This window comes from Copadichromis virginalis, linkage group LG7 (assembly GCF_057382275.1).
Source record: "Copadichromis virginalis isolate Kocher_CV1m ecotype Utaka linkage group LG7, C_Virginalis_male_GT1.1, whole genome shotgun sequence".
NCBI lineage: Eukaryota > Metazoa > Chordata > Actinopteri > Cichliformes > Cichlidae > Copadichromis > Copadichromis virginalis.
In genome coordinates, this window is record NC_140624.1 from 36,274,287 (window position 1) to 36,333,261 (window position 58,975).

At 40.3% G+C, this 58,975-nt stretch overlaps 4 protein-coding genes and 1 pseudogene across 6 annotated transcripts; all 5 read right to left on the reverse strand.

Moving 5' to 3' along the window:
* Positions 1-1,009: 1,009 nt before the first annotated feature.
* Positions 1,010-20,430, reverse strand: LOC146705535 (cholesterol 7-desaturase nvd). Of its 2 annotated transcripts, XM_085463235.1 has the most exons (7): positions 19,914-20,424; positions 14,868-15,056; positions 11,077-11,255; positions 7,031-7,156; positions 6,794-6,913; positions 5,839-6,015; positions 1,010-3,911 (listed from the first exon to the last, which is right to left on the reverse strand). In XM_085463235.1, the coding sequence occupies exons 1-7, from the start codon at positions 20,317-20,319 to the stop codon at positions 3,750-3,752; spliced, it is 1,359 nt and encodes a 452-aa protein (XP_085319361.1). In that variant the 5' UTR covers positions 20,320-20,424; the 3' UTR covers positions 1,010-3,749. The 2 variants fall into 2 exon arrangements, with proteins under 2 accessions (XP_085319361.1, XP_085319362.1); XM_085463236.1 differs by lacking the exons at positions 1,010-3,911; positions 5,839-6,015 and adding an exon at positions 6,185-6,382 and having other exon boundaries at positions 19,914-20,430.
* Positions 20,431-21,945: 1,515 nt separating this feature from the next.
* LOC146705536 (zinc finger BED domain-containing protein 4-like) lies at positions 21,946-23,356 on the reverse strand (annotated as a pseudogene).
* A 5,092-nt stretch (positions 23,357-28,448) lies between these two features.
* LOC146705537 (bile salt-activated lipase-like) lies at positions 28,449-34,066 on the reverse strand. Its single transcript, XM_085463238.1, has 11 exons — positions 33,983-34,066; positions 33,711-33,858; positions 33,364-33,483; positions 30,996-31,193; positions 30,755-30,885; positions 30,263-30,370; positions 30,031-30,145; positions 29,646-29,832; positions 29,319-29,522; positions 28,843-29,052; positions 28,449-28,719 (listed from the first exon to the last, which is right to left on the reverse strand). Exons 1-11 carry the CDS (start codon positions 34,046-34,048, stop codon positions 28,536-28,538), a joined length of 1,671 nt encoding a protein of 556 aa, XP_085319364.1. The 5' UTR covers positions 34,049-34,066; the 3' UTR covers positions 28,449-28,535.
* A 2,418-nt stretch (positions 34,067-36,484) lies between these two features.
* LOC146705538 (bile salt-activated lipase-like) lies at positions 36,485-40,929 on the reverse strand. Of its 2 annotated transcripts, XM_085463240.1 has the most exons (12): positions 40,328-40,929; positions 39,664-40,196; positions 39,247-39,394; positions 38,891-39,010; positions 38,625-38,822; positions 38,385-38,515; positions 38,178-38,285; positions 37,938-38,052; positions 37,610-37,796; positions 37,263-37,466; positions 36,919-37,128; positions 36,485-36,805 (listed from the first exon to the last, which is right to left on the reverse strand). In XM_085463240.1, exons 2-12 carry the CDS (start codon positions 39,727-39,729, stop codon positions 36,622-36,624), a joined length of 1,671 nt encoding a protein of 556 aa, XP_085319366.1. In that variant the 5' UTR covers positions 39,730-40,196; positions 40,328-40,929; the 3' UTR covers positions 36,485-36,621. The 2 variants fall into 2 exon arrangements, with proteins under 2 accessions (XP_085319366.1, XP_085319365.1); XM_085463239.1 differs by having other exon boundaries at positions 39,664-40,929.
* Positions 40,930-42,657: 1,728 nt separating this feature from the next.
* gtf3c5 (general transcription factor IIIC, polypeptide 5) lies at positions 42,658-52,629 on the reverse strand. Its single transcript, XM_085463241.1, has 11 exons — positions 51,231-52,629; positions 48,413-48,611; positions 47,511-47,706; positions 47,220-47,403; positions 46,784-46,888; positions 46,087-46,201; positions 45,842-45,922; positions 45,539-45,627; positions 44,307-44,389; positions 43,727-43,869; positions 42,658-42,953 (listed from the first exon to the last, which is right to left on the reverse strand). Exons 1-11 carry the CDS (start codon positions 51,426-51,428, stop codon positions 42,763-42,765), a joined length of 1,584 nt encoding a protein of 527 aa, XP_085319367.1. The 5' UTR covers positions 51,429-52,629; the 3' UTR covers positions 42,658-42,762.
* Positions 52,630-58,975: the final 6,346 nt, after the last annotated feature.

Consider the following 58,975-nt stretch of genomic DNA (forward strand, 5'->3'; position numbering starts at 1 on the left):
AGCTGTGCACCATGAATTTGAAGACAATAAGTGAGGTTTATCAATCAACAGGAACAGGTGACATCTGAAATCTGGAGAAGAAAAGATAAATGTCCATGCTCCCTCGTTAATGTGGGAAAAGCCAGAGGAATATATTTCAAATGTCAATCAAAGCGCATGAGAAATATCTCACTGCCAGGTCACACTTAGAACTCATTCATCTAAAATATGGACAGCATTTTAAGTGGGAGGACCATGTACAGAAAACAGCCCAGCATTACCAGTAGGAGGAGCAGGAAGCACAGGAAGTACCTGGCTCTCAGTACTTCAACCAGACAGGAAGGGTTACAGCAGTATCCGCATATATTTCTGCATGTGTCAGCCTCCAGCTGCCTCTCCAGAGTGAAACAACATAACAGTGGTGCTGGCGCAGGCTGAAGTTCAGGACCTGAACTGATGCTGAGGGCCGGTCCGGGTTCATATGTGCCGTGACTGTAAGACTCCTCCTGAAGTCTCCAAATCTCCCACTCAGGGAAAGGGGTGGTCTGTCGACAGAAGGGGCACTGAAGCCGGCTGGTGTCCTTGGCCCGGCTCATGATGGCATCTGTACAGCGGTGACATATTTTGTGGTTGCAGTTGAGTAAGGTGACACTGTGATCGCCGCGCGAGTCGAACAGCTCGCTGCAGATGGGGCACTCGTGCCGACTGCTGTCACTGCACAAACTCCTGACACTTTCACTGCAGCCTGGCTGATCCCTGCCAGCCAATTCCAGCTCTTGTGGAACAGATGTCTTTTGGTCAGTCCCATCTGTCGCTGTTTGTGCGCCTGCTTTGTGATTCTTGTCACTGCTGTCCTGATGTTTGTACCCAAGCAGAGGCTTTATCACTGAGTCGCTTACATCTTCTGTTTTTTCTCCGTTGGATTTGTATACTTCTCTGAAATAAGCTTCCTCTGTAGATGACTGTTGATCTTCTTCCAGTGTAATAACACCTTCCTCCTCAGTGTCAAACACTTTTGCTTCAGCCATCCTTCATTAATAAGATTTTAATACAGGCAACACAGCTCTAGCACAAAGTCGACTATGGCAAGTCTACTTTCTTCCTGCACTAAGCGGGCCAATTACTGATGTAATGCTTTAGTATAAGGAGAGCAACACAGTTTTCCCACCTCTAACTGAGATAAGAAAAGTACATTCGCAGATAAGGAGTGCTAAGAAATAATGTGCACCTCAGAGAAGTGCCACTGGCCAAGAAGAACAGTGAACATTTCAGCATTATGCTCAATTTAACATACTAACATATTCACTGCAACTGAAAGCTTTTGCCGGTTCACAAATGCATGAGTAAGCACATTAGAGCATAAGGGACAGATTTATTCTTCATATTGATACAAACATCACATCTGCAGATTAGACAGGCACAAAGCACATGTTAAAACTGAGAAGGTAGGAAGCAGTTTATCTGATATTTTAACAACTATTGTGCTTTAACATTGCTGCTTGTTTGCTTTGAAATGTGTCTTCTCTCATCTAATGCAATCCAACAGAAATTAAAAGTGCAGAAAGCCACATCGGCAAATGCAATAAGACATTATTATAACCTTTATACAGTTAAACACCATAGTGTGTAGTAAAGACTCCTCACAGTACTGCAGTCATCAGTGATTACATTGGGAACATATGCCCAGATTAATTAAACACCCAAGTGTAATATTCTATATAATATAATAATAATAATATAATATAAGTATAAATATTAGCATTCTATGTATTAGAGCTATCTGCTTTCACAATCTTAAAAAATATCCTAAATTTAATTGAGCATCAGTGTCTTATCACATTAAAACAAATGTGCAGCAGCAAGCATTTGTGACAGTGCATTATAAATTGCAATTATCAAATCACACCGATATGATCACTTCATCATTTGCAATGCATTATATATATGAACAATTATTTTCTTAAAAAAAAACAATGAATATTTCAATGCCTGCTATAATCATGATTTGCATATCAACAAAGAATCACATGAGCACATGTAGGTGGAAAAGGTCAGAGCTGCTTGCAGAGCTCCATTTCACCTCCGTGTGTTTGTCTAACAGCTGTTTGTTGTCCTCTTCTCTCTCACTGAAAAAAATGACTGCATGCTAACTGTCCAGGAATAAACAACAAGCAGCAGTTCTGGCACGAGCATTTAGTAGGTGTAAGGTTTTCTCAGATGTTTATGGGAACCAAGTCATCATATGAATGACATAATATTTCACAAAACTGGAGTCATAAAGAATCATTTGTAGCCATACAACCAACAAGCAGATGATGACATGGGTCCTACTAAGCAGGACAAGCAGTACCTTGGAAAACTGTGCAAATATGTAGCCAGAGCAAGTAGTGTTGTTTTGAAGGGAAATAGCACACAGACCAAAAACTGATTTGTTTTCAAGCAGCAGCTTCCAAGACAAAGAAATGTAGAACAAAATGTAAAAACCTGCAATTCTGAGCTCCAAAAATAAATAGATTCCCATAGACATTGAAGCTAAAATGCCTGGATTTATGACACATACTTTTGGCCTGTTGCTAAATTTTATTTTGGTCTCTATCAAATATTCATCTTAATGACAACTGTATGGAGGGTGCAAATATTTTTGTTCTGAGGCTTAATGTTATGCGAACACAGGTGACCATAACTGCTAGATGTCTACCTGGCTTCACCTTAGCTAATTCGAGTCATCTCATCGAACCTCTGATAGTTCAGTTTAATGCTAATGCTAGCAAGGTTGGTTAGCAAGTTGCTTCTATGGACAACACAGGTGTAATGCACACACCTTAAAGTGCTACAAAATAAAGGCAGAAACCTTTTTTTTTTTTTAATCAGGCTGTAAACAAGGTTTCAACACAGGAGTCTGTAGGGATTGAATTATGTTTGGAGCCAGCCTCAAGTGGCCACTAGAGGTATTGCAGTTGTTGACACATTGCATTGCCTTCGTCTCCAACTTCAGAGGCTTCCTCTTGGTTGAAAAATAAAATAAAATAAAATAAAATAAGACTTAAAAATTGTTGCATGGTCCTTTTAAGTTGTCGTGTCACACCACTGAAACAAAGAGACTGTTGTCAGCTGGCTGCTGAGTAACCTGAGAAATCATTTAAAAAACAAACACGCCTGCTCTTACACCTGCAGGTCAAACACAGCCAAGGTTGAGTACACATTAAAGATGTAAATTTACAGTGTGAGGCATAAGAGCATAACAGGGGAGAAGAAGTAATAACTGCATTCTGAGGCAGAAGAAGGAAGCCTTTCCTATGATCTCAAACTACAGGCAGACTAAAAAACAACAAAATAGAGAAAGTCCCTTAGTCAAGAGCAAATATTGGGATATCTATGTATATGTTTCACAGTTTATGTTATAGATAGTTGGCCTGGTGCAGAGTAAAACAGTTTTGACAATCAAACAGTCAATAGGGGATTTCTGGTGTCAGGGTATTGGTTGTTTAGATGTTTGTGAAATCTCAGTGGCACTTCAGGCATTTTATAAGGCTGGAAAGTAAAATTACACACATCAAAAATACCCCAAAAAGAGGTCTTTAACAAGACAAGGTTTGAGTCCTTTACAAAAAAATGCATATCTAAATTGCTTAAACTTGCCAGGCTTCTTGGCTCCCCTTTTCATCAGCAACAAATACAAATGATTGGTGAACGCCTTCGTCCAAAGCGTCAGATTAATGTACTCTGACCTGATAATCTCTGCTTAAATCTCCTCTTGTGGTTCGGGGAGGTCAAAAGTCCAACTTGTCACGCTGGTACTGCAGCCGTGGGCTGTTCTCACTGTAGAACTGACTGAACCAGCGCCTGTGTTTTTGGATGGCTGAATCTTCCTTTACAAGAAGAGGCTTGGAGACATACTTCTTATTGTTCCAGATCATCACATCACGCTCAAACTGAAGACAAAACAAAAACAAGAGAGAGTCACGGGACAGCACTAAATATCAAACATAATTATAAGATTTTTATACAGTAAAAGTTTTAAGCCTACTTCAAACATTTTTATTTTTAACAATATCCAACTTGTCCTTGATGATAATGAAGCAGCCCAGCTGAATACAATTTGTAAAGGAACAGATTTTCACTGAAGTATAACAAGAATTAAATAATGAAAACTATACTGGTGTCTTTTTGCATTAAATTACAATACTTTATCAGCAGGGGTTTCTTTGTGAAGTGCTGCTCATTAAATGTCACTCCATAGTAACTCCGTCAGCTGCTGACATTTCAGTGAGAACGCCCTTCCACTGCTGTCAATACCAAGTGGAGAAAAAAAAATTTAATCTAAAAACATAAGCTTGGAACATGAAACTGTGCAATCATCTTCCTTTATCTTGTGTTTGTTTTTAATTAAACTATGTATCTAGCTAATCAAAGTATTTTGTCTGAATATTTTTAGAAAATCTTAATGGAGGACAAGTCTAGACATTTTAAGAACCAGACAACTTTTCCCAAAGTATTTTGAGCCTACTATTATTTCTTGTTAAAGTGCAACTATGTGTCTTTATCACCAAGCTAATTATCAGGTTTAATGAGGATTATTCACACCTTATCCGTGACTGTGGTGTTACTTCTCGTGATAATGTGGAGGCTGAATTTAATCAAAGGCAGAGTGGGAGGTTAATGTGCACAGTGATCTCTCCAAGTTAGAGCAGCACTGGGGTATATCTCACTAATAAATAGCAATAAATTGCAGTTTCGATATATGAAATGAAAGATAAACAACAAAAGTTTAAATGTGATGGAACAAACCAGTGAATAATAGCCCACCCATTGACTAAAAGATGGGGGGGAAACCCTTGTTTGAACAAACTATGGGTGTTAGATGAGAGTAAGTGGGGCATGCAAGGCAAGCAGTGCTTGCCAAGTGAAATCTAGAAAATGGACAATAAAAGTGAACTAAAAGGAAAGCGATCTCTCACCTTACAATTTAGTATTTGGTCCTATAAAGAATCGTTCCTTGTTTGCATCCATCCTGTAAGTTACTGCCATCTTTTGGCCAAAAGTACCTACTGTCTCTGGAAGCTCAACTTAAATATAGTTTCTGTCATTTTCACAGGGGGATTTGTAACCCAGTATCAAAGACTGCAGCTGGGGAAGCTGAGATAGGAGCTGCATTTCACTGATGTGAGATCAGTTATTAGTTCTTATACATTATTATACACATGTCCACACACATGTGAAAACAAGAGGGAACATTTGCTACTAAGCAATCAAAGTGCAGGTAAGTTGTCTCTTATCACTTTGGCTAACATGTGTGACGTAGAGGAAAGTTGAAGATATTAAGGCTCAGTGCAGCAAGATATAGAAGATAATAAAAGTCATCCAGGACAAAATCATTAAAAATCCTATATGTTTTAATCAGCTCCAATCTGTCATGTTAGTGGAACAGTGTTGGATCTGTTTTGTTTTGTGTCTATTTTGGGGGAGGGGATCATCTTCTTTGCTTGCCTTTCAGCAAAAGCCATTATATGATACTGCCTTAAACTTAGTGAGTTAGAGCAGTTCATCTACTATTTGTAAGGTTGGTGGTTGAATCCCTGGTTGCTCCAGTCTGCCTGCCAAAGTAAAATGCTAAAACCTATGTTATTCCTGATGTGTTCATTGGAGTATGAATGTAAGATAGAAAGAACTTTGACATAGAAACAAGTGCTTGTGTTAAAGGGCAAATGAGCCTCAATGAGTTCTCAAGTACAACAGAAAAGTGCCATATAAGAGCCAATCCATTTATCAGATAGATAGATAAGGGTCAAATGATGGCAGCATAAATTATATGTAAACAAGCCTGTGTTATAGTTATCATAAAAGATAATGGTACTGCACCTGAATGCACTCCACTTTGAGGATGAACTTGGGCACCACAGGTGGGATATTAGACTGATAGAAAATGGTGTGAGTGACACACTGCAACAGAGGCTCCACAGGAGTCACACAATGCATGATTACACCCCGGCCCAAGAAAGTTTGGTCAAACAGCAGAAATACTATTCCTGGGCCAACCTGAAAGATAAACATGTAATATTAGCACAATTTAAAGTTTTCAACTTTTCCTGATAAGCATATCTATACACTTAGGGTTCATTCATTTAGTCAGATTCACTAGCAGTTACTGTAGTAAAAATGTATTTTGCATCATTTAACATCAAGCCTTATTTCCAGATAATTAAATGCCAAAAAAGCATCAGTCTGTTCATGAGAAATTAATGCTTGAAAAACACATTTACATGCATGGTTAAGCTCAATAATGCCTGCCTCTCATATTATATTGCTGCCGATCTCCCACTGCTGGCCACAGTAAACATATCCTGCTTCCAACATTTGTGTTGCGTGTAAATGATCCAGCTCCCTCTGCAGCCTTGTGGTTAACCTAGGGAAATTAGTGGTTTCAGGCTACACTTGCATATCATTTTTTTACTCACGCAGCAAGGCAAAAAGTCACACTGTGCTGTGTTTTTTGCTTAAGCAAAAACGACCATTTTTCTCAGGCTGATCAGGCCAGTGATGTTCGACATTAGAGATTACAGGAAGCTTTGTCAAACCCGGTTTTGTTACAATGCCGACAGCAAACTGTACTGTTACTGCACTGTGAAACATAATGTTTATTGTTGAAATGTACTTCTCATCCAATTTAAAAGGACGCTTACAGATCTAGCATGATTTATTTTGGTTATATCTAGTTTGAATAAAATTTATAGACAAGACCAGTGATTTGTGCCAGTTTAATGTACAATCAATCATAGGGAATTGTTTAAAAAATGGCATTCCTGGTGTACTGTACCTGTCTCGCCACAACAGAAACATCCAGAAGAGGCCAGTGGCATCCAAACACTCTAAGTGCATGTTTCACAAACATCTGAGAACAATGCTTGTTAGGCTCTGACTCTGGTTTCCAGTCAACCTTCAAGACACACAGTGAAAAACAGTGTCAAAATCAAAAGTTGCAGGTATAACAGCGAACATATTCACCTTAGTGGATAACGGGAACATCAAATTTAGTTTAGTGTTTCCAGTTTACCTTCCAGTCATGTTGCACAAATTCCCAGATTTTGCTATTGGTGTAACGTAGATCTGCTCCACTGAGCATGCTTGGAGTGTGAAGGTGCGACAAGTGAGCTATGTCCGCTGCATTTTCTGGAATCTCCTACACAGAAGAGAAGACAACTAGTTATTAGCAAAAAAAATAAAATGCTAGCATGTGGTATATTGTTTCTGTCTGTTGATTTCTAAGATACATGTAAAGTCCCTTAAATATATTCAAAGATTGCAAGAAAGAACATGTATTGACTATACTGCATGAAATGCATAAATGCCTTGCTGTCATGTTTTGGCTGTGTGCAGGCAAGAGAAGGACCCAAATGCAAAACTCACTGAGACAAAAATGAACTCAAAACACTGCTTTATTGCAGGCTTGGAAAGGAAACAAAGAACAAATAGAAATTGGGAAAACTACAACTAAATCATACATGAAAACACAGGGCGACTAACACAGCTATGATGGAGTACGTAACACTGACAAAACACAGGGCTTAAATAATGAGCCACAGGAGGAGAGCACAGCTGGGAGTAATTACGCAGGATGAGACAAGGGAAGCAAAACTAGAAACATTAACATAGGACAGACTGTAAAAGTAAAAAAGGAAACACACTGACTGAACTCAAAACATGTAAACTTAGCCGACTGTGGAGACAGAACAACGGCTGTGTCCCAATTCAGGGTCTGCACGCTTGAAGTACGCATTTTAAGTGTGATTACGTCACCGCCACGCAATGACGGCTGTCCCAATTCGAAGTGTACTTCAAATGCATACTTCAAATGCGCCGTCGATTTCCCCAAATATCAAGTGTGGTCCGGTGCACGCTTCGTGGTCCCATATATCCCACAATTCATAGCGCGGCGGTGGGTGTGGATAATTTTGCCGCAAAATACGGCAGAAGGGAGCGGCCTAAGAGTGAACTGTCAATAGTAAGTACTCAATATGACGTCACTTATTTATGTGCGAATGTTTAATAACGAAGAACATTAAAACATTGCTGTTGCCCACATGTCGGCAAAGTTATGTGACATTAGTGATGTTTGTACTTTCAGCCTCTACATATGTATATATATATATATATATATATATATAAAAAAAAAAAACACCCAGCACGCCCCTGCAGGCGGTTTATCCTTCAAGCTCGGGTCCTCTACCAGAGGCCTGGGAGCTTGAGGGTCCTGCGCAGTATCTTAGCTGTTCCCAGGACTGCGCTCTTCTGGACAGAGATCTCCGATGTTGTTCCTGGGATCCGCTGGAGCCACTCGCCTAGCTTGGGAGTCACCGCACCTAGTGCTCCGATTACCACGGGGACCACCGTTACCTTCACCCTCCACATCCTCTCGAGCTCTTCTCTGAGCCCTTGGTATTTCTCCAGCTTCTCGTGTTCCTTCTTCCTGATATTGCTGTCATTCGGAACCGCTACATCGATCACTACGGCCATCTTCTTCTGTTTGTCTACCACCACTATGTCCGGTTGGTTAGCCACCACCATTTTGTCCGTCTGTATCTGGAAGTCCCACAGGATCTTAGCTCGGTCATTCTCCACCACCCTTGGGGGCATCTCCCATTTTGACCTCGGGACTTCCAGGTTATACTCGGCACAGATGTTCCTGTACACTATGCCGGCCACTTGGTTATGGCGTTCCATGTATGCCTTGCCTGCTAGCATCTTGCACCCTGCTGTTATGTGCTGGATTGTCTCTGGGGCATCTTTACACAGCCTGCACCTGGGGTCTTGCCTGGTGTGATAGACCCCAGCCTCTATGGATCTTGTGCTCAAAGCTTGTTCTTGTGCTGCCATGATTAGTGCCTCTGTGCTGTCTTTCAGTCCAGCTTTGTCCAGCCACTGGTAGGATTTCTGGATATCAGCCACCTCCTCTATCTGCCGATGGTACATACCGTGCAGGGGCCTGTCCTTCCATGATGGCTCCTCGTCTCCCTCCTCTTTCTTGGGTTTCTGCTGCCTGAGGTATTCACTGAGCACTCGGTCAGTTGGGGCCATCTTCCTAATGTATTCTTGGATGTTCGTTGTCTCATCCTGGACTGTGGTGCTGACACTCACCAGTCCCCGGCCCCCTTCCTTCCGCTTAGCGTACAGCCTCAGGGTGCTGGATTTGGGGTGAAACCCTCCATGCATGGTAAGGAGCTTTCTTGTCTTTATGTCAGTGGCTTCTATCTCCTCCTTTGGCCAGCCTATTACCCCAGCAGGGTACCTGATCACGGGCAGGGCGTACGTGTTGATGGCCCGGATCTTGTTCTTACCATTCAGCTGACTCCTCAGGACTTGCCTGACCCTCTGCAGGTACTTGGTGGTTGCAGCTTTTCTAGCGGCCTCTTCATGGTTCCCATTCGCCTGTGGGATCCCCAAGTACTTGTAACTGTCCTCTATGTCTGCAATGTTGCCTTCTGGTAGTTCAATCCCCTCAGTTCTGACTACCTTCCCTCTCTTTGTTACCATCCGACTACACTTCTCCAGTCCGAATGACATTCCAATGTCATTGCTGTATAGCCTGGTAGTGTGGATCAGTGAATCGATGTCTCGTTCACTCTTGGCATACAGCTTGATGTCATCCATGTACAGGAGGTGGCTGACAACTGCTCCGTTCTGTAGTCGGTATCCGTAGCCAGTCTTGTTAATGATCTCACTGAGGGGGTTCAGGCCTATGCAGAACAGCAGTGGGGACAAAGCATCTCCTTGGTAGATCCCGCACTTGATGGTGACTTGTGCTATGGGCTTGGAGTTGGCCTCTAGTGTTGTATATATATATATATATATATATATATATATATATATCATAATAATGTGACAATACTATAATATTGGTCATATTATATTTACATTACCACAGTGAGATGACTTTAGTCTCATGAACAACAAGAGCTAATTGTTATTTACTAACTACTCTTGAACTGACTGTTCAGTACAGAAATGAAGCCCAACAATCATGTTTTACAGTCCCGTGGTCTCAGCCTCAGATACTCAACTAATCAAAGTTATGTCATGACAAAAATGAATCACCAACAAAACATTTTTTCTCCTTCATTTATGTCATACTATCTTGCGTTTCTTGCGGTTAGTATCATGGTTGCTAGGCAACCTGAACAGCGCAACGAAGGCCAGACCGTCCCATTTCACAAGCCTCTCACTTCCGCACTACTCGTACTTATAGTACGCACTGTACGTAGTACGCGTAGTGCGCGTACTTCAAGCGTGCAGACCCTGAATTGGGACACAGCCATAGAGACGTGAAACATGGGACAGAAAGGCACAGTAGACATAATGACGCCACAGGGGAAGAGTAAAACAAAACACAGAAGCACAGGACCTCTTTCAAAATAAAATAGGAAACAATGAAACACTGACATGACTACATGAACTTAACAACATAAGAAACAGACGTGAAACACATAAAGGATAAGGGAGACTTAACACAAGGGTTGAAAACACAAGGGGAATATAATAAGCAAATGAACATAGAAAACCTAATGAGCTTAAACATACACTATAAACATCAAAATGAACTAAAACCCAAAACGCTGGGTCATAAGACCCAGGATCGTGACACCTTAGTATACTCTAGAGATATCTTAGTATTAGCACAAGTGTTGTTTTAGGGAGATGAAAAGCTTGTAGCTTTGCTTCTGATCAGAACCAATCTGAATAAATATCAACAATGCATGGTTCATTGCAGTGTGTGAGGAGTGACCATGAAAAGGAAACTGATGCTAAATTGAAGGTAACTGATGTACGGATGGATATAGAAACACTACCCTAAAGACAGTGTACACTACTGACATACAAATCATTAGAAGATAGATTAGTTTTTTGTCACAACATACATTTTATTTATAGAGTGACTTGGAATTCCTTATGGAAGCTTGCTTCTGCCACTGAAAAACATTATGTCATTATATTTTTAATATCTTTATATCTTTTTGTCACCTATCTCTAATAGGTGACAAACAGAGAAGATACAAGAGAAGATACAAGTTTCCATACATTTCCACTCAGATGTATGAACCATACCTGTATATGAGCATTAATAAAATGCTCAGTTCTCCCCCGATAGACCCACTCATCATTTGTGATCTCCGGCTGCTCAGGGACAATCCACTGAGGTCCTTCTCCATCACAGTGAAACCAAACCAAGATTTGCTTGTTGACCTCACAGCTGGGCCAGCTGCGCACGCTGGCAAAATCAGGCACTGATGGACAAATGAAACCCCAGACTAAATCACAACCCCTTTAACCCTCTACTGCATGACTTTTTAATTTTGGGGGAAAAAATATTTCTCCCTATTTTGGAAGAGATTTAGGATCCCTAATAATATATCAATCATAAAATTTGACACCCTGCCCCCCCCAAACAGATATTAGTTTGTTGCTTCAAGGCAACACTGTGCAACAAAGGTAGTAAAATGCCAAGTTATTCTATAATAAGTTGTATTAGTACAACAAGGATGAACACATAAATAAACAATGTAAACATTTCACAAAACAATAAAACACCAAAATACATCCAACATTTGACCCTAACCCCATGCACGTGCGCGCGCGCACACACGTTGTGTTTCCATCACTTTTGGGGACGTTACATTAACTTACATTAATTTCCTGGACACTTATCCTGACTCTACCCATCACAAGTCCCTGCCTGAACCTTACCCTAACCCTGACTCAAGCCTTCACCCTAAAATTGAATGATTTACCTTGCAATTTGTCCCCATAAAGTAGGCGAGACCTCACAATATGAGTGTGTAAACAAATTTGTGTCCCCACAACAATAAGTAATACATGACCACACACACTGACACCCACACAGCAATATTGGTATGGCAGGGATCAGGCCCACACAATATGCTTACACATGGCCCACATACCGCAAAGAATGACGGCCCTTTGGTGGCCCAGACCTAGTTTGCCAGAGGTGGCCCACACATGGGCCAGCACAAGGCCAGTTTCAGACACCCTGGTCGTTCTGTGCTGGCCCATGTGTGGATTACCTCTGGCAAACCTGATCTGGGCCACCAAAGGGCCGTTATTCATTGCGGTATGTGGGCCATCTGTAGGTGATGTGCAGCCACGGGCCAGTTGTAGACACACTGCTGGCCCTGTGCTGGCCCAGAACGGTTTCAGCTCTGGCCCCAGATGTCAGCATAATGTGTACCTTAATCAAGCCATGCAATAACAACATGTGCCAGAACATGCAAAACAGTGCAAAAGTAACATGCCGAAACTCTGTTCAGATAGTGAATGGACTGATTTTTATGTAGCGCTTTTCTACTCTCCCAGATTACTCAAAGTGCCGGCTTGATACCAGATCCTGGCCAGACCTGCTTACTATGTGGGCACTAACACACACACAGACAGTTACTTTACCAACTGACCACTGACCCCTGAGCTCCTAAGTGTCCCTCAAACCTCATTCAGGGATCCACTCCTCTACTTCACTGTCACTCCCTGAAAGCTCACTGTCCTCACTTTCTGAGGACAGAAAGTGCACATTCCCTTGGTTTCCTTGCATAAAAAGTTTTTACATCCATGTCCTGTAATTATGAGTAGATTGTAAAGTAAAAAACATTGACTATGATCATATAAATGCACACAAACACATCTCTACACACATATCCAAATGCATTATATTGCCTGAAAAAAATTGGGCTAACTGCGCAGTGTTGCCTTGAGGCAACGAATGAAAATGAACAGTTTTACAGTATAAATAGATTTAAAAAAGTAGAACAAACAATCAAATATGCTTCTTAACATATTCATGCACATACAAGTATATTTTAATATACATTTATTTCACTATAAACATGTAAAATAGTGATCTTTATCTTGCCTCCTAATGGAGATGTCTCTCATGTAGTGCAGCTTGCAGAAAGGGGCCCTACCCCCCCAAATCAAAGTCACACCTCCTTCAACTCATCATTTTCTTGGAAAGAGATGTGCCTGGTAGCATTGTTTGAAAAAAAATAAGTTGTTTTTTTTTTTTGAAGGGCCACCGTAAGGCATGTAAATGTGGTTTGTTGCCTCAGGGCAACGCTATGCAGTAGAGGGTTAATCAGGATTTACTCTATTCTGTACACCCATGTAGGGCTGCTCAATTAATTGAATTTTAATCACGATTACGATCTGGGCTTTCAACGATCATTAAAAATGACTGAGCCGATTATTAGCCCCTCCCTCATGCTTTACTCTCGCGCTGCTCCATGTGGCAAATCAAGCGCACTGCTCTGCATTTCGAACACGCGTCACAACAATTAAGAGGACCCGAGGGAAGCTCGGAAAGCTAAGCAGAAGTTATTTGGAGAGGAGTGGACTGCCGTTGGTTGAAAAGAGAGGTAAAAAAAAAAAAACTTAAGTGGTGTGGAAACATTATGGCTTCGCGGAGTCGGACGTGGATCAAGTAGACACAGTGTGTAAACTTTGCTATGGTGTCGTAGCTGCACCACAGAGCAACACTGCAAAGTTCACATTTTTCATTTATTTCTTATATTGCAAACATTTGCGCTGTTATCAGTATTTGCACACTATTTTATATTATTTTTTAAAGTCATTATTCAATACATTGTTATTGTTAAACCTTTAAAGCCGGTCAGAGCAGCATGCTCATTTTTTGTAACTATTTTTAAATCCCTGTAGAACCTGAACGCTAAGCTAGCACAATAAATTTTTTTCCATATGAAACCAGAGGAGTTGTACGTACTTCTTATGCCATCAGCTTGTCCTCGGTCACGGTTTCCTTCCACATATAGCTTTGCAAAAATTGCATAAAAAGAGCTTGCAGGAACAAAAACATAATATTCCAGAAACACGCTTTGACGATCCGATCATGAACTTCCCACATTGAACAAGACGCCAACGCGAACTATCGCAAGTGACGTCGTTTTTGCGGAAAATGTAGTTTTTTACTTGTAGGCCTTAGAACTCGAATTGCACTGCTGGAAATAGTTTATTTTGATGCACATGCACATTCTTTGCAAATTTGCATCATAGGATTGTTTTTTTGTTTTTCCTGCAGTATATAAAAATTGCTGTATCTCCAAAAATAAAACTATGAAGACACTCAAAATAAATTTCCTGTTGTTGTAAACTATTTTTTGCAACTTTTTTGTATTTAAAGTTTTGAGGGATAAACCTCTTAAATTTCTCCAAGTAGAAATATATGTAAAAACAAAAACGATTTTCAATTTTTTTGTAGTTTATTGCACTTTTTTGCAATTAATGTAGTTACTATGGACTTAATGCATACACATTTTTAAAATATGGGCTATAACAGTTGTATTGATGTATAGCAACTTGAAATGCTCCCACAAATGGCACTACAGCATGTAAAAAAATAATATAAGCTCTGGCGGACGAAATAAATATCGTCAAATAATCGTGATCTCAATTTCAGTGAAAATAATCGTGATTATCATTTTTGCCATAATCGAGCAGCCCTACACCCATGTCAGTTAACATCTGACCAATAACATCCAATAACCAATAATCATAACCAATCCAATCCAATAACTAATAACTGACCAATAACATCTGACCCTGGTCTGTTTACTTCTAAGTTTATATAATATTTTAAGCCATTGGCTAAGCATATTCATGCACATCTGAAGATTAAACTGCCATCAGTTTCAGATTTGGACCTAATATTTATGAAGGCTTTAAATGTCTTCTCATTACAAATCGCAATGAAATGTTCAGTAACTTGCTTTCTTTATGTAGGTTTTCTAAAATAGTGATTTTTGTTTCTTAGCGAGCATATTATCCAAACATTCAAGGTTACTTAGAACTGTGACATAACAATATTATAATACCTTTTTCTGCATAGGGAATCTTCACACATACACCATTATCCCCCTGAAACTGCCATCCATGAAATGGACACTCGATGCAGTTCCCAAACACCCGTCCACCCACAGCAAGGTTGGCACCCAGGTGAGGGCAGTAGGCATCCACCACATAGGCCTTTCCATCGTGGCCCCGAAACACTGCCACCTGCTCACCTATGATTATAAGCAGAGAAAGGTTTTAATACTGGGTTTGTGAACTGTCACTAATGGGCCATAGTGGATAACAGTACTGTGCAAACTGTAGTTTTTGTACAGTTTTATCCAAACCAGACCAGTGTTTGCATATTTATTGTACAGTTCAAGAGAAAGGAAAAACAAACGTGCATTCTTTGCAGCATATTCCCTTTTCCCCGCTTCTTAGTATGTTCCTTAGTGCCCTACTTGGAGCAATATAGCTAATTATAGACAGCACTTATTAACGAAGAAACACACAAATTTTCCAAGAAACAACCCAACCCATACACAGAATTAGTAATTATTATGCCAGATTTTACATTTTATAATGCACAACTTTGTGTTTCTTAAATTATTCCATTAACAATTAATGCCACCCATAGAAGATTTGTATGATCTTTGAAATGATTCTGATGAGCTTTATTTTGTTTGTTGAAACAAAATCAAATGCAGTTGCATCAGAATTACTGCGGCACAAAATTTTAAATGGAACGGTGCACACCTATTATGGTCAAATGGCGTTCCTAGTGGAGGTCTTCTTGGAAAGTGCTTCCTGTGGTGCATGTCTAAATTGACACAAGATCAGAAGATCTCTTCCTACTGTCTTTGCTGGATTTTTAGCTGAGCTTTCGCTCTGTCGTGCTCAGACAGCACTCAGGTTGGTGCAAGCTGAGCAACTGTAGTATAGAGTGACAGCTGAGCAAGCTCTACTAGTGATTAGTCAGGGTACTAAAAGAATCTGAGACACCAAATAATCCAGATGAAGGGTGACACAGCACTGCACTGCTGCCCCCAGACTGTTGGGAGAGCAGAATTTAACGACACTACAGAGAACTGCACGGTGGAAAAGACACACTCAGCAGAATTTAATATGTGAATGCATTACTGCAGAGAAAAGTTAGGAGGGAGACACAGCAGGATGCAGATCCTGAATGGGTGCCAATCTTTTTTTGGGTCAAAAGAATTTGGGGGAGTAAAATGTCAGGGGCTACAGGGAGAACTGAACCTAGAAGATATAGTGAGGAAGAAAGCGGAAAAGAGAAGTTAGAAAAATAAAATATATCCAGTGTGAATTATGGGTAGAGAAATGTGTATGTTATCTAGAGAAAAACAATCTGTATGCTTCTTATTATGTTTTCCAACATGCTGACACACCCTGGTGGGTTTCTGGCAACTTCTCAAATTGGCAACCACTGCTCTGCATCACACTTGCAGTGTGTAGGAGGTCTAATAACCTGCCACACTTGTACTCACAGTAAGATTCCCAACGTGTAGAAAAACCAATCAGTCAACATGCATCTACTTGAGAAAACTTTTAGCTACAAAACCTTTCAATTGCTTATCTTTTTTTAGCATATATACTTTCCAAATTCTCTTCAAAGCCTCTTTCACTCGTTACCTCCAGCTTTTTGATATCTTTATGTTTGCAAACCTTGCAACCTTGCAATTGCTTCTTTTTCTTATGTTATAGACATGAAAAAAATGTGTTTTTGTTTTTTAAAGATGATTTAAATGTACCAGATAGTGTTGGTTGTTGTTGTTTGTTTTTCGAAATAAAGGCACCCAGTTAATCAAATGAAATGAAATATTTTCAAAATAAACCTCAAGGCAGCTTTAGGGAATCAGCATATCTGAAGCTATAGTTATATCATTCAAATATCAAAATATGGAGCTCCTTATGACATGTGAGCTTTCAATGTGTGTTTTCAAAACAAAATTTTTTCAAAATACTGTTTTTAAAAATATTGCCTTTTTTTACTATACTATACAGTTTAAAATGTTTTATTTTTATTTTCAACTGTCATGATTGTTTTCATGTATTTTCCAGTGAAACATAAAAGTTCATTCCCTTTTTTGAAGGAATGCCATTCAACTCAGTTATTTTCGTTTTGTTTTTGTGCAACAACTTTTTCAAATTTGTGCTTTACCTGGATTAATTCTAATGATCTTTTTAGCAATGCAATGCATTTAAGTTGGTTCAGCAAATTGACTTGGGATTTAAGTATTCTAGCAATACAAGCTAATGCGATGGAAATGCATCTTGTAGTTTGTAACGTGATTCTCTGTTATGGACAGGGTTAAAAAATAATTGCACAGTCACAACGTGTTTGATCATTTCTGATATTGGTGTTATGGTATCCCTTTTAGTTACTAGTCCCATAAACATATACAGAGTGCCAGTCATAGAAACTATGATGTCAGTTCACTTTTGGGTGCAGTTCAACTAGAGGCGACACTCTCTTCTGATAAAACATGTTTACAAAGGATAAATATAACAGATGTAAGGGGATTAGTTAAATCACAGCAGACAGCATTGGAATGTATAAAATGTCTGTGGTGGTTGATATCAGGTGGTGTTTCAAATTGGCGTGAAATGAAAATAGTAGCTGCTATAACGTGGCTTTGTTATGGTGCTGATTTTTTTTTTTTACTTTCTAGTTTCTAGAGGGAGAAATAAATCTGAATCTCATTTAAATATGAGATTCCAGCTTTATTCCTCCCTCTTTGTTTCCTAGCTTCATTGTTTTCTTGGCCTTAGTGTGTTTCCACGTTTAGGTTTCAAGTTGTTGTAGTTTTCAGTTTCCTTTGTACTCTGTGTTTTGCATTTGTTCAATCCTGCCATCAGCCTTTAATAAATAGCTTTCTTTTGTTCATCTCAGTCCGCCTGCCTTCACACTCACGCAGGCCTGGGACATACCTAGCCCTTGAGCACGGTGTATTTCTACAATGCCAAACCCTCATACAAATCTAAAAATGCAATGATCTAGTAAATGAGTCGTTCTATAAATACAGAACGAACAAACAAATGAAAAGGTCTCCACGAACATTAATGAAGATTGCATTAATAAACTACAGCTCCACCTTGATGTGAAGACCAGTAGATTGCTTTGCTAACTCTGATTGTAAGATCCAATAAAATGTATACTGACGTGAAAGGTTGTATTTGGTGAAGTCAGTTGGTGGAGACTTTTGTAGCACAACAGCCTAACTCAACTGTTGTTCGATGATGTTTGCTTTTCCTTTATGAAGGGTGTTGCAGACAGGGCAGGAACACAGGATTACAGTATGTTGCTAACTTGTGTAACTCACTTAAAGAGCAATTGATGAAAAGGTGACTGTTATTTACAACTGTGAGCTGAATCCACAAGAGCAAGTCTCACTTTTTACCGGTGGATATCTTTTCCAGGTGTGAAATCCTCTCATACACTGTTTGTTTGTCATTTACTGAAAGCTATGTGACAGAAACCTAAAAAGCCCGACAGGCTCTTTGAAACCCTTTTGAACTCAAACTCAAAGAAACTCTCTGAAGAGATCAAACAGTCCCACCACATATCAACATGAGAAGCACAAATCTGTAAGTGAAACACATCAGCGGTTGAATCAATACACATAAACTTTAGGCCATCAGTGATGAGACCGTCTTGTTGTTGATCACAGAAAAACCTGATGCAGGAGATCAAAGGGGTCAGCTAGTGCTCACACATCAAACCTTATCATTAAAGACAGATCTTAATAATAAAATGTGATGTAATAATAAACAAGTGTTGGATTAGAAAAAGAATAAACACTAGATATTCAAATGAAGAGTTCTTGCAAGTTACCAGAATGATAAAAAACAATTATAAAACAAACCTAAGGCTCTAGAAAATGTGCATTCATTAAAGTTTTCTTCTCTAATTCTCTAATCAAGAAAATTATTAACGCATTAATTAATGAAGAAACTAGCTCTTATTTCAAAGCACTAATGTTGCCGTGAAGTAATTAACATCAGTAATGGCAACACTGTGTCTCCAAGGCGCCTTCAAACCAAACATGCAGGTGAAGCTTGAACCTTTGTGTAAAAGAAAAAATGTTACTAAGCACCATAATGCACAACCGTTTTCTTAACAAAGGCCTGGCCAACGTGTTGAAATGCTTTTACATTCCCTGAATTCCAAAAATATTGTAATGTGAGCTTGTTTCGTCTGTCTTGGCAACAGTCCTACCTGGATGAGATAGCAAACATCTGGGTTGCTGGAAAGGTGGCAAACAACTAAAAGGTCTGACAATAATGTTACTTGCTGTGCTTCAATAAGTATCACACTTATTCTTTTACACACCTGAGAATGAAAGTTTAAATAATTCTGTGTCGGGCACTTGTAACACTTACCTGACTGCTTGAAAAGAAATTCAGCTTATCCCTCATGATGGGGGCAAACTGAATTTGGTGCATTTATACTTTACCCCATACTGTACCCCACACTTTCACCATGCACCCAGAAAACAACCAGCAATTTGTTTACTCATTCAAAAATGCAGTTTTGACAAAAATAACTAACCATTAACAACTATCCATTATTAAAATTATGTCAGCCATAAATTATGTGGAAAAGCCCTGCAGATGGAATTTCTGATATTGTTGAAAGGCATGCATAGCCGAATAAACACCTGTAAAAATAAGCCTACATATAAGCCTACAAAGCTCAGTCTAATCACTCAATCAAACTTTGAGTTAAACTTTAACAGTCACGAAGGGTCATTACATCATTGTCCAATTTCCAAAGTCCAAAGTAAGCTGCTAGCACACATTTAATATCCCCCAAACTTTTATTGAACACATATATAGCCTAATTTTAAGTTTACAGCTTTAAATGACTCTTTAACTTGCTGCAACTCTGTTAATAAACACGTTGTCTAGTCAGCCTGCCCGTATACCAGCATCTGATTTATTTATTTTTTGCTGGTGCTTTTTGTTTCTTTTACTTAGCATTTGCACACCATATACTGTAACGTAACTGTGTTTCTTCTGTTATTCCCTGTTAAGAGCAGTGATCCAACCACCACTATGCATCGTACCTAGAATAGACACACTTTTGACCTCGCCCCTCTGCAGCATGTGTGAGTCCAGGACTCGGTACCAGCCGTTTGGGTAAACCGGTGGGAGCTCCCCGATTTTCCTCCTGCGCCTGGCGTCGTTGGCTGCCTGCGCTTTGGTGCGACCGTCCTCCTCGACGTATCCCACGTCTTCGGGCGACCTGAGCAGTTCCAGAGGACTGAAGAGCTGCCGGTACAGCCAGCCTATAGCGAAGAAAAGAACACCGACGGAGAAGCAAAAGAAGGCCCGGGCTGGGGCACAGCGTAAGCCCATTTCGCTCCATATCGGGTACCAGCTGCCCACAGAGCCCAGCGGATCTCCACCTTGTGTGATAAGCATTGCACCCACTCCCAGCCCGATGACGGCAGCTGCCTTCGCGTTGGACATGTCTGAGTCTCTAACTTGCAGACTGTCACGGTCACTTTATAACGAACACCGGGCACTTTGGACACAGACCAACATTTTTTTTTAAGCCACACCCGGGCCGACTACAGTGTACATAAACGCAGAAGTGGGATGGCCATTTCATAGTGAAATCGACTTTCTCTCTTGAGGACTAATGTTTAACATTAAATCCTTCAATTCTTTTTTATGTTTGGCGTGTAGATGAGAAAATTACACACACACACACACACACACACACACACACACACACATACATATATGTACATATATATGTATGTTTCATGACTACAAGACAAGAGACAAAGTATCTCCCCCTCTGTTATGTAAATTGATGTGTGCCAGTGTATGAGTGTATTATAATTAACATTAAATATGTTTTTATTAATAATAATTTATTTATACTTAAATGTTATATTGGCAGGATTCTACAATGTTATCTGAAACATGATTAGACTCGTGTGCTGTAAACGCCCTCTAGTGGCCTTTGTAATAAGAATCATGTCAAAAGTCAAGTTAACCCTCTGAGTGAGGCGTCACTGGTGATGAGACCCAACGCTACAAACAATCTTAACAGTAGTTAAGTTCTAGTTTGAAGAAAAGCTTTTTGAAAAAAGAATAAACTGAAATAGTTTATGATGCATGCAATTTAGAACAATTATTTTTCACGTTCTCTCATTGCCAAGACTTGGGGAAAATAATTTAAAGATGATCATCTATGATAAAGATTTTAGATTTAATCAAAATATCACTGATCTGATCCTATAGTTAAAACTAACTACAAGAAAACAAATTATATTATATGTGACAACTTAGATCTTGTTAGTATTGGTTGGTGGGCCTTTGTTCCTACTCAGTCCTCACAGATTCCCATCTAATATACGAAATGACATAGCATATTTGGGAGCCTTGACAATACAAATTTCCAGAGGTGGGACCAAGTCATTGTTTTGCAAGTCTCAAGTAAGTCTCAAGTCTTTATCCTCAAGTCACAAGTCAAGTCTCAAGTAAAGTCAAGCAAGTCAGAGTCAAGTCATAAGTCAAGACAGACAACTTTCAAGTCAAGTCCCAAGTCCGAAACTTTGAATTTCAAGTCCTTTCAAGTCTTTTTTGTAAAAACAATGTTGCAGTTATATGTTAGGTGTAAATAATAGACCATGTGTTCTCTCTTTTTTTTTAAATCTGTATTTATCTCATCACCTGATGAAACAAGTAACTTACAAAATATGCACAAACAAATTCTGAAATTGCACCTTGTACAGGTCAATTAAACTTTGCTGGAAGAACAGTCTTCCTCTAAATTACAAATTCACAGAACAAACATTCAGTGAAAAATGCAAAAGCAGAAGCAGATTTCCTTATGTACAAAACAATGAACCATCGCAGTAAAAATTTAGTGCAGTGTGATTAGCTTGTCCTCTCTCTCTCATCTAATATATATATATATATATATATATATATATATATATATATATATATATATATATATATATATACATATACATATATATATATATATATATATATATATATATATATATATATACATATATGAACAATGAACAAGAATGTGCAAGAATGTGCACTTTAACTATTTCAGTTAACTATTAACTATTCTGCATTGCATTTCCAAAAGACCGAATTGGCCAAAAGTCTGTCAGTCATTTGTGCACGATGAGGCCGTAGAATGATGCCACCATAGCTGAAAACTAGCTCCACAGGAGCACTACATGCAGGTACTACCAAAACTCTGGTGGCCACATGAAACAGAGAAGGAAGAGTCTGCATGTTCATTGCCCAGAACAAGAGGGCGTTCTGTCCATCAGCAATATCCAGGTAGTGACTTAGCTGTAGAGCTGGACTCTTCCCCACATCCTTCTTCTGCCTCTTACAGTAAGCAGCAAAGAGTCCTCCATCTTCACAGGCCTCTTGGTGTTCCTCACCAGGAGTGACAGGTTGCTCTGACTTTGCAGGATCTGCCGCATCTTGCAGGATCAGATCTGGCAAAACAAATTAACAACAGCAAAAGAGCCTTTATTACAATTTTAGACAAAAAAATACAGAAAAAATATAAACTATATTCAATCTTTACCTTTAACTTTCTGTGTCACCTCTGTCTTTATGTCACACTGCCCAACACATGGTGTTCCACCCACAACAGAGAAAATGCTGGATCCAAAGCAGCTGCTTTAAGGTACACTGGATCTGAAAAGGGGGCAGTGATCCCATCTTCTGCTCTAGCCATTCGCACATTGATAAAGATTCCAAGAAATCTTTTGTTCAAAGATGCTTGAAGGCTCCTGACCAGACCTTTCAGGAAACGGACTTGAGGCTTCACTTTCTCAAGGTGGTGATTGAGGGACAGCACGGATGGAACAACAGCACTAATCGTGACTATTTTCTCACCTTGTGTCAAATCTGTTGCTTCTCCAAAAGGCTTCAAGATGTCCACCATCTCCTTCAACAGGTTCCACTCTCGTGTTGTGAATAATAACTCCTTGTGCCCAGCCATTTCAAGAACAGCACAGAGTTTTAGATGTTCACATTGGATAACTGCCTTCACTTGTCTCCGTGTTGAATTCCATCTTGTGATTACAGCAGCAGGGATCGCTTTCTGTTCACCAAATTCAGCTTCAAACACATCTTTGAATGTTGTGCTTGTGTGCAGTAGAGAGCTGAGCTTAGATAACTTTGAAAGTGAAGGAGATGCCACTTTGGTCTCTGACAAACCATCTTTCACCACCAGCTGAAGTGTGTGCGCAAAACACTGCAGGCGCTGTGTCTTTGCCATAGCAGCACCTACTGTTTCCTGATCTTTCAAGGTTAAGTCATGCCAGAGCTCTGGGTCGTCAAGATGATCACCATCATCATCATGTTCCTCACCTTGCTCAGTGGGGAAGCACACAGTGAATGCTGGTTGAAATTCAAAGGGGCAGGTTGCAACCAATAATCAAGTCACTTAATAATGCATTCGTGATAGCGTTCTGCTGTGGATGAGTCATGCTGTACTGTCCGGCACAAGTGTCCATAAACTGTGATATGAAAGGCTGTTAAGGTTCATTTGTGATCCTCTTTTTCATCTGGTATTCTTCAAATCTGATGGAGGTAAGCATATTGACTATGTGCACGTTAGCATATGCTACTTCCGGTGCGGAAACTCCTGTGGGGAGCTTTGTTTCCGGTGTCCTATTTGCGCCCTGTTTACGGTCCAAAACAAGTTAAGCAAATGAATGAATCAAGTGGCGATTTACATTTCTATCGATGTCTTGGGCATTTACCCAATATATCTGTAAATGATGTTCATCGACTTGTCGATATTTTTCCCCCGCGACTCAGAGAAAAAGAGAAAAGGGATTCAAATGTTATATTTCTCAGCTGTCCCTCGTTTATCGCGGGTGTTATGTTCTAGAAATAACCAGGGATAGGTGAAATCAAGTAGCCAATTTTATTTTTTGACGGTGCAAAACGTTTCGTGGACATACAGTACTGCACTTCAGAGTCACACCGCTAGCGATCGATGCAGCGATTCTGTACTGTACAGGAGAGACGTCACGGAGGAGATCGTCTGCAGCGATCAGGACGCAGGAAACAATGTGACGTAAAAAAAAGCATGCAAACTTGCACTAAAAAATCCGTGAAACAGCGAGGTGAAAGGTGAACCGCGTTATTAGCGAGGGACCGCTGTAATTTTGAAGGTAAGTCACAACATACCCTTCGTAAATACTAATGTATAGAAACCGTTACCAGCAATCATTCATTTTTTGTGTGGCTTTTTTCACGGTTTGTTAACATGCTGTGTAGGTGTGTACTTGACTAGCTGATATCGACATAATGGGAGAAACATCTGGTTTGACTATTCTTCACCTGTAGTTTGAATGCTGCCTGTTTAAATCATAATAACTGACACTATACAGAGATGTGCTTCTGAATGTGGATGATGTGTCTTCTGCATGCAGTAATGCAGTTCTGCTTGTGTTGAGTGATGTAAACAACTGATCGATCTAAACGCTTTAAACATCAAAATTGATCATTAGATTTTTTATGACACAACAGTGGTGAGTGTTCCCACCTTCTGCTCTTTGTAACTTAACACGACCTTTCCATTTTTCGAGTTTTGGACATGATTTAGAAGTTAGCATTTTCTCGTGCACAGGGTCAATTATAAACTTTGTCTAAATTATGTCCTGGGTTTTAACTATTTAATAATAAAAAGGAAACACAAAAAACACTGAAGGTCATGAAAATTAATTGAGATTTAGCAATTCAAGAACACACCCACTTTATTTATTGAAAAGTATTGGTATTGGTATCGGCGATACAGGTCCGTATTTACTTGGTATCGGCTCAATACCAAAATATGCAGTATCGCACACCACTACGGAGCATTACGGCTATTGTAGTCAGGAACCTCGCGGAGTAATCTGGGTCCAAAACTCCGTCTGTTTCAGGTCCCAAAGTCAAACGAACACTGCAGCATCACTGAGAGTTAAAAACCATCTAAATTCTTTCACCTTTAATAAAATGATCAGCGTTGCTGCTTTACCAGGTGTAACAATTAAGTTTAACAGGCCAGGGATCCATGAAAACAGAATTTATTAAATTTAACGGAGTTAGAAGTTAACAAGAAGTTAGCTTGCTAGTTTCTTTTTTATTTAATGCAAAATTATATTTTGTTTTAATTTACTTTCAAATTCTTCAGTTGCTGAATGGGCTGCATAGTTTTCAAAATTGCATAGTTCAGAATAGCTATAATTGTACCAGATGGTTGCATTCAGTTAAGTTGGACTAGACTGTAATACAAACCGTTCAAGTTTGTCAACAATAAAACTTACTGAAATGAGAGAAAGACTGAGTGCGAGAATTTGATATTAGATAAAATGAATATTGATAAAGTTTACCTTTATGTACAGACTCTGAATATCGCAAAATATTTTTAAAAATTGCAATAATATCATATCGTGCGTTAAGTATTGTGATAATATAGTATCGTGGGATGTATGGTGATTCCCACCTCTACTAAACAGTAAAGCTGGAGGATGAACGCTAACTTTTTTCCAAGTTCCAAGGGTTCCCAATAGTTAGGGACAAATGCAGTTGCATGGTAAGATGCTGTAAACGGACCAAACTTCAGTTGGGAGAACAACTGAGATAATCCATCCACAATACGAGGTTAGTCATTAATACACTGCAACAACATGGGAATAGAGCAGCTGCAAGAGAATTCAACATTAATGAATCAATAGTACGGAAGTGGAGGAAGCAAGAAGAATGAATTGAGTAAAGTTTGACTTATCTGACTGTTTTGTTTCGCTTAATGCACCTTATAATCTGGTGTGCCTTGTGGTACAAAAAATACGGTACGCATTACCATTTTTTTTGTTGTTGTTTTCCTGTCATGCCTGTTTCATTCATTCTGGAAGTACCGTATCCACTAGGTCACTGACTCTGGGAGAGACCAATAGTTATCAGTAGTGTAGGAGAGAAAGGGACAGGTAAAACACAGAATAGTATATTTTACCAATTATGTAACTGTTATACCTAAAAGAAAAAAAAATCTTTGTTTTGATAATGTGGTTTCAAGATCTAATATTTGTGATAGAGATGGACCGATCCGATATTACGTATCGGTATCGGTCCGATACTGACCTAAATTACTGGATCGGATATCAGAGAGAAATAAAAAATGTAATCCGATCCGAAGTATCACAAAATCACCTCACAAACCGCGCTACTTGGCGTAACCCAGCTCGGCGCATCGGAGCAGTATGTGTCACGTGATAGAGCGGCTGTTGTCTGCGAGACCTGTCGGTGGTCTGTTGGAGTATTTGGAGCTTCGCTACATGCTTTCTAACCGCGGCATTTCATCTCGGCGAAAACTATCCCAGAGAAGTAAAACAAGTGTGTAAGTTCATCCCTGAATGTTTGCATAGTATTTCCACGTTAAGCTTAATAACTGATAACTGATATATTGAGCCCCAGCTGGACTGGCCATCGGAGTTCTGTATTGAGGTGAAAAGGAAGCGATTTGTCCCGTACTTCAGCTAGAATTAAAAAATAGACATTTTTGTCTTTGCTGCGCAGTTGCATCTACTTCTCTCATTCACTCCCCCTTCCTCTCCCGTTATTACTTCAAGCATGAAACTGATCAATGATCAGCTGATCGGCTTTTCAGCCGCAAGTCCCGTCTTTCTTGTTTGTTTATCACCCACTTTGCGCTAGAAAGAGGAGACCAGCGGATAAACAGCAGCGCGTTTAAGCATGATAAGCTGTTGTTAGAATGTATTTAATATTACTTTCTAGTATCAGCTGAGGTTTGCTGGAGCCACAGCTGTAAAAGCTGCTGGTCATGATATCTGTTTGGACATCTGGTGAGAGGGAAACATGAAGATGAAACCAGGAGATGTCCTTACTGAATCATCATAGCTGAACAGGTGATGGAGAAACAGGTTTTCCTTTTAGGTGACATGGATAAGTTATGAAGTTATGAACTGTTTCTGAGAGACAAATAACACCAGGATCCTTTTCTACGTAGCTGACGGCTGGTAACTGTGCAGGGGCCAGGTTGGGCATTAACAGGGAAAGGGGGGCACAAAGAAATATTTTTCTTTGTTATGTCATTTAAAAACTTTGAATAAATAATTATCTGAATTTTACAACAAAAGTGGCCATCTGATTAAATGTATAGAAATCCATTATTGTATATAGTAACTAATAAGTCTAATATACATCCTAGTAAGCTATAGTACTTTATCCTTTGGGAAGGTACCATCTGTGCAGTCTGCAGTTCCGTTGAAGAAAGATGTTGAGTCTATTTAATTATTGTAGAAAAATAATTGATTTCTGTGCATTTGTTTTACACTTGCATTAAATTAAAGTTGATTACATCGATTAAGGGAGCGAGCGCAAATGCAAAAACTGAGCGAGAGGGGCTGCTATTGTGTGTATGGATAATAGCAAACACTGAAATACATGTTTTGCACACAGCAACGAGTTTTGTTCACTCAAATTTAGCTTTTCTTCACTCAAAATAAATTTCTCCTCAAAATGCAACACGTGCACCTGCAAATGTTTTTTACGTGCGCTCAGAATAATGGCACAAAAATAACGCCATACACCCCTAGTTTTAATGGTTTGGGGCATAGTGGGAAGTATATTACATGTACTTCCTAACTGTCTGTCTAACACTGTCATTTGTGGAAAAGCCCAATGAACCTCTTGACATCAACTATGAAACAATTTGTTTTTTGGTGAATGGATCATGAAGTAGTTTGTTGGCGCAGTTATAAATTACATTTACATATAGGACAAAAGAGTGCAAGATAAGTATACCACTAGAAATTTGGACTTGAGTAATGTTGTCAATTACTTTGCTGAGTGCAAAGCCAGAAAGATGACATTCAGATTCAACAATAGTTTGTTTTTTGGAAGGACTGATGTATGTAGGATATATCGAGAAGCTGGTCCATTAGAAATAGTTATTGAATGAGGAATTCTATTCATTAGTGTGCTGGTTTGGTACAGTGACCACAGTGAAGACCTGTAGTTAATGGACTTCACCCAACTTCCGTTTGAGATTGCTGTTCATGGCACTGGAATGATACAGTTAATACTGTTGATTATTCCTGTACTATACAATTTTTGCATTTACACAGTGTGTGTCTGTGTGAGAGAGAGACAGAGTGAGATAGTGTGTATACTCGGGTACAAGTTGGTGGGAACGATAACCACTGTTTTTGTCTGCTAGAGTGGTTTTTTCACTGCATATTCTGCACCAAAACTCTGTGCGTTCATCATTTGTTTGAAGCCAGCTCACCTCCTGCAACCCCTTTTCCGAGAATACTTTTTGCAGTTCGGACTCCTTCTGACATTTCTTTGGAGGTGGAGGAACACCAAAGTAATTACGTAAAGGAGCTTGCTTCTTGGACATCTTTAAGAGTTCTAAACAAATGTTTGTCCTCCTCCAGAAAATCTTATGTACGCAAACGCGTGTTGCAACTTCTTATCTGGTGCGCGTCTTTTATTTTGACAGAAAATGCACACCTGCGGACCACTTATGTGCACCCCTGGTCATATTGTAAATCCAAACACATGATCATATAAACCCAACAGATTAGTATTTTTGTCTGCTATCCATTTATTTTTTTATGAGCTAGTGATGCAATACTTGTCTACACATATCCACAGGTGACAGCACATGATGCTTATTCTGAAACAACTGTGGGAAGGCTGGGCAGGATCCTGGTCCAGAAATTCACGTAAGGCATCCTCATTTTCTGTTGCACGTAGTTGTTGTTCATATCAGAATGGATCTCCAGGAACTGTGGTGCACTTCTGGTGAACGTTGGCCAGTTAACAGGCACGCTTGAGCCTCCGTTGTTGGGATCTCTGTGGACATAAAAAGAAAAAAGTAAAACATAAATACAGCAGCTTAATTTATATTTCAATACTTGGTTTAGTTGTTTGGTTTCTGTGATACTCTGACAATCGTTTGTGTCTGCAGAATTATACCCAGTTTTGGCAAAGTTGGTCCAGTAGGAGATCATGGCGCCGGAGACACGGCGATGGCTTGGCCAGTATCCAAGTGGTGTGGTAAAGGGCTTTCCAAACACGTACTGCAGGTCGTCAGCGTGGTCAGCTCCCATCCAGCTTGGGTAGGGCATGATAAGACCACCCATACGGTTGGGCTCAGAGAAGAGGTAGGAGTAGGTGCGCCCAGTTCTTTAATGAGAAAAAACATTGATGTGACAATAACTACACAACTGACAAAAACTATTTGACTTTCATTTCTGTAATTATTTATATGAATGAAATTTTTTTTTTTTTTTTTTTTTTGGCCTGTCCCGTTTGGCTCTTTTGCCCTCAGAATTGTTGTCTAAAGGCAAAGAAAGATGCCCAACGGATTTACTTTATATGAATGAAATTTTACTGAGACCACTATTATCTCATTAAACTGTGACATCTGTATTGCAAGATAATATTCTCACGTGGCATGGTCAGCATGTAGATAAAGGGCAGCCTGTGTAGGAACCAGGAAGATGTAGTCCGTTCCTACTCCCACAATGGTTTTCTTGATGGTCTCCTGGCTGGGATTGCTTCCCCAGTTTGAAGTATAGGTGGAGTAGGCATTGTTCAGACCAACCGTGCCCTTCTCCTTTGTGTACGCTCCCAAGAGCCTCCTCACATCGTCACTGAAATCCGAAAGTGAGGATTAAGGTCTGATAAAACACCTTACTGTCACCTAAGGTTTGATATAGTGTTACATCCATGTTGGCATTGTTATTGTTTCAACTGATCAAATGGCTCAAACTCACATAGGGGTGCTAATTAGATCTGAGTTGATTGACGGAACATCTAAAGCAGTGAAAATATGCCCGTCCATGTCATTGACTCCAGCAATGTAATCAATTTCAGCTGCATTGTGGAACAAGTGGGAAGGATCTTCTGGCAAGAAGTCCCCATCAATCACAGGAGACAGGATCAGGTTGAAGACAATGGGGTCTGAGAAATGCAGACAATTAGAACATGTACTATATGCAGAACAAACTTTGTTTTATATATACTGTGTTAGCCAGCATATAGTTTAAACTGTTGGATTTGCTTGTATCCCATTGAACTTTGTGAGCAATCTTGTCAGAAAAGCTTTCATCGTGTCTAAAATGAGAATGTAAAGTAGGCTGTGTGGAATGTAATCCTTACTATCGGGTGAACCGGACAAACTGATAGTGCCTGCCAGTGTTAGGGCTCCAGGATCAGCCATCTTCAAACAGGCAGCCATTCTGTTATCAGTTGGGCACTTGACCTTCTGAGCAACCTGCAGAGTGGGTGTAAATTAATAATTATGTGCTATTGTTAAAGCTGTTTACACAGATTTTGTATTCCTATTATTTGTTCCGAAAAAGTGATTATATCCAGAGAAGCTGCTATGTACCTCCTCAGCGAACTTGCGAGGGTTCTTGTTGATTCCCCAGGGGCAAAGTGCCACTCCACTCTGGGAGATGGCTCTCCTGATGATGCCTTTATTGTGGGGAGTGAGAGTCTGTGGGTGGAAGGTTAGGAAGAATACTTAGTTTGATCTTGTGCAACAACTTTATGGTTTCCAGTGCAAATAGCAAGCCAACAATTGTAACCACTGTAGCAGATGGGTGAGAACCAGGTCTAGGTCTGCTGTAAGTGTCACCTCAACATAAATTACTAAATTTGATCTGTTGACTGTGATGTTGCTGTACTGCTTACAGTGTTTTTATTTTAGCAAACAGTTTGTGCAGGAATTCGCTTCTTCAGTTCCTTGCAAACTAAGTTGCTAGTGTGAGTTTATAGCTCAAAACTCTATAATCTTGTCCAAATATGGTCACTGGTTCGAACAACCAAGGATTTTGATATATGTGTGTATATATACATATCTGTGGAAATGTATTTTCACCTGGAAGCTAACACTAGCTCCACCTGCAGATTCCCCAAAGATGGTGATGTTGCCAGGGTCGCCTCCAAATGAGCGGATGTTTCTGTGTACCCAAGCAATGGCAGCCTGCTGATCCCACAAACCGTAGTTTCCTGAGGATCAAATATATTTCAGCTCATGAGAAGAATCACTGCTTTAATGGAAGTATTTTTTAAATGGCAACCTAGCATGTACCAGGCTCTGTAAAGTGTGTGTAACTTACCAGGCAAGCCAGAGTCTCCACTGCTCAGGAAGCCCAGTGTTCCCACACGGTACCCCACCGTCACTACAATAACATTCCCTCTGTCTGCAATCTCCTGTCCACTGTACAGGTAATTATTCAGGAAGTTCGCACCCATGGAGCCTCCAACCAGGAAGCCTCCTCCATAGATCCAAACCATGACAGGGAGACCGGCAGATACTAGAGGACAAAGTTAGTGAAATTTAGTCTTTGTCTAATTTACATTAAAAAATAAACAAATAACCTAGGGCTGCGCAAGTTAATGCGTTATTATCACATCAACGCATTCATTGATTAATAACGACAATTATTTTATTTTGAAGGTCCATGCTAACTGCCTCAGAACATAAAAAGCCACGGGTCACAGGAGGGATGGGATGTTGATCTGTGCAGGCTTGAAATGGGTGACATTATGCATCTCAACCAATGAGATCATTTATGGTGGGCTTGATAGTACTGCAGGGCAGAGTTGATAGAACTAAAGTTATTTGTAAGAGCTGCAAAGTTGAGTTTTCTTATCATCGGAGTACAGTGGTCTCTCGCTATAACGCGGTTCACCTTTTGCAGCCTCGCTGTTTCACAGATTTTTTTTGTGTGTGTGCAATTTTGCATCCTTTTTTCCCCCTGCGCATTGTATTCTGCGTTCTCATTGACTGTAGACCATTGTCAATCAATCTCATGCCGTGTCTCCTGTACAGTACAGAATGTGTTCAGCTTGTCAAATTAACATAAATCTTTGATCGCTAGCAGTATGACTCTTACGTGCTGTACTGTATGTTTGTAAGTTATCTCCCCAACAAACACAACAGTGTCAACGAAACCTTTTTCAAAGGCACCTGTGGTAGCACCCAAAAGGCAGAGGAAGATGCTAACCACCGCACAAAAGTTGGACTTCTGGATATGCTGAAGGAAGGTATAAGTTACTGTATTTTTTGGACCATAAGGCACACCAGATTATAAGGCGCATTAAACAGGGTTTGATCTTTGGTTTCATTCTATAATACTGGATTTATTTTTCTACGAAGGTTTGAACTTTGAGAGTGTTTAAACAAGAGAGAAAAGTGTGAAAATGTTCATGTCTGTCTGAGAAAAGTGTCTAAAGCGTGTAGTGAGGGGTTTTACAGCCTTAACACATCTATAATAACTGTAAAAAATAAAGCTGACTACTTCATGGATTTCACCTATCGCTGGTTATTTTTAGAGTGTAACTTGCACGATAAACGAGGGACCACTGCACTTCAAGTCTGAAGTATCACTTAAATGCATTACACGCTATTGATGCCAGCAAAACACCCACTCAAACAAACAGTGGCAGGAGGATCGACAGACTACATTGGATGCAGCTTGTAGGAGAAGTATAGTTAAACAAAACGGGAGAAGCTAACAATCGCCATAACAAAGTGGCTAGCTACAAACTGCAAGTCAATTATTATCGTGGAAGATGTCGGTCTGATGAGCCTCCCTCAAGACACACCAGAATTCACAAGCTGTACAAAAAGGAGAGCACTATGAAAGCAACTGTGTCATTATGTGCACTAGCTGTTGCTCCCTCTGGAATCTAGTGGATGTCACTAGGTAACCATAATTACCTGAGAGTTGCAGTACATTATATTGATGAACAGTGGGAGCTGCGTTTGCATGCTCTGACTGCAGCGAAAACAGGAGAGAGTGGCAAAGAGTAAGAAAATTTCAATTTAGAGGAATAGATAAATGCAGTAAATTTTGTCAACTCAATCTAGATTAGTGAAGGTGGGTTTTGGGGCGGGGGGGGGGGGGGATTCTCATTCTCCACCAGAAATCAAGAATAAACAGACTTCACAGAATAAAAGTCCTTTGACAGTAAATGATCTTGAACATCTCCCTGACAACAGAAAATGTTTCTGGTGGTACCTGAAAAAAATCAACATATTTATAAATGTTAACTTGCTGTTGATCAAAAGGTGCCTGTTATAAAGTTATGCTCGTGATTCTTTGTTGGATCTGATTAGATTCATGTTTATGTTGAGATCGACAAGAAGTGTTTTAACTGCTACTGTGTTAAGGAAATAGTGCTGTTAAAAAGCACCTTATTTCTTTAAAGGCGTTGCTAACTGATAGCAACGTTGCTAACTCATATAGCACATCCGCTATATGAGATGTGCACTTCTCATATAGCAGTGCTATGGGTGCCGGTTTAGCTCAGTGGGTGAGCAGGTGTATGGCTGGAGAGCAGTGGGCCTGGGTTTGAGTCCGACCTGCGGCCTTTTCCTGCGTGTTCTCGCAGAGAATCATGCAATTCATGCGATCACAATTTAAAAAATTTCATCATTGCCCAGCACTAAAATAAACTTTTGTGCATTTCTGTTTTTACCTGAGCTGCCATGAGGAACCCAGATGTTAAGGTACAGGCAGTCTGTACTGCCGATGGTGTCAGTCATCACAAGGTTCAACTGAAGGCATCTGGGCTTGTAGTCTGTGGCCTGTAGAATACCTGACCAGAAACACATTAAAAGAGTTAAATATTACATTTGAAAAATTATCAGGATACATGTGTATGTTACTTCACACAGCGCAGGTCTTAGCTTGCCTACCTTTGCAAGTAGTAGAAGTAATTTTCTATTGACTGATTAAAGTTAACCGGAGACATGCAGAAAAGGCTGCTGAGAGTTTCAGAGATAACAGCTAAAGACTGATGAGAAACTTAATCAGTCTACCTACCATCCCAACCACGGTGAGGCCTTGGTTTCTCAAATGTTCCAGGAGCATCAGCAAAGGGAATCCCCAAGAAGATATCCATGGATCGGCCTGATCCCAGACTCTTCGATTTTCCCTCAACCTTCCCTCCCTCGGTCTGCACCACACCAAGCTAAAGAGATAAAGCACAATGAGATTAAAAAATGTTGATACGTTTGTAGCTAAATAGTCTTTGCACAACAAGATGACAAAAAATCCTGTAAACATGAAAAATACACATTTTGTGTAACACTTACAGAGGCCGCAGAGGCCGTCTCTAGAAACAAAGCAACAGCAATCAAAATCCCCAGCGTCAGCATCATGAGTAACTGGCAGAATGGCACCGATTGTCACCCTGACTTTTATAAAGCGGACTCCTCCCCTGGACAACATCTGACCTGTGTGAAGTTCGTGGGCCTGCTTTTCTCACAGTTACATAATATTTAACCACCTTGTGTACATTACACCTTCCCAAATACTTCCCGTGTATCATATCATTATATCATTAATTTCCATATTTTCGAGAAGGAAAATAAGTTGTTTTAGACTCAGTGAGCAGAGAGACAAATTTAGCCAAATGTTCATGTAAGTTGCCTAATGTGTAAGAATGACCACAGGTCAGGATGTATTTTGAAATATTTCACGCAGACAAATAATGACAGTCTGATTCTGGACATGCAAAGAAGGCTACTAGTAGTATGTTTGGCATCTCGTTTTTTAATTTAATGAATTACTTCAAAAATAGAGAGCTGGTTCAAAAAAACACACAAACAAAACAGACAGAGATTGTGTTACAGTCCTGACCAGAGCCTTCGTAAGACATGCAAGTGATTAATCTTTCACGTGTGACTTGTGAGTTTTCCCCCACTATTTATCAGGAAACCATCCTCTATTGAGTTTACACAGCTGTCAGACTGTGCACAGAGTCACACTCCTCTAGCCAATCTGAAAAGTTAACCATTATGTTTTGAATGCTTCAAAACTAAACTGTAACTACCTTTATTGTAGCCTACAATTAATAACTATTTCTACTATAAAGTGCAAATTTGCTGAGTCAGCGTTATCTCTTATGTGCTTTTCCACGGCTACTGATTTTATCTGTGACATAATCTATACACCTATGGGGTCCATGCATATACAGCAACAGTGTCTGCATGTGCATGACACTCACCTGCCACATATCTAGTCAGCCAATCACATGACAGCAACTATTGCGTTTAGGAATGTATGGTCCAGATGACCTGCTGACCCCCAAATGGCAAAGAAAAGCAATTTAAGTGACTTTGAATATGACTTGGTTGTTGATGCTATCCTATTTCAGAAACTGCTGATCTACTGGGAGTTTCCCTCACAATCATCTCTAGGGTTCAAAGGCATGGTCTGAAAATGAGAAAATGACCAGTGAGCAGCAGTTCTCTGGGTGAAAAATGCCTTGTTGATGTCAAACATCAGAGGAGTTGACTTTTAGGTTTGTTAGGTATGAAGCTATCATTAGCTTGCTAGCCCTGGCATCTCCACATATATATATTTAGAGCTTCAGGTGTAAATTCAAATAGATCAAATAAAACTAAGACAACCATATTTGTCTCTGCTATGCTAATTTTTAATGAACTATCACTGATACTGATACTTTTAGATCAACATGTCTGCACATGTCCACAGTGGACAGCACATGCTCCTTCTTCAGAGCCCACTGTGGGAAGGCTGAAGCCCTCGGTCTGCACCAGCTAAAGAGATAAAGCACAATGAGACTAATATACATAACGTATCCTGATGTTTTTTCAAATGTAATATTCAACTCTTTTAATGTGTGTTTCTGGTCAGGTATTCTACAGGCCAAAGACTACAAGCCCAGGTCATCTCAAATTGGTTTCCAATTGAGTCCAATGTGCTTAAATGGCCTCCACAAAAACAAAACCTAAATCCAGTTGAGCACCTTTGGGATGTGCTAGAATAAGAGATGTGCATCATGCATTCGATGCTAATATTGCCGGCGCTGGAGGAGAAAATAAAATCCTACTAGCTGACACATTTCTTACACAAGTCAAATCGCTGTCTCCCTTCGTGACATAATAACAGGTGAATTATCTTTTAAGGATGAGGTGGCCAAATTTGCTGAGTGAGATACCCATTATGAATGTGGGCATTGGGAGGTGACATGATCGGTATCTGGGACCACAAAATCACTAAACACAGAAAAAAAGGAACCATTTCACTTTTTAAGAAGAGAAAAATATGAGGAACCGTAGAAAATTTAACCCAGTGTTAAAGCACTCTGAGCTGTATTGTCTCTTGTCCTGTCCTTGTTTATCTTACATAGATATAGTTAGTATTAGGGCCTTTTTATCTTTTTCATTTTATTTAAATTTTGTGAGTTATTATTATTTGTAATTTCTAGTTTTATATCTGTTGCAGATATATTTTGATATTCTTATAAATGCACCATGGGCGGCTTTGGGTGAAATGGCATTTCGATTCGCTGTATACTGTGTATATTGTTGTATTAACAACATGAATTGAATTGAATTGAACTGGCCTTTGAGCTAAGGGTGCTTAAACTAACTTTGCAAGGTATGAAGCTATCATTAGCTTGCTAGCCCTTTTGTCTCCACATATTTAGAGCTTCAGGTGCAAATTCAAAAGTCATCTTTATTTAGCACATTTAAAGCACATCAAGTGTCTGCCAAAGTGCTGAACAGAGGGATAATATAATCAAAAAGAAAGAATTAAAATAGATATGATGAAAACATTATAGAAACCCCTGATAGTTGATCAAATAAAACTAAGACAACCATATTTTCTCTAATATGTTTATTTTTCATGAACTAGCACTGATACTGATACTTTATTTAGATCTACATGTCTGCACATGTCCACAGTGAATAGTACATGCCCTTTATTCAGAGGTGACTGTGGGAAGGCTGGGCAGGATGCTGGTCCAGAAATGCACATAACGCAGCCTCATTTCCTGCCTTATGCAATTCTGGTTCATGTCAGAATTGATCTCCAGGAACTTTTCACCACTTCTGGTGAATGTTGGCCAGGTAGCAGGCACGGCTGAATCTCCCTTGTTAGGATCTCCGTTGATCAGAGAAATTGAAAACATCACTGATGTGTTTTTAATTTGTATTACAATAAGTGATTCAGTTGTTTGATTTCTTTGACGCAAAAATCTGTGTTTGCAGAATTATACCCAGTTTTGGCAAAGTTGGTCCAGTAGGAGATCAAATAGTCAGAGACACGGCGATGGCTTGGCCAGTATACAAGTGGTGAGCTGAAGGGCTTTCCAAACACGTACTGCAGGTCGTCAGCGTGGTCAGCTCCCATCCAGCTTGGGTAGGGCAATAAAGGACCGCCCAGAAGGTTGGGCTCAGAGAAGAGGTAGGAGTAGGTGCGACCAGTTCTTTGATGAGACAAAAAGAACAGGAAAATTAATGTGATGATAACTCCACCACTGCTAAAAAAATATGTATTTTTATTTCGTAAGTAATTAATTAGATAAACTGTGACATCTGTATTTCAAGGTCACATTCTCACGTGGCATGGTCAGCATGAAGATAAAGGGCAGCCTGTGTAGGAACCAGGAAAATGTAGTCTGTTTCAATATCAACAATGGTTTTCTTGATGGTATCCCAGGTGGGAAAACTTCCCCAATTTGAGGTATACGTGGAGTAGGCATTGTTCAGGCCAGACTCACCCTTCTCCTTTGTCAAGGCAGCCAAAAGCCTCCTCACATCGTTACTGCAATCAGAAAGAGAGAACTGATAAAATTCCTTACTGCCACCAAATCATGGTTTACCGTTTTGCGATGTGTAAGTTGTTTGAAATTGTTTCATGATGCAATTCCAAATCACTCCAAAGCTGATCAAAGCACTCAAACTCACGTAGGGGTGACAACCAGATCAAGGTTGACTGATGGAACATCAAAATTGGTGAACATATGCCCGTCCATGTTGTTGACTCCAGCAATGTAGTCAATTTCAGCTGCATTGTGGAACAAGTTGGAAGGATCGTCCGGCAAGAAATCACCATCGATCACAGGGGCTATCTCCAGGTTCAACACAAGGGGCTCTAAGATATGCACACAATCAGAAATCATTATATATATGCCAGAAATTGTGCAATAATTAGTATGAATATAATTTGGTGGGTAATTTAAGCAGAACTGTTTTCATCACGTATAAATTAGGTTTTGTGGAACGTAGTCCTTACGATCAGGTGAACTGAGCAAATTCACAGTTCCCGCCTTTGTTAGGGTCCCAGGATCAGTCATCTTCAGACAGGAAGCCATTCTGTTATCAGTTGGGCAGTTGACCTTCCGAGCAACCTGCAGAGTGGGTGCAAATTATCTGTAATTACCCCCATGTTTTATGCATGTTTCTATTATTATTTCCTTATTTGATCAAAAAAAAGAAAAGAAAAGTGGTTATATGTAAAGAAGCTGCTATGTACCTCCTCAGCAAACCTACGAGGGTTTCTGTTGAGTGCCCAGGGGCAAAGTGCCACCCCACTCTGGGAGATGGCTCTCCTGATGATCCCTTTATTGTGGGGAGTGAGAGTCTGTAGGTGGAATGTCAGGAGAAATACATATTTCACTATCTGCTTTGAAATGAGTTCCACCTACGGATAGATGGTCAGAAAAAGAACAAATACTCTCACCTGGAAGCTAACACTAACTCCACCTGCAGATTCTCCAAAGACGGTGATGTTGTCAGGGTCGCCTCCAAATGAGCGGATGTTTCTGTGCACCCAGGCGATGGCGGCCTGCTGATCCCACAAACCGTAGTTTCCTGAGGATTAAATATAATCAAGTTTGTAGAAAGAATCACTATTTAAATGGAAGTATTTCTGTATTGGCAGTCCAGCATGTACCAGGTTCTGTAAGATGTGTGTACCTACCAGGTAAATCAGAATCTCCAGTGCTCATGAAGCCCATAGGTCCCACACGGTACCCAAGTGTCACTACAATAACATTCCCTCTGTCTGCTATCTCCTTTCCATAGTACATGTAGTTATCCAGGTAGTAAGGCCCCATGGAGCCTCCAATCATGAAGCCTCCTCCGTAGATCCAAACCATGACAGGGAGACCAGAAGATACTAGAAGGATGAAGACAGTTAGCACTGGTCTAATTTAATATATAAACATTTTTGGCTTCTGTCTTTACCTGAGCTGCCATGAGGAACCCAAATGTTAAGGTACAGACAGTCCTCACTGCCTACGTAGCTATTCTGGAAGAAGTTCAGCTGAAGGCACTCGTCTCTGTACTGTGTGGCCTTTAGAACACCTGACCAGAAACACACATTAAAAGAGTAGTGTGTTATCATTTAAGATTACCATGAAGCATCAAGTATGTTATTATTACATATTTCTTCACACAGAGCTGGCCTTAGCGAATACTTATTTCACTTTGCAAGCAGAAGATGAAACATATTTAAAAGGAAATGAGCAGAAAAAGCTTCTGTGAGTTTCAAACATAATTGTTAAAGAGGTCAAATCTAGTGAAAAATGCTGTCCACCCACCTCCCCAACCAGGGTGACGCTTTGGTTTCTCAAACCTTCCAGGAATGTCAGCAAAGGGAATTCCCTTGAAGATGTCCATGGAACGGGATAATCCAAGACTAATTGTTTCACCCTCAACCATCCCTCCCTCAGTTTGCACCACGCCAAGCTACAGAGATTAAGGCAATAAATGGACTAAATATGTGAGCCATAAAAAAAGATGGATGTTTGGGTTTTTTACCACACTGATTAAATTGAGCACAATATGTTTCAATTTGAACACTTAGTGTAACAAAATTACACATGTTGTAATCACGCAGTCACAGCTGAATTATCAGTGCACAACCGAACTTGAAACATATTCTGCACAGTGAAACCTTTAGAGATATCCAAAAGAAAGTCTGTAAACATGAAAAATACATTTTATGTGATACTTACAGAGGCTGCAGAGGCCGTCTCCAGAAAAACAGCAACAGCAAACAAAATCCCCAGCTTCAGCATCATGATCAAGCTGTCAGAATTTCCCTGATTGTCAGCCAGACTTTTATAAAGGAACCAACATTGCACAACATCTGACCAACGTGGAGTCCGTGGCCCCTGGTTTTCTCACTGTTGAATAATATTTAACCACCTTGTATACACTACATCTTCCCCCAAACTTCCCCACATTTAACTAGAAAACCAAAATCGACTAAAAAGAATGGTTAATGGTAGTTATCATGAGTGTAAGGAAGAGGACTCCCTTACTGCATTTATTTATATTGTATTGTCTGTATAGCACTTTAGAGCACACCTTTCACTTTATTAAAAGCACCTTATCAAGCACTTTATGTAGCATTGCACTTTAAGCATGGATTTGCACACAAGAAGTTTAAATATTTATTGACTATTTATTGGGAATTTTAAAATCAGTTGGTGGCCTTGTTTCAGATCCTGCACAGCTGCTCCTCATCAAGGAATGTGGTGGTTGTCTGTCAGGAGAGAAGAATGGTGATTGAGATTGTGATTAAGGTTTACCAATAAGGAAAACTAATGCAAATGTGTGTGTGAAATCTAGGGAAAAGTGTTGCAAATAAGTGTTTGTAAGTTAATGATTACTCACCTTTCTTGCCTGTGTCCTCTTCAAGGTGTTTGGGCAAATGTTTCCCTGGGGGTCCAGACACCATTTAAAGGTTCCGGGAGAGACCATGGGTAAAGAGTGTGGTGAATCTTTTTGTGCTTGGGTTTCTGGGTTTTTATAATATTGGGTTTGGTGTAACATTAAAGTGTGAAGTATTTATTAATATGTAAATGTGAAAATGTATTTATGTATTTATTTATTCTTATTGATATATTGTATACTGTGGTGGAAGGTTGGGATTTAAGAATTTACCTGAGAGTGGAATAATGGTTAAGTCTGTGACAGCTGAACATATTTAAGGCTGCCAGTTGTCATTAGAGGATGGATTTTTGTGCTGTGAAGAAGCTCGACAAGTTAATTGTTGTAAGGAGAGCCATATAGCAAATAAATACTTTGTTCCACTACACTTGCCTTGGTCTGTCTCACTGTGTTTCCAGCCGCTAAGGGCTGCCCTGTTACAATGAGACATCTCTTTTAATGTCTGCTCTAATAAGTAGGTAAGCTATTTATAATTATTTATAAATATACAATAAAATTACAAATGATAAACAAGGAGCACAAATACTTTTATTCTTAGTCAACAGAAAAACTAATTCCGATACATACTCGTGAAAATTAGCTGGAGTTAACTGGTGTTATTAAAATCTTTCTTGGGGAAAAAAAAGAAAAATAGTCTCTTTTTATTTTATGTTCTGCACTTCTTCTATTTGCAGGTTTTCTCTACATCTAAAGAATATCTGGAGGTGCAGATGCCACCAATATTGTGTTTGGCTTGTATTTAGTTTAAATACTTCAAAAACTTCAAAAACAGTCAGTGTATTAAAAAAGGAATACCATGACACAATATATATCTGTTTTTCCTTACTTATCATCTGATACTCAGACTGTGTCTTGCCTTAACCTTTAACCTCTAACCACTTGGCTTGGAAAGGAAAAGTGGGCAGGAGAATTGCAAAGGAAAAGACAAGGCGTATGCTGAGAATCAGAACAGCCTTACACTAGTATCTCCTTAACAGGGTGAAAACTATACAGAAGATAGACTACAAAACATGCATGTGACTTCACCATAACGTGTTCAACCCCCCTTTTTTTCAGTGTTGGTCGTATAAACAAGAACAGCCAAATATTCCTTAATTTCAAAGGTTAAAATTTTAAAAAAGAAGGAACATTCAGGGCCACATGAACTGACAGCAGCAGCACCACAAAACCAGCTTTTGACATTGGAAAGCTGCTGGATTTACTAGAACGCCACAGTGTCAGTTTTATGACTGAAAGTTGTGAACAGAGATGTTTTGGTGGCTGGTCTCATGCATATGTATTTGTAAGAGTTTCACTTTCAGGACAAGAATTAACGTGATTGTGATATTTGCTGCTAAAAGAGTTTATTTCTAGGAGCGGGAGATGAAGTCATCAGGACCAGGTCCTAAACGGCACTTTGCTTGGATGGCTGAAAGCCGCGCGCGTGGTGCCAAAACGTTCGCCCTAAAACTCTTCACTTATTCCTCAGGCTGAGTGTCTAGACACAAGCCCCACTTACTCTCCGTCAGAAACACTGGGAGTTTCACTGGGACAAAAATGAACTGAATTGAGCTTTTTTTCTTGGCATTGCGCACCCAGCGAGCTGCTTTTCTCTGCTGAATCTGTAACAAATAGGAGTGTCAGCCTTCTCACATTTATCTGAATTGCCAGCAGAAGTGTCAGCAGTGTCTTTGACTACAGCTTAAGAGAAACTGCTTTTTGGGGCTCCTCTATTTACCCAAAATGCCTGAACATATTTAGAAAAAAAAAGAGATCCACAAAAACAGTACAAGTACAGGACCAAAGTTCATGTTGTTCTTCAGTGTTTTGCAGTTCATAGTTCAAATTGAACACTCTAAATATTTTATTCATGTACTTTCTGAGTGCCTTGTTCAGTAAAAACAAACAAACAAAAAAAACTTAAAACAGGAGACTGGAACAGTGTTGTTTGGTTTGAATCTCAATTTTGGGCCTTACGGTCGAAAATTCAAAATTCAATTTGTAGTCGTTTGTTGCAAATTTTAAGTAATTACCCGTTTATTAGTTACTTTGCTATCTTTTTTTTAAATCTTTAATTTAATACGCCTAAAGGAGGAAGACCACAACAACAGGACATGGCATCCGGCGATTTTTAATGTTGGTTATGAATGTTATTTGGTCAGAAAAACTGAACCTTTATTTGTGTCCATGGTGAACTCCAGTTATACTGTAACTAACAAAAATGTCAATTTAAACGCAAACACAAACGGTTTCTCTACATTAACAGCAAAGGGAACACAACTATTACACAAACCTTTCAAAAGAACATAATTTCTTTATTTACACGGTCACATTTTTAAAGAAACTGATGACACAACATATTAACAGTCAAATTTATGTCAACACGTGGTTTTATTGTGTTACATGTAATCTAAAATTTCGGTCTCCATCTCATTTTCACTTCCTTCAGATGGCTGAAATTCATCTTCCTCATCCTCCTCTTCATCCTCCCTATTCTCATACTCCCCCACTTCATCTTCCTCCTCCTCTGCATAAACATCTTTTACGCTTTGGCCTTTACGTCTTCGTCTTTTGGGTAATTCCGGCAGCACTGAAGGACAAACAGAACAAAAAGCCAAAACCAAAAAGTAAAAAGTGGGTGCCAGGTGGTCTTGTTCATGACTCATTTACTTCAAATACTGAAAATAGTCACTGTTAAGTTTTGTCTATGAGTTTTGGTTTGTCATGATAATCCATAATCAGTGCTTCAAAATGTTAGTGCACAAACAAACAGGTTTATTTTTAGGGTAGCATGTTAGCATTTTTCTATTAGAACAACGCAGGGCATCAATGTTTCTGCAGGAATTGTGACTCCAATCATGGAACCAAAAACATAAAAAGTTGACCTACTATCAAAGAAAACATTAATGGATAACAAGAGCTGCTAAAACCAATTTTGCTCGAAACATGGATGTTTTTTTTTTAAAGATTTATTGTTGGCATTTTGCAGATATTGGATAGTGACAGAAAGAGAAAGGTGCCCAGCAAAGGTGCCTGGGCTGCAATCTCAGTTGGACCACCGGTTGACTAACGTTAATATCTGAACATAGTTCAGTCCATCCAGTTGTTGTTCACACTCTTTTACTTAAAACTAGACTATGTAACTGGAGTAGCTGCTGGTCATAAGTAGGCTTAGAGGGAAAAAACTTTGCAGCTAATGAATAGAGAAGAGCAAAGAAAACTATCAGGTGAGAAACTAAACTAAAAGCAGGGCATGATTTGGAGTAAAAGTAAAACAAGTTCTGGGTGCACACTGTGTCAAGTTAACATACTCTAATGATCAAGGCGGTTACACAGTAATAAGCGTCACAACTTTTTCCTTACCTGGCTTCTGCGCTCTGATCACCGCCTTGATCATGGCTGAGATCATGTCCCTCAGCTTGTCTGTGGTGCCAACGACACACCAGCCGTCACGCTCGTCACAGTGCTGCTCGTTTCCGTTGTTCTGCTCGATCTCCTTTTGGATGCTGCAAAATGGCAAACGCTTACATTAGTCATTCTAATGGAACCACGACATATTTGATAAATCCACCAGATAATTAAAATGCTACACTGGATACTTTAAAATAATAAAATCTTATTCATTGTTGCTCCTGTTATGTATTCATAAAAAATAATTTCACAGAATCGTACATTCATGTTTTCCTCCCTATTAACATTAGCACATCTTGCTATCTTCTCTTATCCCACCAAAAACAGAAACAGCCAGCACTTCGGAGTATACAAAATATATCTGAAAAGCAGTTAAATCTACTCTTTGAGAATCTTTAGATAACAACATTTTTAGGAGTTAGGTGAAAGGACCTGTGGAAAACCCAGACATCAGTTTGATCAACTTTATTTAGATGAAAAATGATGACAGATGCGAGTAGATATGACCGTTATGAACATTACTGTGTATTACCTTTCCACATCCAAATCACAGACCTGGTAAAACATTTGTCTGTGAGGAGGCAGCATGCCCTCTCTGAAAATGTAGGATGATTCCTGTGGAGATGAAACAGAGGACACAGACAGCTTCTCCATTACTTTTTTTGCAAGACAGCTTGCATTTAAACTGTCATTAAATGCCTTTGTAGCTTCAGGCATTTTCACTATCATGCTATAGAAATGTCAATGTGTTCAAAAAAAGAAAAAAAAAAAAAGATTTCAATAAATGAACAGAATATACAGCACTGGGCTAAAGTTTTGATCCACCCCTCATTTCCTTTTGAGTGTCATCTGTAAAACACGGTGGCGTCTCTGTCATTATTTGGGGCTGCATTTCAGCCAGTGGTGTCTTGTCAAAACTGACTGAATTATAAACACAGAAATGCGTGTTTAGATTTTAATCCAACATGCAGTGGGATCTGGAAAGTATCCAACTGACAGCAGTTCGGTTTTCAGCATGATCCCCGACCCACTTCCAAACAGTAAAAGAATACCTGGATAGAAAATCATGTCATGGATTGGCCTCCCCAGAGCTGTTTCAGTCTTTAAATGCTGTATGTATTTCAAGCGAAATGTAAAGAAATAAGGCATGGCTTCAGACTCAAGACCTTTGCACAATACTGTAAACTCTGGCCATACAATCATGAAATTCATCCCATCATATATTCTTTTTTAAGCATGCTTCTAGAAGAATACTCAGGGTCCCATGAAGAAGGAGAGCTTTAATTCAAGTTGGGTTCAATTTAGTTCTATTTACAAAGCCCCAGTTTACAACAATGGTCACCTCACAGTGCTTTATATTCTAAAGACACAAAAATAGAGAGAATTTCAAAATCAAAAATCCCCTCCCCATCCTGCAAGAGGTTTGTTTAACAGGAAGACACGGCAGAAAAACTAGGTTCAAGGCTCTGACTGGATGGGGAACAATATAACGGAAAATATGAACATATAAAAAACAATTAACAAGCAGCACCAAACACAACTTCTGAGAGAGCAGACAAAACCTACTGACTATCAACAGAGGCTTATAAAAACACGAGGAGTAAAATGAGGGGAATGAAGGAGAAGTACATCATGGGAAGCGTACCTCATCAAGCCTAAATATAAGTGTTATCAAAAATGTTTTTTTAAAGCCTGATATTGTAACTATAGAAGGTGTGTGTGCTTAAAACATCTGGCATGTTTGCTCTGATAATGGTCACTGACCTTCAGCTGGTATGTGACTGGAGCTGGATCTCGACTGCTGCTGGGACCCTCCTGAGTGGGAAGATCCATCACACTAGCTGGCTGGGGTGCTGGGGAAAAAAGGACAGCACAACACTGAATAGAGCAATGACTTCATTTACTAACTTAGTAACAAGGTTACTTTTAAAACACTTGAGTCTTGACAATTCATACACTGCACTCACCGCTCTCCCTTTTGTGTGAATATATGTGCAAATCAGAGGCTCTGATAGGCTCACAAATAATATTTGTGTGCATTATCCTCCATACTTCTAAAACACTTACCCGACTTGTTTAATGTGTTTGGCAGACTGTAGTTCAGGGAGCTTCTCTTGGCTTTTATTGGTATGTTGGATAGCAAGTAGCCTAAAAATGGGAACAAATGAAATCAAAAATGCTCATCATAACAAACTAGCTGATTTTGCAAAATGACTAAATTGCTCAAGTTTGTTTTTTGCCCTTTTGAAACACAAACGCTGATGTTAAATGTAGAAAAAGTTTCAACAGAAACGGAGAAATCCTGCTCTCACCGTGCTTGGAGCTACAACGGATCCTGAAATCCAGCATCTGATATTTTTTGGCCTCTGGGGTCTTTCGGGGATCGTAGCCGAGCTTCACCCACAGGCTTCTCCACGGCCCTGTCACCTACATACAAAAAGTCTACCTATGTTAATCTCTTTTTACAGGAAATGAGAGACTGCACAAGTCTCTCATCCAGCAGATGGACATAATAATATCAACAAAAGCATGTAATCTAGTAATCTTTATTACTTTTGAGCATTTATTTTTTAGGACTTGTGGCATTTTAGGCTTTGACTTGATTCAATGTTGTATAGTAAATGGATATTACTTATTCAGTGTCATATTAAATAAGTCATAGCCTTAAACCAATGGCTAAACTTTTAGCCAAATAGGGAAATGTAAAGTAAACTATTATAGCTAAATTACCTCTAAGCTTAAATTCACCCTACAAATATAAATTCTGCTTATTGCTATGCAGTAAATTAAATATTAATAGGTTAAATTTGTCTTTTTAAGTATTTCATTCACTACACAGTTGTATAAGTGTACATTCTTATTCATGACAATATCACTGGTATTTGATTAAAATGGAAGCAAACACAGACATTTCTAAGATTTTAGGGCAGACTGAGTAAGTACAGCAGATTTTTTTAATTAAAATTTCAATATTTCAAAACACCTGTGTGAAGTCATTGATAACCTCACCATGTAGTAGGCATAGAAGGGCAGCAGCAGCTTCAGTTTATCAGGGTGGAGGTTGATGTTGGCTTTGACTGCGTTCCGTGACCAGATGGGCCGGCTCTCAAACATCTAGGTGCAAAGTATTTTGAGATTAGATAATAACCAAACATGATAAAAAGCAATATTTATGTAACATTATATAAAAGATAGCCTTGTAACATTTTGCTATTTTGGAGAGAAAACTGCTGATTATTGTTGGTTGACCTGCGCTTCTGAAATCAGGTGATGGAAAATGAACAAAAATACCAGTAGATGCAGATTGTGAGCCAAAAAACACAACAAGACAGAGTTTTCAAAGTGTCCGAGCAGATGTAAATACAGCTGTGCAATCTCCCCTCAGTTCCTGCGCTTATCAACTAGTGACCCTTGCAATCAGAGTGTGGCTGAGTGCTGGACACACCTTTTTCAGCTGCTCTTCAGCCTTCTTGTCACACTCATTCATGCAGATTCGCTTCCAGGTCACTTTAGCTGCCTCGAGGCACTCTGCAGGCACGACGGGATCAGTGAAGCTGACAAAAATGGCGTTGTGGGGCCGGCCAGCGCGATTTAAACCAATGAAATTCTTACTGTCACCTGGCATTTGGCTACAAACGCAAAAAAGAGGTGAAATATTATAGGTATCACCCTGAAACTAAAGATCGATAAAGGCTTCCCAATATTGCTGTTTGGGGGTTTACAGTGGTTTACTAACTTTAGATGGACGTCAGGCCGATAGAAATAATCCACGGGACTGTCGAGGCGTGAGAAGATGGGTGGGGGGAGAAAGTAAGGCATGGGCTGCTCAAAGAACTCTTGACTCTCGGGTTTGCGGAGGATGATTTTGTCATACAAAGACGTATGTTTTCCACCTTCTGAATGCACAGCGAGGCACTGGAAGTCTGCCAGCCCTGCAAACGGCAAACATCAGAACAAACATTGTCACTTGCATTATTTGTACTTTTTCTGATACGCTGTCATCTTCTGTCTGAGATCAAACCACCCTGTGACAGAAAGCATTGCCATGCTGGAATTTAAGACAAAGGGATTGAGGGCATGGACATTTTTCGCTTTCAGAAGTGTGGCATGCCAGAAACCACTGCCTAAAACAAGTTAATATGATGTTTGGTAAGATCATGGGAGGCTCCCCGTGTCAAGACAATATATAATATAATTCCCACAGATGTGACCCCCCATTACTGAATTTCATTGAAAGAAAAAAAAAAGAAATTCTGCGCCCAATAAATTGCACCGATAATCTTCATATTTCATCTCCTTGTTTCATGTGCTGGCATTTGATGTCTGAAGCAATCTTCCTAAGTTGTCTAAAACAAAAAGTAAATAAATAAATCTGCCATTTGGCCACTGGAGGGCACTGTAGTAAACATGTACAGCATCAGTCAAACTGGATTTCCTTTGATTGTTTAAATTCTCACTTTTAACATGATCAAGATGCCACATCGGTAAGATCATCATGACTAAATTACGTATAAACTGTATGAGGAACGAATAAATATTAGAGATTCTTAAAAAAGTGAAACCAAACATTGAAAGAGGACCAAAGGCGAACAAAATTAACACTTTATTATGCTACAGGTGGATAACTGAGAGACACACCCGTGAATTTGTATGTGGTTCCAATGACTCCGAGCATGTCCATGTGGATTTCAGCATCCTTGGGGTCATTTTTTCGCGCCCGCCGTCGCACTCTGAGGAGGAGGTTGCCTGATGAGACGCGGTTTCCGTACAGTGAGTGACAGAAAGGGTCTTGGGGCCGGTAACGCAGCTCGAGACGCTTGCTGGGGTTGGAATAGGTCTGTGGGATTAATGGGAAATAAAGGGTACAGGTATTAACCACAAAAGTGAGAAAGATTTGAGTATCAGTTAATTACCCACAAAAAAAAAACAATTTAACATGCAAAATAGACAATACATTTTAAATAAAACAGCTCTCCCCTCCAATCCCACAAAGCTACAACCAAGGGCAGGAACGTATGTTTCATATGTTTTATGAAATATTTAAACTTCAAAGAAATTTAAATACCAACTTGTTATTTGTGTATCTCAGTGGAGCACAGCATTCAAATTTCTCTGTTTCAACCTATGGGAGCCAGTGCACCTGGCTGTAATTAAGCCAGGTTGCAGGAGAGGGCGCTCATGAGAAAGTCTTCAAAGGATTGGAGCTAAAGAAGGTAAAAGGCAAAATAATTCTAATAATTTGTGCTAATTGTTTGGGTAACAATTTATGAATGGCCTTCCTCCCTTCGTGACAGCTTTTTTATCTGGAAGGTTAAAAATGTTAAAATGTTGTTGTTATAATCATAAAGATGGAAAAAACAACTGGTGTTACAGTTTATTGCCTTTCCACTGTGATCCTAGGTTCTGGTGGTCATGAATGAGCTTTTCCTCATTCAGCAGATGTAGATTAGATTAGAGATTAGATGAAACTTTATTAATCCCTCGGGTGGGTTCCTCCGGAAAATTCAGTTTCCAGTAGCAAAGCACCGAAAGAAGTTGCAAGTTACAGATACATTAAGGGGAATGAGAGTAAGGATATAAGCATAAATACACCATATATACACATATATAGATACAGAATATACAATATGGATAAACAGGATTGCTCATTTGAGTGAGTATATTGCACAGTGATTATTGCACAGTCAAATATAAGAATAAAAACGAAAAAAAACCAAATATTGCAAATATTGCACAGTGTAGAAAAGCCCCTACAACTCAGTTGTTCCCCCCTCCTTTGTCCTCCTGTTTCTCCTCCCTCTCCCCTCCAGTGAGGAGTTAAACAGTCTGATGGCGTGTGGGACAAAGGAGTTTTTAAGTCTGTTGGTTTTTGACTTTGGGAGAAGCAGCCTGTCGCTGAATAGGCTCCTCTGATTGTTTACGACCGTGTGCAGAGGATGCCCGGCATTGTTCATAATGTCCATCAGTTTCTTTAAGGTCCTCTTCTCTGCCACTGTCACCAGAGTGTCCAGCTTCATGCCGACCACAGAGCCCGCCTTCCTGATTAGTTTCTCCAGCCTGGATGAGTCCTTCTTTGCTGTGCTGCTCCCCCAGCACGCCACGCCATAGAAAAGGACTCCTGCGACCACTGACTGGTAAAACATCCTCAGGAGCTTCCTGCAGATGTTGAAAGACCTCAGCCTCCTGAGGAAGTACAGTCGGCTTTGGCCTTTTTTATACAGGTGCTGCGTGTTGCATGTACTGAATGAGGAAAAGCTCAGACACATTGTTGCAATGAATCTTTTTTTCTTCTTAAAATATCTCAGGCTGCCCTTCATCTGTTTTGTTAATGGTTCAGTCATTAAGGCATCAAACTCATTTAACAGGGAATAATACCTTCTGATGACTGGCAAATTTTAGTGGAGTTGAAAAATAGGATTTTTTTTTTTTTTTTTTTTTTTTTTTTTTTACTTAGGCTCATGTTTTATATGCATACACATATACTCACTGGTCGTGTTCAACTGCTCATCTAATCAGCCAATCACATGGCAGCAACTCAAACAGTAATTCAAACAACTGCTCATTACAACCATGTTTTGCAGAAGAGCATCAATGAATGCAAAACGCATCGAACTCTGAAGCAAATGAGCTATGGGAGCAGAAGACCACACCTGATGCCACTATCATCATCTAAGAACAGGAAATTGAGGTTATGGTTCACACATTGTCACAGAAATTGAACAACAGATGACTGGAAAACTGTCTCCGGCAAGATTCTGATGTGACGGTCCATGTCACAAAGCTCAAAGATCATCTAAAATTGGTTTCACTGCACTGAAATGGGCTCTACAGTAAGCAGAAGTCAATCCAAAAGAGCAGCTTTGCATGTGGTGCAACAGGAGATTTGCATCATGAATGTGACGCTGACAAATCTGCAACAGTGTGATGCTATCATACCAATATGGACCAAAATCTCTGAGGACTATATCCAGCAGCGTGTTTAATGTATGGCACAAACTATTAAAGCAGTTCTGAAGGTAAAAGGGGGTCCAACCATGTACTATCAAGGTGTAGATGGTTCATTACATGTGAAAATGTGGAGGTTTTCAGGACACACGTTTACGTCTTTACATTTAATATAGAAAGAGTAAATTATAGGGAGGTGTGGCCAGCTTGATTTTAAACTGGAACTGTATAGGAGACTCAGCCCTAAAATGCGTTTTACAGCGCTGATCCAAAGCCTGAAAAGATCCCGGTTTTCCTCACAGACCACTTGAATTACAAAATGCTGAAAGACTGTAACTGATATAGTTTAAAACACCAAGTAAATAAAGCGATACATCAAATAAAGCGATGTATTTAAGTTACAATGTTTTAAAAAATGAAAATATATTTTCTATGCGCTCATTAGCCGACACAATGGTTTTCAAAATAAAAGCCCGAGACTGATCTGTGTCCCAGCTTACTTTCCGCTTACTTTTGTTACTTTTTGTTCACCACCCAAAGTGGCCAGCATCCTGTCCGCGCTGCTGAAGACCCCCGGATACTCCACACACACCAACTTCTTGTCCTGGAGCTCCACGGTGGACGAGCTTCCCGGGACATCCTCGTGTTCGGCGGGAAACGTCAGCTCTTTGAGAGTAAAATCCAGCTTCGCGTCCCTCATATCCGCCATACTGACTCCTTAGCTGACTAAAAATTAAGAGTAATGTAATGAACCAACTACTTTAGCCAAAAAGAACACGAAAGAAAACACATCTAACTCCTGCACCAACAGCCGTACGAGCATGTGTTCAAGTCCAAAATAACTCCGGGCGGAAACATTTCAGCACGCATGACGTTCCGGTAGCCTTTCAAAATCAGGACTCAAGACTCAAGAAGTTTATTGTCATTTTGTATGGTGTAACCCAGGCAAAAACGAAATAGTGTTTCTCGCCAGCGTCTACAGTGCAATAAACAATACAGTTTAAAAAAGAATAAGCTTAAAAAGAGCAGTAAAAAATTGCAACAATGGGTATGGATAAATGACATAAAATCTAAGTTATAAAACAAACTCAAGTCACATTCATTTGGGTAGGTAGAAGCAGTCCTTTCACAGAAAGGGATGGTTAAATTAGGTAGTCTGTGTGTCTGTGTGCATGCGTGCGGGGGCATTACAGTCCCTTTGTGGACCTCATAGTGTAGCTGTGTGAATAGCTGAGTGGGTGGGGAGGGGGCATAGTCTGTTTATCAGTCTCACAGCTTGTGCAAAGAACCCTTCCAGCATCCTGGTGGTTCTGCAGCTGATGCTCCTGTACCTCTTGTCAGACGGCAGGAGGTAGAACAGGCTATGCGAGGGGTGGTGGGGGTCTCTGATGATGGAGATAGCTCTGCATATGCAGTGCTGTTTGTAGATCTCCTCCAGAGACGAGAGAGGGACACCAACAATCCTCCTGGTAGTCTTAACAATCCTATTGAGTTGACACTTCCCATAGGACTTGCAATTGTCAAACCAATATGTAAAACTTTGTGTTAGGATGTTTTCAATGGTGTGAGGTGAAGTGTGGAGAATCCTACTTTTCTGAGTCTCCTGAGGGAGTAGAGACGCTTTGTGCTTTTTTGATAACTGCTGCGGTGTTAATGGAAAAGGACGGGTCATCAGCTAGGTGTACACCCAGGAACTTAACACTGCTGACCCTCTCGACAGCAGCACCATCTATGATGAGGTCTGTGTGGTGATCTCTGCCAGACTTTATGAAATCGATCACCATCTTCTTTGTTTTGTCCACATTGATGGTGAGCTTGTGGGATCTACACCACACTTCCAGCTGCTCCATTTCCATTCTATAGGCAGACTCGTCATTGTCAGTGACGAGACCAACCACAGTTGTGTTGTCTGCAGACTTCACAATGTTTGTTGTGATTTATAAGTACACACCACTGTGAATTTATAAGTACACAGTGGTGTGTACTTATAAATTCATTTTAAACAACTTAAAATCCCATAACAACACTATAAATACAAGCTTTTTTCAGCCTTTTTTTTTTTTTTGCTGCCTGTCCCGTTTGACTCTTTTGCCATCAGAATTGTTGTCTAAAGGCAAAGAAAGATGCCCAACGGATTTACTTTACCAAATTGACCATCCCAGCCTTTCCATAATGGTCCATTTGATTCACCTTTTATTGTTTATTTTATTTTCACTTGCTGAATACGGGACAGACTTGACTGGGGGAAAGAAGAAAGAAAGAGGGAAAGAGAGACAGCTGAGAAGAGGGACGGGGGAGAAGGGCAAAAAACAAAAACCAACAGAACGGGCAGAGAAAAAAAAAATAAAAAAATGCATCTATCACCTGGGTCACCTGTTGAGAAAGAAAAAAAGAAAACAAGCAGAAGAGAACAAGAGTAATAGAATAAGCAACATCACAATGATATATGGGAATATGACAGTAAATACTAAATATTAAACATTATTGTGCAGCACATAAGATCAACAGAACACAGTGTGCTTTGAGGTAGGAGCCAAAAAGGGTGTAGTTTGTGGGTGTGATCACCCGTGTGTACACCTGTGAGCATGGACGTGCTTGTTTTTAAAAAAAAAAAAAAAAAAAAAAAAAAAAAAGGTTCCTTCATGTAATGATCTGCTAGAGGGTGTGGGGGGGCCACTGCCCCATCCTCCAGGGCATCAAGCAGGTATGGAGGAGATCAAAACTCCAGACATCCAGAGGCCCCCAGAACACAAGAGACCAAGGAAGACCAACAGAGGGGCAGCTGCGCCACTGTCCCAGAGAGAGCTGAGGAGAGTCCCAGATGAAGGCTCACTCAGCAGCTGCGGAGCAGAAGCCAGGGGGAGTTGCAGTGACACGCCCGTGAGTGTGAGTAATGTGAATGTCTAAGTTGTAGGATAAAATTGAGGCAGAGGCAGCCAGAAGGGGACAGAGGGGGGGGGGGGGGGGGGGGGGGGGGGGTAGCCTCCTCTGCACCCTGGTGACATACCCCTACTCCAAGGTCCTGCATGTGTGGGTGGTTGTGGTGGAGCGGGAAGAGGGAGGCAGCTGGAGATGGGGAGGGAAGGAAGGGAGGGGCAAGTGACCCCTCCCTGGGGCCAGCTCCCCCGCTGACCCCAGTAGGCACCCCCATACTCCGCGACCCGCCCGGGAAAGGGGCCCAGGCCCATCCAGACCGGGGCCCAGTGCAGCAGCGCCGCCCGGCCCCACAGAGCCCGGGACAGTCCACCCAACCCCACCAGAGAAAACTGCACCCACCCCACCATCCACTCCTCTTCCAGACTACATAAGACAATAAACACCCAGGCTGAGATCTTCCTCCACCTCTCCTGTATCTCCCCCTCCTGCAGAGAGAGTTCCTGAAGAGAAGAAAGATGTGACAATCTCCCCCACCAGTTGAAGAGCCCCCCAGGTGGCTCGACGCACCGGCGGCACCCTGCGCCAGGGATGGGCCCCCATGCACCCACAACCCCGGCAACACACCAACCAGGACCCAAGCCCCCGAGCCCCGGCCAGGGCCCCAGCCCAGAGACGGAGCACCCCCAGAACCTCACGCCCATCCCGGACCCACCCAGGGGCAGCCAGGCTACCAGGTCAGTAACCCATGTCCGTCAGCACAGACCCTCCCCTAGCCCCGCTGCACGCAGCCACGAGGAAACAGTCACCTGAGAGCCAACAGAGCCCCTAATTGGACATGACCGCTACCCCGGGTTGAGCCCCCCAAGAAAGATGCCTCCGGGGAACCCCCCGACGCCCTAAGCCTGTCCCTACCCCCACACCAATCACAACAGTGAAGGCGGGACCAAACTATGACCCCCCACCCCCACTAGGTGATGAAGCTGATCAAAGGAGCCCAGAGCAATTGATCTGATGTGGTGGCAGAGGCTGTATCAAGACTAATGTAATTGTAACGCTAAGTTATTAAAGGACTAGTTTATGTCAATGGATGAATTTACTGACTGACGCGCAGAAGAAATAGTTCTTTATGGAGCCTAGATGGTGTGAATGATGAGACCAAAAACTGCAATGTCTTGTACCAAAAATATATTGAATAAATAGGGGAAAGGGGAAATGGAACAAAATAATTAACACAACACACAACGTAAATGGCCACAATTAAATAATAAATCAATGCTGTGATTTTTCTGTGCAAGAGTCCTTTTGCTAAGAGTCCCTTTTTTTTTTTGGTCCTTTTCTTTTTAAAGTTCACTTTTAAGGTATTCCTCCTTAGGGTCCAGCTTCATACAATGGGAAATATGTCCGTAATCCAAAGACGGCTAAGTGGGGGAAAAGAGGGGAAAACAAAGAATGGTCCCACCGGCTCGCCACTTCAATATGAAGAAGATCAATTCAAAGGGGAAAAAAAAACCTGACCTGTAGGTCAGAAAAATGTCCATTAGCACATCAAGTTCGATTCAGTGTACCGGTAAACAAATATATTCTTCTGCAAGTCTAGGTAACAATGCAAATCATAAATCATCATCAATCAATGTACAACAGTTAAATCATTAATCATCTTGGCTACGTAGCTTAATCTATACATTCCAGTAGCGTTCGCTACAAACAATACAAAACAATAAAGAAAAACCACTGTCTAACAGACAGCATAGCCGAATTCAAGGCAACACATAACAATAATCATTCAATCGCACTTTGTTTCAAAGTAAGCCCATAAAAATGCTTAAGTAAACAGAAGTGTTCAAAAACAGCGGTTTTTGAACCGAAGTTCTGCTCGCGGTGGGAACGCCGCCGCACAAAGTCATTTTTTAATCGCGAAAACGATCGGCTGGTTACTGACAACTAGTGATGGGACGTTCTGTATCGAGGCTTCGGAGCGTGTGTCGAGTAATGGAGGGGGCGTTTCCGCGAAGCGCGTATCGAGGCTTGCTTCATTTATGGGAGGAGCTGAAAATGATGACGTCCGAAGCCTCGCTGCCCGGCTGTACCACGTGACTGGTTCATGAAGTGGTTCGAACTTTGCCGCGAGATATGACAGCGATATAAACCCCTCAGACTTCATTCAAAAATGTGGGTGTTTGATGGAGAGTTGCGGTTAGTGAGAGTTTGGAGACCGTTTGGAGGTTTATGAGAGTGAGGAAAGTCAGGAGAGAATGGAGCCAGCTAAGAAGAGGAGGATGTCCTCCCCTGTGTGGGAACATTTTGATCTTATTCCTCCCAACAAGGTATGTAAATTTCTACAGAAGATGTATTTTCATGATACTGATGGTGCAATACAATTTATGTTGAGCTGTCTTGACTTTTGTACAAGGTGAAGTGTTTGCTATGTGCCAGGGAGCTGGGATATGACAACAACAACACCTCATCCATGCTTAGGCACTACAGAGCTTTGCATGAGAATAAGGGGAACACCGATTGTGGAGCAAGACCAGGTGAGCCATCAAATGCAATGATAATATAGCATGCAGTAATGTTACTAAATGATATAACAATATTATACAACTGTTATAAGTTACGTGTGTGATATTTATATTTGTGCTTTATCTTTATTGTCTTTCCTCAGGAGAACAATCTCAAATAGATGAAGACCTGGTTAGCATGGTGATTGAGGACGCCCAGCTATTTAGCATTGTGGAGGACAAAGGATTCAAAAGATTTGTTAAATCATTAAATCCCAGCTATGTTCTCCCCACTAAAAAGGCCATAAAAGCAGTGAAAATTTAGTTTTTACAGAATAAAATGTGAACAGGCAGGACTGAGGCTCAAAGCCTCAGTGTGTAGCTGTCCATACCTCAACGTTACAAAAGCACAACTACTGTCCACACCCCAACCACACCTCACAGTAAATGATCATTTCCATTTCAAGCATTTCCAAATAATCATTTCCCATACTGCCACTATAAATATACACAGTATACTGCCATCACTACAATATACATGTTTTACACACTCCTTTTGTTGTTGACATTTACAGGCTGTGTGCAAAATGCCACACTCTTCAAATTCATGCCAGCTATTATTTTTACGTCCAGTAGGTGTCCTGCTAGAGCAAATGAAGCTTCATGAAGCTTCGCGTTGGGGTGAACCAATTGGATGAAAAGCTTCAGTGCTTCATGGGGCTTCATCTGCCCATCACTACTGACAACCAAAGGTTGTAAGATATTAAGGACACTTACCGCTGAGTTTAAAGTTTAAAGATGAATTGAGGAGAGAAAACGCTTTGTTTTCCAATACCGCTCTAAATGCCATAAGCTCACAGCCACAGCAGGAGTCGAACCCGGAAGTATCCCTCCACAGCCGGTTTTCAGAGTTGCCGCGACGTGAAAGGAGCCAATCAGAAGAGGGACCTCAAATCAGCTGACGTGGGCTTAAATACACAGAGGGATAACGAGGGAATGAGACACAGAAGGAGGGCACAGCTGGGAGAAATCAGGACTGGACGAGACAGAGACGCAAAACTAGAAACACTCACATGAGGCATGGACCTTCAAAGTAAAACAGGAAGTATCACACAGAGACGCGAACTAGACACAGTGGAGACAGCAACTAAGAAACAGAGACAAACCATAAGGCAGAGGTCTAAGAACCAAAATACACAGAGGGAAATACTCAGCTTTGAACACAAGAGACTAGACTAGAGGGAGTAACAAAAGACCAACCATGAGAACATAATGCACAATGCAGGGTGACAGAAAACAAGAAACTCAAACATGCAAAGACACACAATAAACAGAACAGAGGGGGCACAGAGAGACATGAAGGGCAGGGGAGACATGGGTTGAAACACAAGGGGGAACTAATAAGCAAACGAACATAGGAGGCCTAATGAGCTAAACATACTATAAACATCAAAATGAACTAGAACTCAAAACACTGGGTCCTAAGACCCAGGATCGTGACACTATATATATGCTGTTAACATGTAATATGTTTTTTGGTTTATCCCTTAATGGGGATTTTTTTTAAAATATTTCCTTTTCATTCACTGTGCAGAAAGAATAATACTAGGGGCGATCGTGGCTCAAGAGTTGGGAGTTCGCCTTGTAATTGGAAGGTTGCCGGTTCGAGCCCCGGCTTGGACAGTCTCGGTCGTTGTGTCTTTGGGCAAGACACTTCACCCGTTGCCTACTGGTGGTGGTCAGAGGGCCCGGTGGCGCCAGTGTCCGGCAGCCTCGCCTCTGTCAGTGCGCCCCAGGGTGGCTGTGGCTACAATGTAGCTTGCCATCACCAGTGTGTGAATGGGTGGATGACTGGTTGTGTAAAGTGCTTTGGGGTCCTTAGGGATTAGTAAAGCGCTATATAAATACAGGCCATTTACCATTTACTAGAAAATACTTGACTGTAGGTTCTTATGCTCACTTTATTTTTTTATAGGTACTGTTAAAAAAATGCACCTTCCTGTACAACTTTTAGCCTCATGATGGTGATGTGCAGATCTTCTTGGTTGCTTTAACATAATGTAAAGTCTATGTATTTTTAAATTGTATTAAACGCTGGGCACTTATGCAGTCACTAAATGTATCTTTGATTTGACTGAGAGATTCACTGCCGTCACTGTCTTTCTGTCCCGTACCCCACAAACTGCACACTGTTGAGACTGCTTTCTACTCCGAGGGGATGACAGTGTTTGCTGACTTATATAGGCAGATATATATATAAATATCTGCTGTGACACTCTGTTTACATAGATTCTTGTTTTTCTTCTTTTTGTCATACCTTTAGGGGAGTCAATGTTTTTTAAGACTTTTCATAGGATCATCTTACTTTTACTTTTTCCTATAATGTTCATTTGTGATAAAGCACAAGATGATTTATTTTTCCAATTTGGTAAATTACTTTGTGACATTTTAGTTAAATATTTTTACTTTAAAGAATAAAATAGAAGAGGTGAATGCAGGCTACAGAAAGTCACCGAGAGCTACCATGACAGAGAGAGCACAGGGAAAGGTCAGCTACTGGAAGACACAGAGATAAAACTGATTACGACTTCTTCCTGTAGTTCTGAGGTTTCTTTCACAGTGGACTTTTTTTTTTACCTGGCAGAAGAGATAAAGTACAACTCCATTAGCCCATTATGATATGCAGTTTGAAATGTGCAAAAACTAAGTGATTATAAATTATGGTTGCATAACAGGGAAGAAAACATTTGTCCCAGAAAAATTTACATTCATCTGACACCTGTTACACATCTTGTTAATAGCAGCTGGATCCTTTTTGCCTAATCTTGCTCCTAACTCTAATCCTGTTCCATCCCCAAGGTGCACTTTTGGCTTAAGATCT

Excerpts from the sequence above, each read along its gene's own strand:
- LOC146705538 (XM_085463240.1), bottom strand. The coding sequence starts at position 39,729 with ATGATGCTGAAGCTGGGGATTTTGTTTGCTGTTGCTGTTTTTCTGGAG. Across the intron at positions 39,011-39,246 it reads GCGTCACCCTGGTTGGGGAG|GTGTTCTAAAGGCCACACAG; the intron begins GTGGGTGGACAG and ends GTTTCTGGTCAG. Across the intron at positions 37,129-37,262 it reads CTTCATGCTGACCATGCCAC|AACTGGTCGCACCTACTCCT; the intron begins GTGAGAATGTGA and ends GTCTCATCAAAG.
- LOC146705535 (XM_085463235.1), bottom strand. The coding sequence starts at position 20,319 with ATGTCCAACGCGAAGGCAGCTGCCGTCATCGGGCTGGGAGTGGGTGCA. Across the intron at positions 15,057-19,913 it reads CAAAAGTGTGTCTATTCTAG|GTGAGCAGGTGGCAGTGTTT; the intron begins GTACGATGCATA and ends TTATAATCATAG. Across the intron at positions 6,016-6,793 it reads TTTCTGTTGTGGCGAGACAG|GTTGGCCCAGGAATAGTATT; the intron begins GTACAGTACACC and ends TTTATCTTTCAG.
- gtf3c5 (XM_085463241.1), bottom strand. The coding sequence starts at position 51,428 with ATGGCGGATATGAGGGACGCGAAGCTGGATTTTACTCTCAAAGAGCTG. Across the intron at positions 45,923-46,086 it reads CCGTTGTAGCTCCAAGCACG|GCTACTTGCTATCCAACATA; the intron begins GTGAGAGCAGGA and ends TCCCATTTTTAG. Across the intron at positions 43,870-44,306 it reads TGTGATTTGGATGTGGAAAG|CATCCAAAAGGAGATCGAGC; the intron begins GTAATACACAGT and ends GCCATTTTGCAG.
- LOC146705537 (XM_085463238.1), bottom strand. The coding sequence starts at position 34,048 with ATGATGCTGACGCTGGGGATTTTGATTGCTGTTGCTTTGTTTCTAGAG. Across the intron at positions 33,484-33,710 it reads GCCTCACCGTGGTTGGGATG|GTATTCTACAGGCCACAGAC; the intron begins GTAGGTAGACTG and ends GTTTCTGGTCAG. Across the intron at positions 29,053-29,318 it reads CTACATGCTGACCATGCCAC|AACTGGGCGCACCTACTCCT; the intron begins GTGAGAATATTA and ends TTCTCATTAAAG.